Source organism: Megascapheus bottae, chromosome 1 (genome assembly GCF_031878675.1).
Source record: "Megascapheus bottae isolate mThoBot1 chromosome 1, mThoBot2.hap1, whole genome shotgun sequence".
NCBI classification, from domain to species: domain Eukaryota; kingdom Metazoa; phylum Chordata; class Mammalia; order Rodentia; family Geomyidae; genus Megascapheus; species Megascapheus bottae.
Window position 1 is genome coordinate 9,762,134 of NC_143509.1, and position 72,089 is coordinate 9,834,222.

Sequence of the window (72,089 nt, forward strand, 5' to 3'; positions counted from 1 at the left end):
TGCCGAGGCCCCTGGGGTCCCAGCCTACCCAGTTCAGTGCCAGAGAAGCTGTGCTTGCCATGGATGTAAGGGTGAATGGCCTTGGCCATGATCCGGGCAATTCTCTTCAAAGCTGCCTTATTGGTGTGGAGCATGGGCGTGTGGAGCCCAAGGGTCCCAGGGGGCCCTCAGTACTGGGGGTTGAAACCTCTCACCGCCTGCAGCACCTGCCCCAGAGCACAAAGAAGCTCCCTGCCCTGGTTCTGTGTGGGCAGAGCTGTCCTTGACTCCTATCAGGACAGCCGGTCCCTGACAGGTAACAATGCGGGACAGGGCCGGCAGCAGCTGGCCTCCCTAGGAGGTGGCTGCCCCTGCGCTGCTGACCCAGGAACTAGGGACCTGACTGGACGCCTTTTCGGTTGGTGGGTGTTGGAGCCCCTGCCCCTGTCCACCTTGGCTTCCGTGGGCCTGGACAGCCGGGGACCTAGGGGTGGTGGCTGGCCGGCGCTGCTCTGAGCATTCGTGGATCCGCAAGAATAGCTCGCGCCAGGACTCACCAGGGCCCAGCTGTGCACCATAGAATAATCGGGCACAGCACATTTGCCACAGTCGCTCCGTGATGTCGTGGCCCAGGGTCTTGGGGCCATTGCTGCCTCCACTGTGCTGCGGGGTATGGGCGCCGGGCTTGGCATAGGGTACTGGCCTGACAACTTGGGGCCACCAACGAGCCACTGGGGCCCTGGGTAGCACGAGAGAGTGGAATCGCCGGGCAGGCACAGGGGACAGGGAGCTGGGCATGGGGTGTGAGCTCGTTGGCATCTTCAGGGCACCCGGGCACCAACTGACCAGCAAGTGCCTGCCACCAGTGGAGTCGGCCACCTTTGGGATTCTGCAGCCTTCCAAGGACCAATGACACCATCCTTTGCTGCCCACAGGGGACTCTGGGGACCTTCGGGGACGCTTTTCATGCACGCTGCCAGGACAAAGGATAGCAGACATCTTGCCAGCCCGCTCGAGCTCATTCGGATCCTGGGACCACAGGTGAGCTGGACCGCACCTGTGGACTCACCTCCAGGCATAGTGGCTTTTGCCCAGGAGACATCACGTGCACTCGTCTCTTGGAATGTCTCCTTCCACTCCAACCCCAAATATTCCCGCCCCATTTCAGACATGCTGGGCTCCTGAGCGCTGGCCAGCTCAGGGACCTGCACCAGCAGCTCTGCCATGAGTGCAGGGTTGTGGACCAGGAGAACCAAGGTCTTCCAGCGCTTGGCCACTACCTTGGCCAAACAGCCCACCTCCAATTGTTTGCGGAAAACCTTGGCTGTCCTGAGCTCCCTGGCTGCCAGCATCTCAGGCAAGATGGGCAGGAGGGACAGTAGACTCAAGGCCTGGCTCAGCACCGCTGCATCGCTGCTGGAGGCCAGGCGCTCCTGGAGCTGCCGCACAGCTCCCCACACCCACTCTAGCTGCGTCCTATGGCCACCAACCAACACATCGACAGAGACTCAGCAGCCCCTCACCTGGCTTCCATGATCCATCAGGCCACCCCCCCTGCTCTGACAAAAAGGAGCCACAGCTGTCTCCTTCCATGTCTCCCCCTCCGTCTCTTCCAGGCCCAGACTCTCCCTTCAGGGATCTGGAGCACCTTGCTTCTCAGGGAGCTTGTGAAGCAGAAGGGCTGACACAAGCACAGGGTGGCAGCTCAGGAGATCCAAGGTCGCCCAATGCATGGCCAGCTCCTGGACCAAAGTGCCCACCTGCAAGTGTTTCCCGAAGCCCCACACTGTGCTTCTCAAACCCGTGATGGGCAGCATGTCAGTCGTGATTGTCAGCACCGAGAGCAGCCTCAAGGATTTGCACAGCTCCTCCGAGTTGGTGCTGGAGCCCAAGCACTCCTGGAGCTGCCTCACTGCCGTGCACACCTACTCCTGCACCTCCATCCCGATGCCCACCCAGCTGAGTCGTCCCACAGAGGCCCAGGTCACTCACCCCCGTGGCTGCATCCCGTGGATCACTCACTTACCGTGCTCTGGCACTGCTCTTTCTGGTTGGTTGCTGCGAGGCACCACTCTCCCTCCTGATCCTCCAGGCGCCGTCATCCAGAAAGAGACAGCTGGCCAATTCCACTCCTTATATCTGCTCTGACTATACTGCCACATCCAACAGCTCCCATCGTAAGGTCCTCCCTGGCTTGCACCAACCAATCCCTGGCTTCCCAGCCCGGGGTCTGCCAACATGTACCTTGCCTTGCCTTACAGCCAGGCCCTCCTCATAACTCCCCAGGCACCACTTGCTAGTCCTCTTGGGGCTGCTAGTCAAGGCCATCTGCCTAGATTTCCATGCCTTGGGGCCTGGCCCTGGGGCAACTCAGGTGTGTGGCCTCTTGTCTTCTCCACCAACAGTGCTTGGTAACCAATCCTGGTAACCAGCACCTGTGCATCTGGCCCTTCATTTCCTCCTTGAATGCTATCAGTAGGTCCACTTTAATATCCACTCCCCACACTCCTGGGCTTTGTCCATCCATGGTACCCCAGGGCCATTCTTCCCCATCTAATTCTTCTTGGCACTTCCCAGGTTGGACCCCTGCTGAGTGAGCAACCATGCGACAATCAACCTGAGGACAGCGCTCATTCCTTTTGTCTGAAATTGTAGGACATCTTTGAATCCTGAAAGAGAATAAAGACTTGAAGTCAGTATGGCCTTCCTTCTGGTTATCTGGATTGCAAGTTCACTCTACACTCGAAATTTGATAAGAACATTTGGTAATGATAAGCAAACCAGAATTGTCTGTTCATTTTGAAAACCTCAGTGCCCCCTGTGGGCAGCAACGGATGGAGTCAGTGGTCCTCCAAATTCCCGAAGGTGGCCGACTCCACAGGTGGTGGGTGCTTGCCAGGCAGTTGGTGCCCAGGTGCCCTGAAGATGCCAGCGTGCTCCTGCCCCAAGCCCGGCTTGATTTCCCCCGTGCCGGCCCAGCTAGTCCACTCGCTCGTGCCCCCCAGGACTCCAGTGGCTCCCAGGCGGCCTCAAGTTGTCATGCCAGCACCCTATGCCAAGCCTGTGCTGCTACCCTGCAGCCCTGGGGAGGTAGAAATGGCCCGAAGATCCTGGGGCCTGGTAGCTGTGGCAAATGCGCTGTGCCCGACAATTCAAGTGGGCACAGGCGGGCCCTGGCATTTCCTGGCACCATGGATCCTCAGAGCAGAGCCAGTCAGCCACCATCCCTATGTCCCTGGCTGTCCAATCGCCCGTAAGTCAAGGTGGACAGGCACATGGGCTACATCACCCACCCACCGAAAAGAAGTCGAGCCAGTGCCCAAGCTGCTGGGTAAGGAGCACAGGGGCAGCCACCTCCCATGGAGGCAAGCCGCTGCCGGCCCTGACCCACCCCGGTACCTGGCAGGGACCCTCTGGCCAAATAAAAGCAGGAGGACAGGAGGAGGGCAGGGAGGTTCTTGGGGTCACAGGGGCAGGTGCTGCTGCCAGTGAGACATTTCATCCCCCAGGCCTGAGGGCAGCCTGAGCCCTCACGGGATCCATCATCGCTACTCCCCCACCCCTGCTCCGCAGCAACAAAGCAGCTGTCAAGAGAATTGCCCGGTTCATGGCCAAGGCCATTCACCCTTACATCCATGGCAAGCACAACTTGCCTGGCTGTTGAACTTGGGAGGCTGGAACCCCGGGGGCCTTGGCAAAGGACCCTGCCTGCCGGCTCTCCTGGGCTTCTGCTGGCGCCACCGCCTCACAATGGGACAGCACTTCACTTACCACCACACCCTAACATCTCCTAGCTCCTTCTCCCTCCCTAATGTCCATCTAGCACACTTGCAAGCAACGTGTCCTCAGACATACATATCCCACTGCCATTGGCTTTCTGGTGCTACCTACATCCATAAGGAGAATCCTAAGGGAAGGAGGAGAATGTCTGTTCAAATCACAGAGCACAGGTGTGTGGGGATTCTCCATCAATCCAACACATTCCCCAAGAGTGCACACATTGAGTAGATGGGCTGTGATTAGGTCAAAAGGTGATCAAGGCAGTAGAAACCTTACACATAATTTTCTATACTAACACATATCTGATCAAGGACAGAATCACAGGGAATTTCAAATGACAGAGCATGCCTGTATGGACCAGAAAACTTATACAATCAACACACACACACACACACACACACACACACACACACAGATTGTTTTTGTTCTCTTTCGCACACTATTTGTGCGGGTCTCTCAGATTAAGTAAAGTACTGTCTATTCTGAGGGACTCTGGAAAGGCCAAGGAAATCAAGAGGGTTCAAAACATTTGGAAAGACTTTTGGCGCTAGTTTACAATCCTTCTCAGGAAATTTTAACTTAAATCCGTGACTCCCCAAAATGGGAGAAAAGGAACAGGGGATAGATATCTCTACACAACTAAGTTCCTCTCAAGAACTCTACTTGTAAGATTGCTTACCTAGGATGCACAGACACTTGAGTTCCATTCCTTGCAACATAGAAAAGCTAGAATTAGTCCTGTGGCACAAGTGGTATAGCTTTGGAAGAGAAACTCAGTGGGAGTTCTCACGCCCTTAGTTCTAGTCTCAGGACTGGGGAATGAGAAATTAAAGAACTAGCATCCCTAAAAAAACTCGTTTCTCTTGCTGTAGACTGGCCCCACAGGTGTGGCAAACAGACACCTACAACCTTTGCTTCTCTCTCATCACCTGGAGTAAGGGTGTATTTTGTCTTGGGTTTGTACCTTCTGTTAGGTTGAAAGTAAGTGTGGGTTGATGGAGCAGAATTCTTCACTGTCCTTCATCCCGTGAAATGTGTTGGTGTTTCCTAAGTTGGTAATTCTTTATGGAATCTCTAATCAATTAGGATGCCACACCCTTTATGATGTTCCTTGGATATTTTTCTCTGTTTTTTTTTTTGTTTTGTTTTGTTGTGTTTTTATTTACCAAGCCTGCAGGTTAAACTTAATGCCTGGCCACTTTCCTTGAGATTCTTCTTCAGGCTAGGACTACTACTTGAGTCCCTTTACCGGCTTTTTCTTAGCATGTGGAACCAAAGAATGTTACCCTGATCTTCATGTATGCTAGTCAAGCACACTTCCACCTGGCCAAAATTTGGCCCTAGCGTGCGCCTTTAGAGAGTCTCTTTCTGAGAGAAAGTATGGTGTGTGGGGGGGACGTAAGGAAATAATGAAAGAAGAAGAAAGGACGGAAGACAAAAGGCCTTTACCTCCAGTTGCATTGGTGCACTACTAATCATTTGATTCTAACCACTTTTACATCCATCACAGGGCAATAGAACTGTAAATTCGCTTCACCTAATTAGAAAACAAGAGACCAGGTACAAGAGACCTGCTTCTAGGGACTGGCAAAAGAATTAAGCTCCAGGTTCTTCTAATCTCATGTCTTCTATCCATAAGCAATAAGTTCAGTGCTAACATAACTGAAATAGTTTGTGTTTAAAAACTGAAAAGGTACATTACTATAGCTCTTTTGGAGATGCTATTCGCTGCTGATTTACACTGTTGCACCATCTATGCTTATTTAGGTACAGCATACAGTACTGTTTTGGATCCTCTGAGGCTGAGTTGACAAGATTCAGCTTAGACATTTGCTCACTCTGTGCTTTCAGGTCAGAATTACATCAGAGATATTATTCTATCATTGCAAATTAGGGAAATCATGCACCCTACATTCACCTGGGCCTGGACTACTCTGCTTATCATAATTTTCCTTGGTCTTCAATTCCTTAGAATATTTTTTCGAGTTATAATTAGATGCTCATAGTTTTATATGTGTGTATTTATGTTTATATGGAATACACTAACATATATTTATAGGTATATATATACACACACACACCTATATATGTATGTATGTATATATACTCAGAAAAACACATACTCATATACATACACAGAGACACACACACCCATATACCATATCTACTTTTTTTTTCTTTTTTTTTTCTTTTTTTCTTTCTTTTTTTTTGGCCAGTCCTGGGCTTGAGCTCAGGGTCTGAGCACTGTCCTTGGACTTTCTCAAGTCTAGAGCTCTACCACTTGAGTCTCAGCACCACTTCCGGTTTTTATCTATATATGTGGTACCGAGGAATCTAACCCGGGTCTTCATGCATGCTAAGCAAGCACTTTAACCACTAGGCCAAACTCCCCGCCATACCATATTTTCTTGACCCATTCTTCTACTGAGGGGCATCTGGGTTGGCTCCACATATTAGCTATGGCAAGAAATGCTGCAATGAATATGGTGTTGCTGGATGATTTCTTATGTTTTGGCTTTTAGTAATTTGGGTAAATGCCCAGTATTGAGATTGCTAGACTGTATGGGAGCTTCGACTGTATGGGAGCCTCTTAATTAGTCTTTGAGGAACCTCCATATTGCTTCTGATATTGTTTGAAACATACTGACATATTTGTGGCTTCTCATTTTTCCCACACAGCGGCCCCAATAGTGAGTCATTGCTATTGTACGGTTTGGATCTTATATAGTCTTATTGAGGCTACTAAGCATCGCTTGTTCCTTTGGTCTTGAATTATCTCACTCAATCAGATTCCCTCTAATTTATCCACTACCCAGTGAATGCCACTTTTTTATCTTGTCTGTGGCTGTGTAGAACTCCTTCGTGTGTGTATAGACGTGGATATAGATAGGTAGATAGATAGAGAGATAGATAGATAGATAGATAGATAGATATAATCACATACACACATTCATACACACAGAATGTTTTTTCTCTTTCTATCTTCGACTATGTGTGTAACTGTCGCAGACTCAATAAACTACTGACTGATCTGTGGGGCTCTGGGAAGGGTCAAGAAATCAAATGGGTTCAAAACATTGGGAAAGGCAGCAGACTTTTGGCTCTAGTTTGCAATCCTACTCAGGAAATTTTGATTTGAAATCCATGATTCCCCAAGGTGGGATAAAAGTTACAGGGCCTGTTATCTCTACAGAACTAAGCTCCTGTCAAGTAATCTACTAGTAGGTAGATTGCCTAGGATGCAGAAACACTTGAATTCCATTCCTTGCAACCACATACTTAGAAAAGCTAAAACTGGCACCTAAACAGCATACCATCTAAGGACAACAAGAACTGTCAAGACACAGGCCCTAATAAAAACTTTTAAAAATGGTAGGAACCAATAAATATCTCTCAATCCTAACTCTCAATATCAATGGACTTAACTCTCCAATTAAACGGTATAGACTGTCTAGTTGGATCAAAAAGCAAGAGCCATCGTTCTGCTGTCTTCAAGAGACACATCTTACCCAACAAAACAATCATCTTTTGAAAGTGAGAGGTTGGATTAAACTCTATCAAGCTAACGGGCCCCATAAACAGGCTGGAGTTGCCATCCTCATATCAGATAAAATAGAATTCAAACTAAAATTAGTAAGAAAAGACAAAGAAGGTTACTTCCTCCAGGATCTTTCCTCCAGGAAGACATAACGATCCTAAATATTTACACACCCAATCCCGGAGCTACGAAATTCATCAAGCAAACTTTACTTACACTGAAACCATACATAGATAGAAATACAGTGAGTGTCGGTGACTTTAACACACCACTCTCAACTATGGACAGATCAACAAGGCAAAAACTCAACAGAGAAACCATACAACTGAACAACTATATAGACCAACTAGATCTAACAGACATCTGCAGAATATTCTACCCAGCAACAACACAATATACGTTTTTCTCAGCAGCACATGGAATATTTTCCAAAATAGACCACATCTTAGGCCATAAAACAAACCGGGAGAGATTCAGAAACACTGAGATTATTCCATGCACACTCTCAGACCACAAAGGCATCAAATTGGAACTGAACACACATCTCCACCAACGAAAACCCTGTAACTCATGGAGACTGAACAACACATTATTGAATCACCAATGGGTCATAGAACAGATCAGAACAGAAATCCAACAGTTTATGAAATTTAACAATAAGGAGAACACAAAATACCAACTCCTTTGGGACACAGTAAAGGCAGTACTCAGGAAAATTTATAGCGCTGAGTGCCTACGACAACAAGTTGGAAAATTCACAAACCAACAAGTTAATGTCTAACGTTAAGCTCCTGGAAAAAGAGCAACAAACCAACCCTAATCCTAGTAGAAGAAAGCAAATTATTAAAATCAAAGCAGAATAACATGATTTGGAATCCAAAAAAACTATAGAAAGAATCAAGAAAACAAGCAGTTGGTTCTTTGAAAGAATTAACAAAATTGACAAATCCTTAGCAAATCTTACCAAAAAGCAAGAGAGCATATCGAAATTAACAAAATTGCAGACAAAAATGGTAATATCATGACAGAAATTACAAGATCCAGAATATCATGAGGGAATACTTCTCAAACCTTTATGCCAACAAATTTGAGAATCTAGATGAAATGGATGAATTCCTAGCCCATATTAACATACCCACCCTGAACCAAGAAGCATTAACCCAACTCAACAGGCCTATTTCAAGCTCTGAAACAGAAATGGCAATTTGAGAACTTCCACCTAAGAAAAGCCCAGGGCCAGATGGATTCACAGCTGAATTCTATAAGGTCTTCAAAGCAGAGCTCACACCAATACTCCTCAAGCTCTTCAACAAAATTGAAAATGAGGTTCTTTATCAATCTTATTCTATGAAGCCAGTATAACCCTCATTCTCAAACCAGACAGAGATTCATCAAAGAAAGAGAACTATAGACCTATTTCTTTGATGAACATCGATGCAAAACTTCTCAACAAAATACTGGCCAACCGTCTACAACAACTCATCAAAAAAATTATACACTATGATCAAATTGGATTCATCACAGGGAGGCAAAGCTGGTTCAACATAAGCAAATCAATTAATATAATTCAGCATATCAACAGGAACAAGGACAAAAATCACATGATTGTCTCAATATATGCGGAAAAGCCATATGATAAGATCTAACACTCATTCATGTTAAAAGCTCTGGAGAAACTAGGAATCCATGGAACATTCCTCAATATAATAAAGGCTGTGTATGAGAGACCCATTGCTAGTATTAAACGTAATGGTGAAAATCTAAAACCATTCCCTCTAAAATCAGGAACGAGACAAGGACACCCACTCTCTCCACTCCTCTTTAACATAGTATTAGAATTCCTATCCAGTGCAATAGGCAAGAAGCAAGCATAAAGGGGATCCAAGTAGGGAAAGAGGAAATAAAACTATCCCTCTTTGCATATGACATGATTCTTTATTTAAAGAATCCTATAGGGGCCGGGAGTTTGGCCTAGTTGTTAAAGTGCTTGCCTAGCATGCATGAAGACCCGGGTTCGATTCCTCGGTACCACATACATAGAAAAAAGCCAGAAGTGGTGCTGAGGCTCAAGTGGTAGAGCTCTAGCCTTGAGAAAGTCCAAGGACAGTGCTCAGGCCCTGAGTTCAAGCCCAGGACTGGCAAAAAAAATAAAGAATCCTATAGACTCTACTCCCAACCTCCTTGAGCTGGTAAAAACTTTAAAAGGGTAGCAGGCTATAAAATTAACCCTCAAAAATCAACTGCTTTCCTTTAAACCAACAGTGAGAGGAACGAGGCAATAATCAGGAAAGAAACTCCTTTCACAATAGCCTCAAAGAAAATGAAGTACCTTGGAATTAGCTTAACTAAGAATGTAAAGGACCTTTTTGATAAAACTTTTAAACCCTGAAAAAGGAAATTAAAGCAGAACTAAGGAAATGGAAAAACCTCCCATGCTCCTGGATTGGAAGAATCAACATTGTGAAATGACAATCTTGCCAAGGGCTATCTACAAATTGAACGCAATGCCCATCAAAATCCCAATGGCATTCTTTAAAGAAATAGAAGAGGCAATCCAAAATTTCATATGGAATAATAAAAGACCCCGTATAGCAAGAACACTTCTTAGCAGAAAGAACTGCACTGGAGGAATTTCAATTCCAAACTTTAGACTGTATTACAGGGCTATAATTCTCAAAACAGCTTGGTACTGGCACAAGAACAGACCTGAAGACCAAATGGAATAGAACTGAGGACCCAGATATTAAACCACAGACCTATTGCCACCTAATCTTTGACAAGAGAACCAAAAAATAGAATGGAAGAAAGACAGCCTCTTCAACAAGTTGTGCTGGCAGAACTGGTTAAGCACCTGCAGAAAACTAAAGTTGGATCCTTCTTCGTCACCCTGCAGTAGACTTAACTCCAAATGGATCAAAGACCTGAAGGGAAAATCTGACACACTGAAAACTTTACAAGAAGGAATAGGAGATACACTAGGCCTCCTTGGCACAGGTAGAAACTTTCTTAATAAGGACCAAGAATCACAACAAATCCGAGAAAGGCTGGATAAGTGGGACTCCATTAAACTGCAGAGCTTTTGTATGGCAAAGGACACAGCTAGTAAACTAATCAGGAAGCCTACAGAGTGGGAGATGATCTTCACCAACCAAACAACGGACAAAGGCCTCATATCTAAAATTTATCAACAACTCAGAAAATTGAATCACCCCAAAACTCATCTCCAAAGTAACAACCATCCCATTAAAAAATGGGCCAAAGACTTAAAGAGAGTCTTCTCTGAAGAAGAAACAAAAATGGCCTATAGACACATGAAGAAATGCTCAACATCTCTGGTCATAGAAGAAATGCAAATCAAAACAACTCTAAGATTCCACCTCACTCCAGTTAGAATGGCCAGGATCAGGACAACGAATAGTAACAGATGCTGGAGGGGATGTGGTCAGGAGGGATCACTACTACACTGTTGGTGGGAGTACAAACTCGTTCAATCACTATGGAAACCAGTATGGCCGTGCCTCAAAAGGCTAAACATAGAACTCCCCTATGACCCAGCAATTCCACTACTTGGCATTTACCCAACCATCCAGAATCTAGGGCATACTAAATCCACTAGCACAACAATGTTCATTGCAGCATTATTCGCCATAGCAAAGATAGGGAACCAACCTAGATGTCCCTCAGTTGATGAGTGGATCAACAAGTTGTGGTATTTGTACACAATGGAATTCTATGCTGCTGTCAGAAAAAATGACATCGCCCCATTTGTTAGGAAATGGAAAGACTTAGAAAAAAATCATATTAAGTGAAGTAAGCCAGACTCAAAGGAACTTAGGCTCAATGGTTTTCCTCATTTGTCATAATCAGTAGAAACCTTGGGCTCTACTAGCAGAGATCTGCAATAGAGGAAAACCTTGATACATAATGCCATATAGTATGAAGCTAATTGTTATTGAAACAAAAGCCATATAACGAATGATTGTTGTCCTTAATGTAGTACGTTATCCCTCATCTCCTTTGCTGTCCCTTCTGTATCTCATATTGTTACAGTATCTCACTTTGTTATCTGATATATTGAATTTATTTGTAATTGGTTATTTGAAATTGGATAGGGAAGGGAGGAAAACCAAGACGGGTGGTGGGTGGTGGGTGGAGGGGAGGGTAATGGGTACCAATACATGTGAAAGGGTATCAATGTATGTGAATTAATGCACCTTCTATCTGGCAAATATCATGTAACCCTTTTATTAATTACAATAAAAATGTATAAAAAAAAGAAAAGCTAAAATTGGTCCTGTGCCTCAATGGTATAGCAATAGCTTCTTAAAAACAACACAAGGGGAGTTCTCAGGCACTGCATTAAGATCATAGAACTGCCAAAAAATAACAGAAAAAAGAACTAACCATCCTTAAATGCATTCCTAGTTTCAATTGCTGTAGGCTGGCCCCACAGGTGTGGCCAACAAACACCTACCTCCTAGCCCTCCCTCCTCTCCCCAGGGGGTATGGCTGTGTTTTCTCTGGGTTTTGTCCCTTTTCTTAGGTCGAAAGGAGCATTATCCTTCACTCTCCTTCATCACCTGATTTGTGGTGGCACTTTATGATTTGGTAATTGTTTAGGTAATCTCTGATACATCATGTCTTCCCAAAGTTTAGGTTGGTCTGTGGTATTTTTTTGGTTGTTGTTTTTTGGTTTTTGTGGGGTTTTTTTCACCACACTGGAAGCTGAAACTCAGCACCTACCACTTTCCTTGAGCTTCTTCTCCAGGCTAGCACTATCACTGAGTCCATGCCACACTTCCTGCTTTTTCTTAGTCTGTGAAACCAAAGAATATACCTGTGTCTTCATGTATGCTAGTCAAGCACACTTCTATCCTACCAAACTCTCATGACTAGCCTGTGCTTTTTAAAGAGTCACTCTCTGAGAGAAACAATGGGTGTGGAAGGAGGAAGACAAAATTGCTCTGCTAGTTTGTTAATGCATAATATTCTAATGATTATTTCACCTTCTTCCATCACACTGCAATAGAACGGGAAAGAAGCATGACCTAATTTCTATCTTTTTGTACTTAATTTAAGTTTTCATTAACATTGATTTTTACATCATATTTCATATGTCATTTTTAATGAACAAACATTCCAAAAGGAATTCTCTATGTACAAACACTCGCACATAGATTTTGAGACCATAATTTAAATTAAGCTGAGGGTTTATATGTCATAGATATATATCAATCTAGCTAATACAACATTATTTCTAAAGTATCTATCCCATCATGTATTTTACATCTATGTAGTTATGTTTATATCATGTATACCATGTCCAAAATATTCAGTACCCAAATATTGAGTTATCCCTCCTGTACTGCATGGATTTAAAATCCATTTATTAAGGATACCATGAGCCTTTTGTTCCTTTGGTCTTCACTTATCTTGTTGAACCTGATTAGCTATAATTTCATCCACTACCCAGTGAAAATAATTGATTTATCTTATCTATTGGCTATGTAGAATTAAATTGAATGTATCTACCACATTTTGGTATCCATTCATCTGGGTTGTTTCCATCACTTGGCTATTGTGAACAGTGCAGAGATGAACATGGCTGAGCAGGTGTCCTTATCATATCTTGGGATATTCAACTGTGAGTCCATCTGGCCCTATAATTTTCGTTTATGGGAGGTCTCTTATCACCATTTCTATGGCAGGAGTTGAAATAGGTTTGTTTAGCTGGATTAGGTCTTCTTGGTTCAGTGTGGGTATGTTAATACTGGCTAGAAATTCATCCATCTCTTCTAGATTCTCAAATTTCTGGCAGAAAGGTTTAAAAAGTATTCCCATAGGATGCTCTGGATACTGGTAATTTGTGTTTTATTTCCATTCTCATCTGTGATTTTGTTCATTTGCCTGTGTTCCCTCATTGTTTTGGTAGATTTGCTAAGGGTCTGTCAATTTTGTTAATATTTTCTAAGAACCAATTCCTTGTTTTGTTGATATTTTCTATAGTGTGTCTGGACTCCAATTTATTTAATTCTGCTTTGATTTTAATAATTTGCTTCCTTCTACTGGGATTGGAGTTGGTTTGTGGCTCTTTTTCCAAGAGTTTAAGGTGGGCCCTTAGATGGTTGGTTTGTGATTTTTCCAGTTTGTTAACATAAGTACTCAGAGCTATACATTTTCCTCTGAGAACAGCCTTTGCTGTGGCCAAAAGTAGCTGGTATTTTGTGTGCTTTTTTGTTAAATTTCATAAACTGTTGAATTTCTGTTCTGATCTCCTCAAGGACCCAATGGTGATTCAACACTGTGTTGTTCAATCTCCATCTTTTTCAGGGTTTTCATTGGTGGAGATTGCTGTTCATTTCCAATTTGTGGTCTGAGAGGATGCAGGGAATAATGTCAGTGTGTCTGAATCTACAGAGGTTTGTTTTATTCCCCCAAATGTGGTCTATTTTGGATAAAATTCCACGCGCTGCTGAAAACAATGTATATTCTGATGTTGTGGTGTGGAATAATCTGCAGATGTGAGTTAGATCTACATGGTCTATATAATTGTTCAATTCTCAGGATTCTCTGTTGAGTTTTTACCTGGTTTATCTATCCATAGGTGAGAGTGGTATGTTCAAGTCACCAACAATCACTGTATTAGTATATATGTGTGGTTTTCACACACACACACACACACACACACACACACACATATACACATTTGCACACACATATATGGTAGATGTTGGGCTTAAGGGATGGAAGAATTAGAGCAGGGATGGGTGGGCAAATGCAGTCCTGATCCTCCAGGTGCCGGGTTCCAGAATGAGCCAGCTGTCCAGTTCCCCTCCTTATATCGTACTCTGGCTGCCCTGCCCTTTCAGACAGCTCCACCTGAAGGCTCTTTCCTGGCTCACAGGGAGGAGTTGGGGAGGAGACAGGCCCAGACTTAAAGATGCAGAGGCAACAGTTCTCAAGACCATGGCGAATGCACACTTTTTGGAAGATTCTTAGTTCTAACATGGTAACAAACATACACATACAGTTCTTCTAACTTGCTTTGTTTGGTTTCTCTCAGTAATTGAGTGTGCTATAACACTGATATTTTCACACCGAACAGATAATTCTGGTTTTCTTATCATTACCAAATGTTCTTATCAAGCTTCAAGATTGTTGAGTGAACTTGCAATCCAATCAGGAGACTGAGGTAGGGAGACCATACTTACTTAAACCAGTCCATTATATGTTAGGTGTTGAGCTTAAGAAAAGGAAGAATTAGAGCAGGGATAGTCGTCCATAATGAGCCATCTGGCTAGTTTCTCTTCTTATATTTTGCTGTGGCTGCCCTGCCGCCCTCTGACATCTTCCCCTATAAGCTCCTCCCTTGCCTGGCCTTCCAGACACACCCTCCTGACAACTCCCCAGGCACCACTTGCTAGTCCTCTTGTGGCCCCTTGCTCAAGGCCATCCTCCCAGATTCTGTTGACAAGGGGCCTTGGCCTTGGGCAACACAGGTGTGTGGACTCTTGTCTTCTCCACAAACACTGCTTGGTAACCAATCTCGATGACCAACAACTGTCAATCTGGCCCTTCATTTCTCACCTTGAATGTTAACCCTTAGTCCACTTTAAGATCTACTCCCCACACTCCAGGATCATTCCCAAGGGGTGCAAGTTCAATGCATTCCCCATACTTGTGCTATAGTGAATCCACGGACTCTGCTACATCACATGGGACGATCTTAATCCATCGAAGAAACAGCGCACGGGGACCCAGCTGGGCTGGGGCTATTGCACTGCAGGGATGAAGGGCTTGAACTTTGAATGTTAGGTAGAATTGGAGACACAAGCTCAGAGCTGGTGGTTAGATTTTTTGGTGTGTTTGGTCCAAGTCTCTGAGTACGTCCTGTTGTTAACAAATGAAGAGGAGAAACGGGAGCACAAATCTGCTTCTTAGTGAAGGAAGAATATTTACAGAAGGGAATTGTCCTCCTCCTTTAGGAAGAATGAGCTTGAATCATTTGTGAAGAAATAAATTTCTAGGAAAAAATTCACATGAAGTCGTCAAACCCAGAGACACTAAGGATGCATATTTTCTCTCATAGGTGGAAGCTAGATTTAATTTACAAATGTACACTTATGTTCATGTGGGGTAATATGAAAAGGTACCCAGTTTACTCTGGAAATGAGGTTATGTGCAGGGAGGAATTAAAATGACGTCATTCTTTAGAAAATTCACTGAGTCCACAAGAATGAATGCAAGAAAGCTGGTACATGTTAGGTGGTGTGAGAGGGACAAGAGGAGAGACCTAGTTTAAAGAAGAGAGTAAGGGGAGGAAGGGAATGAGGGAGGGAGGGAGGGAGGGAGTGAGAGAGACAGAGACAGAGACACACACACAGAGAGAGAGGGAGACAGACAGACACACAGAGAGAGACAGAGACAGAGACAGAGAGGGAGACAGACAGAGACAGAGAGAGAGAGAGAGAGAGAGAGAGAGAGAGAGAGAGAGAGAGAGAGAGAGAGAGAGAGAGAGAGAGAGAGAGGAGAAATCAATAAAAATATTCAAAGCACATCCTGTGTAACTCTGAATACTGAGGGGAGAGAGTGAAAGGGCTGACATTGCCTGACATGTACTGCTCTTACAAGTTGACATGGTTAGTGATCAACCCTTTGTACAACTCCTTATTGATAATCAAATTTCAACCTAAAAACTCCAATGTGCATTAGATCCTTTCCCAGATAAATCTCATCTGAATCACTTGCTTCTTTCTCTGCTCCTAACTTTTTAAAGACCCATCCATTTCACTGGGACAAATGACACAACATAAAGCTCAGACTTCTACCCATATTAAGATCAAACTTGAGAACACGTATTCCGATTATGGTAAAAAGTAACTGAAATATGTCTTAATAAAACTCCTCCATTTCAACAAACCTCGACTTTGTCGTTATATTTTAAATTCCCTGTAAACTATTTCCACAACCCTGGAAAACACAGTTGCACTTTGGAAAGTCTTGAAGGTTTACAGCCATGAAATTAGAAAACTAATGTGGCAAGATAGAGAAATTGAAGTCTAGAAATGAAGATGTTAAACATGCTACATAGCTATGTGCTCAAGACAAGGGAACACCAATTCATCAACTGAAATATAATAGATTTAGCATAGAGTTTAAATGCTGTACATCTTTGGAAAGTCCAAAATGCCATCCAACAAAATGAGTATCAGAAAATGGAGTACTGGAAATGTAGAAGGTAGGACAGATGATGGTAGAAGAATGAAGACAAAAGGTGGGATATGTTATTAAAGATTCTATACAAACCCTACAAAATTAAGACAAGTGAAGAAAGGGAAGTTTGGGCTGAATGAAGGAGAATGAAAGTGGTGATATGGATCAAGATGCATTGTGTTCATCAACTGCTCTATTGAGTGGCAACTCCTTTGGACAACTACATTAATGTAATTCAAATATTTATTTTAAAAAAATAGAATATTGAGGATATCATTGAAGTTGGGAGAGTTGTGGAGACAGAACGGATGTCAACAACCAAAATGCATGTACTCACAAACTGCTATGTTGAACTGTAACATCTAGGTACAACAAATTAATATTAATCATCATAATAAAGAAACCAGTGCACAACTACTTAAAATCCTATTCTTTTTTTGCCAGTCCAGGGCCTTGAACTCAGGGCCTGGGCATTGTCCTTGAACATATTTTTCTCAGTGATACTATTCTGCCACTTGAGTCATAGCACAACTTCTGGATTTTTCTGTATATGTGATTCCAGGGAATCGAATCTAGCGCTCTGTGCATACTAGGCAGGCACGCTACTCTAGGCCACACTTCTGGCCACATGACATGGATTTTTTTTCATGATCCTGTCAGACCTATGTTGGAGATGTCCAGAGAATTGGCCTGTTAATGCGCACAGTTTGGTTAATTGTGAGCTGTGGGTATTAATTCTCCAAGGCCCTATAGAAGTCAAGGATGATCCTTCCCTCTCCTGTCTCCAGGACACTGGTCCTATATCTGTCTCCTCATCACCACCATCTCTGCTCCTTCTGTGTCTTCATCTCTTTCCTGAGGACAGAGTCTGGACTTGTGCTGGGTACCAGATCTGGGGTCCTCCGATCTGTCACTTTGGTCTTCGCTGAAGAGAGAAGCAGCTTAAACAACTGAGTGGGGCAGGATGGGTGGTGAAGGACTTTCAGGAATGTCTTCTCTGCAGCATGAGGACAGGTAGGATGGTTTGGGCATCACAGGGGGTGAGGATGCCTTTGTAAAACCCTAACCATATGGATACTGGAAAGTTTAGACCTCAGTGAACTTGCAGGTAGGGGTTGAAGTTTAGGTGTACCAGTATACGTGATGGAGAATTCATTACCTATTGTGCTTTCCATTCTCATTTGTGGGCCACCAAATGTAGCAGCATATAAATGGTTCAAAATACTTTCCTAAGTTCCTGGAGGTCCTTTCATTTCGCCTCCTCCTAACTTCCTGCTCTTTGCTAGTTAATTGAAAACAAGAGTTTCTCAGAATCCCTGCCACCGACTGACTTCCACCTTTGAATCTCAGACCTCAGCCTCTGGAATAGTTAGAAGTGTGAGCCACCTGCCCCTGGAACACTGTATATTTTTACGGAGCAGGCTGTTTCAGCTTCCTCCTATTCATGTGGTTGAACTACAGCTTACTTGATGGGAGGAGTTGTTCCATCAGAATCCTTTCCTTTACTCAATTTGTATGTGCATTGATACACATGATCGAAAGTGTATTCAAATATTGAGATACTTGAGATCTAATATCCGTGTTTTAGAAAAGAATAAATGTCCTTTATTTCACGGAGCCTAACTTATTTCATTCAATACCACATTTCCAGGCCTATCCATTTCCCTACCATGCCATAATACCAGAAGAGTCAAGTGCAGAGGAACCAGAAGTAGATTCCTGCCTTCCTGCTGTCACAGTCAAGATGAATAAGGAGTGACTGTTCATGGGATTGGATTTTCCTTTCAGTGGGATACAAATATTCACTGCACTAATGGATGGAAACCTGCACTGACTGCTCTAGTGGCTTGGCCTATTACTGGCCCTACCTCCGGGGAATCTTCCAGAAATCCTCCAGCCCAGTTTTCAACCCAGAATCTCAATCTACACATGAAAGTCCACATTCCCACCTCTCTGTGGATGAAATTCCTAGACCCTAGGACAGGGAACTGGATCCAAAAATAGGCTCCTAGGCAGAGATGTGCATCATAAATGTGTAAAACTCTTGGATCCATTCTCCTGTCCTGGATTCTGCTCCCCTGACATGACACAAGGGTGTGTTGTACTGTCAGGGGTTCTTGCTCTAGCCAGCCTTTTTGTTCTTGGCTTTCTAACACAGCTGTGTGTCACTGGGGCATGCATGTAGACCAAAGCCTGAGGAAAAGGCATCACAGAGAGGGAACTATAGAAGTAAAGGAGTGCCATAATTCACAAACACTCACTAGTATACTGTATTGCATAGGTGGTGCAAAATTCAAACTTGTAAATTCTTGAATTACAAATATTTAGAGCTGTTAATTCCGTGATAAGGTTTTGTTTTCTATCAAGATGTATTTGTTTCTGAGCAGTTGTGCAGGTGATAAAAAAGCACAAAATCTAACCTATGTTACTCATTTTCTTCTCCTGAGAATCTCAGAGGATCCAAAAGTACAACCCATGCTCTTTGTGCTTTTCCTGTCCATGTACCTGATCACAGTGCTCGGAAATCTGCTCATCATCCTGGCTGTCAGCTCTGACCCCCACCTCCACACCCCAATGTACTTCTTCCTCTCCATCCTGTCCTTAGATGACATCTGCTTCATCTCTACCACCATCCCCAAGATGCTGGTGAATCTGCAGAGTCGCAGCAGATCCATCTCCTGTGCAGGCTGCCTCACACAGATGTGTCTCTTCACTGTTTTTGGCTGTATGGATTTTATGCTTCTTACTGCCATGGCCTTTGACCGCTTTGTGGCCATCTGTCACCCCCTGAATTACCCTCTCATCATGAATCCTTGTCTCTGTGTCTCCTTGATTCTGCTGTCATTTGTCACCAGCTTCTTGGATGGACAGCTGCACGTGTGGATGGCATTACAGATGACCAATTTCAAAAAACTGGAAATCCCAGATTTCTTTTGTGACCCTTCTCAATTCCTGGATCTTTCCTATAAAGGCACACTCACAAATGCTATCTTCAAATATGTTGTTGCTATCATATATGGATTTCCTACAATCTTTGGAATTCTTTTCTCTTATTATAAAATTATTTCTTCAGTGCTGAGAATTCCATCATCAGGAGGGAAGTACAAAGCCTTCTCCACCTGTGTATCTCACCTGTCAGTGGTGTGTTTATTCTTTGGGACAGGATTGGCAGCTTATATTGGATCAGCTGTGTCACATTCTACCAGGGTCAGTGCTGTGTCTTCAGTGATGTATACAGTGGTCACTCCTTTCCTGAACCCCTTCATCTACAGCCTGAGGAATAGGGAACTCAAAAATGTCCTGATCAAGATGTTCAAACCAGAACTTGAGACCAGGAGGTAGGAAATCCATATGGTTTTGCGGAAGGAAGAAAATTTAACACTCATTCATGTAAATCATACCTGTCTGTACTCATTCTTTTTATTTGTCTCCTGTCATTAGTATAATTGATGACCCTGGAGCACTAGAGAAAATTACTGGCTAAGTCATAGATAATCATGAGGAAAGGATTCATTTAGTTTTCAATTCATAAAATTTTACCTTGTAAAGATGACACATGTCTGGATAAGATAACCCAACTGAATTTTACAGTGGTTGAAGTGTGAAGTTTCTATCATGGATATTTTACCCCAATAAAAGTGGAGATAAACAGATGTATGACCAGCTCTTTTGTTTTTAAGTATTTTATACATAGGCTCCAGGTATTTTTCTTTGTGGGTCAAAATGTTTAACTCAGCCTGAGCGTTGTTCCTGACCTCTTCAGATTAAGGCCACTGCCCACCATTGACCAAAGCCCCACTTGCAATTTTCAAGAGGTAAATCGGAGATAAGAGTCTCAAGTCCCTTTGTGCCCAGGCTGGGTTTGGACCTTGATCCACAGAACTATGCTGTCCTTGAGTAGCTGGCTTGAGCCACCCCATCAGCTAGAATCTAGTGCTTGTTAAAGAACAGGTCTGGCCAGATGCCCAGATCTCAGGGCTGACCCTCTAGTTGCTGACTAATAAAAGTAAGGTGGGTGTTATTTTTTTGGTTTCCTTGTTTCTTTGTTTGTTTATTTGAAGTAGTGCTGGTGCTTGAACTCAGGGTCTGGACACTGTCCCTGAGATATTTTGCTCAAGGCTATTGTTCTACTGGCTCTGTGTCCGTGTGTGTGTGTGTGTGTGTGTGTGTGTGTAATTGGAGATAAAATTCTGATGTACTTCCCAGTCCTGGATGGCTTTGAAACTGAAAGACTAGGATTCTGGGTTTGAAGCACAGGCACACTGCTATAAGTGTTTTTTATCAGAGAAACCAATAAATGAATAGTACTTGTGATTTTGTAAGAAAATGAATACATAAGCTATTTTACATTTACATTGCAGAAAGTTTATTGATTTAGAGAATATTGTTGATACAAATCAAATGATGTAAGATTAATAATGTAAATATTTATGGCTCATCATGTATTTTTTTAATTATGGGGATATGAATATGTGCTGATATCACTTGTGTGCTTGGCTGTCCGCATATACTTAATTGAAACAGTTTTAGAAAAGTTTTTATTTTACAGAAGTCACTGATGATAGTTAAAGAGTCTGTAATTTAATGACCTGACTAAGCTACTTTCTCTCTTTATCACTTTTTTATCTTAAGTTCCTTGTAGAAACACATTTTATATTAACATGTCCCCGTACTTGTACAATGTATGTTCATCTGAGTTATCTCTTCCATCATTTGCCTCCTCAACCTGCCTTTTCACCAATAGGCACATTATCATCCATATTAAATTTTACACACATGAACAGTGAGTATTTCATCTGCATTCTCATATGCCTCCTTGTTTCCATTTATTCCAGTATCTCCTAATGGAACCCCACTCAAGATCCTGATATTCAGGATATTTCTGTTGTTAAATTGTCTGGGCTTAAAACTTGGAATTGCATTCCTGCAAATGCTGTAATAAGCCATATTGTTTTCCAGTCCTTGGGATTGAACACAGAGTCTGGACACTGTCCTTGGGTTTTCTCAAGGCTAGAGTTCAAGGCCACTCTGGCCACAGCACAACTTCCAGACTTTTCTATGTATGTAGTACCCAGGAATCCAACCCAGATCTTTGTGAAGACTAGGCAAAGAGTCCACCACCAGGCCAAACTTTTGGCCCCAATTAGCCATATTTTAGATGTCATCAAGGCATAGAACTTTGAAGATTTGTTTTCCAGAGGACAAGGCTAAAATCTATTGTTTGGGACATTCTTTTTTTCCCTCTCATCGATGTTAGTGAGTTCACTGGGATTTTTAAGTGTTTCTTACTATAAGTTCTTCAAATCAGGGTCCATGATTTTAGGAGAGCCTGTCATCAGCCTGCCTTCTGGCATCACATCAAAATCTCTAACCAGATATGACACTACAGCTGGAAATCCTCCATGTCCACCTACAGAATTCATTCTGTGAGATTATTTTTTCTTTTCTTTATTTTTTTGTATCAGCCCTGGTTCTTGCCCTAAAGGCAGGGGAACTGTCCTTGGGTTTTTCCTCAAAGCTAGTGCTCTACCACTTGAGACACAGCCACTTCCTCCTTTTGCCCTCAATGTGCTATCAAAGAATCAAACCCAGACCTTTGTGCATGCTAGGCAAGTACTCTACCACTAGGCAAGCTCTCTGCCCTACATAATCCATTTTGAAGAGAGAAAGCTGAGTTTTTTTTATCAGCTGTGGAGATTAAACTTGGGGCCTGTGCACTGTCCCTAAGCCTCTTGTGCTCAAGAATAGTGCTCTAACACTTGAGCCATTTAGGTTGAGGAATCTTGGAAAAAAGTTTTGTTTTCTTAAAGTATAGTTTGTTCTGGGTGCCTATGGCTCACACCTGTGGTCCTACCTACACATGGCACTAGATCTGAGGATCACAGTTCAAAGCCAATGGAGGCAACAAAGCCCATGAGAATCTTATCTCCAATTAACCATTAAAGAGCCAAAAGTAGAGGTGTGACTCAAGTGGGAGAAAGAGAAGTAAAAATCTCAGTGAAGTTCCCAGATGTTGAATATAAGTCCTTGAGCTATCAAACGTACTGGAAGAAAAAAAGAAAGAAAGAAAGAAAGAAAGAAAGAAAGAAAGAAAGAAAGAAAGAAAGAAAGAAAGAAAGAAAGAAAGGGACAGAGGGAGGGAGGGAAGGAACCAGGATGGGAGTTACAACACTATGGAATGATGAAGACATCTCCTGGGAGATAGAAGGCTCAGCATAATATTTTCAAGTGCTAAAATATCTGTATGAAATTAAGGGTGAGAAACCAATTGTCTATGTTACCCAGAATGTTTTCAAGGATCATATCTTCAGAAATGTCATTATTTCTTTATAATAAAAGAAAGTATGCATAGATTAGATGAGATTGAATTTCAGCAACAAGGATGACTGCTGCGAATTATTCTCCAGTGGTCTTTGAAGAGGAGCCTCTATTGTTCTGTGATCAGAAAATACTGCATATAATTTTCTTTTTCTTTCCTTCTTTCTCTCTCTTTTTCTTTCTTTATTCGTTGTTGGGTTTTTTGGATAGTCCTGGGGTTTGAACTCAGGGCCTTGGCTCTCCTGAGCCTCTCTGTTCTCAAGGCTAGCAATCTACCTCTTGGAGCCATAGTGCCAATTGCAGATTCTTTTGTGTATGTGGTACAGAGGCATTCAATCTAGGGCTTCCTACTTTCTAGGCAAGCGCTCTACCACTAAGCCATATTCCCAGCCCCTTCTATTCTAATGTAGGTGAGAGTCTAACATGAGTACTTAGAATTTGATTGAAATGAGGAATGTGGAAGAGAGTACCATGTTCCCTATATACATATATATGGATAGTAGGTGACTGTGCACATATATATTGCCAAACAATGGACTATACAGGGGAGCATATCAATGATGTGATTCTTTTGTGCCATGAACTTATTGACTAACCTAAAATAATATGGAGCAGCTTGTACTTGAAGTGTTGGGGGGGGATTAAACCAAGAGCAAGTGTGTAAATGAATGAAGATGCACGGGTGAGGGAGAAAACATTCATGATATTCAGTAAGTAGATTCAATATTATCCAACATGTGTGAAAATGAAAGTAGGACAATCTAGAGATGAGTAGGGTTGAGAGAGATATGGGGGGAATGATGAAAGGGGTGACACAGACCAAAATACATAAAGTGACATACTAAGTCGTGAAAACTTTTACATCAACTTGAAGACAATACAACTATTTCTTGAAAGGAGTGGGGGTATTTCAGTGCTCACTTGTATGCTGAATTACTTAATCAAAAAAACTTAAAAACCTCTATCTAAGATCTGTCCATATGCTCAGAAGTTACCATTACAGGTATGAGCCTCTGTCTCCAGGTTAATAAAAGTTGGGCCATATGTTGGGGTGGAGAGATATTTATTTGTTCGTGCCAGGCCTCAGAACTTGCTGCTATCCACGAATTTGTTGCCTCAACATTAGTGACCTATCATTAGATACACCCCACTTCTGACTCTGTGTGTGTGTATATGTGCGTTCACATGTGTGTGTGTAGGTGTGTGCACGCGTGTGTGTGTTTAGTTGGAAATAAGAGTGTTATGGGATTCCCAGCTGGGGCTGGCCACAAAACACAAATCGTGAGTTTTCTTCCTTGTGAGCAGCTAGGATAGCACCCATGTTCCAACAATGCCTGGCTCTAAGTGTTTTGGGTCATGAAAAAAATAATAAATGACTTTCCTTGCTATTTTACCCAGGAAAATGTTAAATAAACTCTCTCACATAACAGAAGGTTCACTGCATGTACAAATATGGTTGAAACAAATGAAATGGCGTAAAATAAATCATATGAAAAGTGTGTCTCATGGTTTATTGTTTTTTAATTATGGGGAGGCTCTGTGTGTCCTGATGTCAATTATGGAATCTGCTATAGCATACAACCACTTGCATTTAACTGATATTTCTAAATAAAATTTTGCATTTCACATGAGTCATTGATGAGAGTTAAATATAAGTTACATTCTGTTTTTAACATTTGTTGTGCCGGTCTTTGTGGTTGTACTCAGATATTAGACACTGCCCATGAGCTTTGTGGCTCAAGTCCAGTGCTCCAGTCCTTGAGCCACAGTTCCACTTCCAGCCATTGCTGAGTAGTCTATTGGAGATCAGAATCTCACAGTCTTTTCTGCCCAGGCTGGCTTAAAAACCTGATCTTCCACTCACAGCATCCTGAGTAGCTAGGATCACAGATGTGAGCCACAGTGCAGCCTCGTTTTGGGAATTACTTCACTTGTTTGTAGACAGAATTTTCCATTTAAGACATTCAGGTACATGTACAATGAATCATATAAACAGTCTCCCCTTCCATCATTCTTCCTCTCCCCTCCCCCAACTGCCACATTAATATCCATATTTCCTCTTATACTTACACATTGAGTATGGTGACAAAATTCTCCCACTGGCTGTTCACTGATTCCATGTCATCCATTTCTTCCTGCTAGTCTCCCATTCAAGACATTGATATTCTAGGTATTTCCTTTATGAATTGTCTGGGTACTGTCTAAATGGTTTGCAACACGGAATTGCCTTTGTGTATGGCCTATAATTAGTCATATTTTTCATCTTGTCATCTATGCATAAACTAGAACAGCTTTGTTTACCAAAGAACATGCATCAAAGCTATTCTTTTAGGCAGTTTTTTCTCTACCCCCTCATCCATGTTAGTGGGTCCCTAGAGATGATTTCTTTGGCACCACTTTGGGAAATTATGAGCTCTATGAATTGTGCATTCACAATCATGGAACAGCCTATTACAAGCCAGTCCCCTGACATCTCCCTAAATATCTCCAATGCAATATTAGTCCCAGTTGGAAATTCTCCGTGTTGCCCTATTTGTTGTCAACTGTGAGGATTGAGCCTGAGGTTCTAAACAACTTCAGGCATAGGACAATCTTTTCATCTGTACTTCATGGACATGACCCAACAGAGAAACAACGCAACCAAGTGTGTAATGAGTGCACCACACTATTCATACAAGCGGGTTTCTCTTAGCTCTTAGAGTTTTCCTTCTTGTCTCAAAATACAGTCAAATGTTTTGTGTCTTAAATGAAGAGCAAAACAACTGAAAAGACTGCTTCTATATAATGAAGACAAACCAGTACTTCGGCATCCTATTAGAGGAGTCCAAGGAATTGCAGTAGTGAAGAAAGTAAAAGTTATTACTTTGTTCTGCCGAAGGTTACATTAGTCTTACCTAAGATCTCTTACAGTTTTCCTGTAGTCTACCTTGTTATCTAATAGAATATGACTGGACACACGATTCTTATGGAAGTGGTGATGGATGGTTAGATTAAAAACAGTGTGAATTTGACTTTCTATTTGTCTATTGTCACAGAATATTAAATACTGGAATGTGGTTTGTGAAAGGCCTTGTTAGGCCCCCAGTGAGAATCTGGGCATCTGTCTCACTTCTCTTTGTCTTCCAGGAAGAGAATAACAGTTTCTTGTTTAGGGGATGATTGACTGATTACAAAACAGTGCTGAAGGGATCACAGCTAGTAACCAGTATAGGAAGTGCAATAGGTCAGACAGATGATCAACCAACTTTGTCTGCAGCTCAGGAATCCCTTGCTACTTTCAGAAAATTCCTGAATTCCTAAAATTAGTTTAGAAATAATCAGATATCATATCAGGTCTTGATTAATTTATATGTAGGAGACAGGAGAATTTGTTTTGTTAAATACAATTCAGTCCCAGTCCTGGTGTCTCATACCTGGAATCCTTGCTACTTAAGAGGCTGAGTTCTGTGGATAGAGATTCAAATCCAGCATGGTCAGCAAAACCTGCAAGCTCACATCTCCAGTTATCTACCAAGAAGCCAAAAGTGGAGTTTATTACTCAAGTGGTTGAACTCTCCTTTATGCAGGAAAGCCTCAAGGCCAGTTCGCAGGCCCAGAGTCAAAATCTTAGGACACACACACACACACACACACACACACACACACACACACACAGGAACGCACACACATACAAAGAGTGAGAGGGGGAGACACAAAGAGAGAGACAGAGACAGGCACAGAGAGAGACACCCAGAGAGACAGAGAGAGACAGAGAGAAATGAGGGAGAGAGGGAGGGAGGAAAGGAGGGAAAGAAAGATGGAAATAAGAAAAAAAAGCAAGGATAAAGAAATGTCCTGGGGGACTGCAGGCACTGTAGAGGTTTTCTTAGTCCTGGGCTTTCTATATGAAATTGATTTAGATCGTGAAGTTCTGTATATTTTACAAAGTGTATGAAAGTCAGATATCCTGAATTTTTTTTACCATGGCAGTATTCAGTATTTTAGTATCATAAAGTGAAGCATGTAGGAATGCTTCTTTACAGATTGGATGAAAATGAATTTCACAGATTTAAAAAATCACTGCTTGAACTAGCCTGTCATAAAGAATAAACTGTATTTCCTGTGATCAGAAAACATTGCTTATAATGTCCTAACAGAGTTGAGTATTTAAAATGAATACATGAAAGGGATGATTGGGTTTGCGAGAACTGAAAAGTGTGGGACAGTATGTCAGTATCAACTAGGCATATTTGAGTTCAAAATGATTGTGGAATTCTGACCTCTTCATTTTGTATTGCTCTCTCTTTATATCGAAGGTCTCCAATTGATGCAGAGGTGTGTAATCTAAGACACATCTCAGACTTTTATCTCCTGGGACTCTCAGATGACCATGAGTTACAACCCATGTTCTTTTTTTTATTGTAATTAGTAAAAGGGTTACATGATATTTGCCAGATAGAAGGTGCATTAATTCACATACATTGATACCCTTTCACATGTCTTGGTACCCGTTTCCCTCCCCCCCCCCAACACCCCCCATCCGTCTTGGTTTTCCCCCATTCCCTATCAAATTTCAAATATCCAAATACAAATAAATTCAATATATCAGATAACAAAGTGAGATACTATACCAATATGAGATAACCAAGGGACAGCAAAGGAGATGAGAGACAACATACTACATTAAGGACAACAATCATTCATTAGATGGCTTTTGTTTCACTTACTGGAGGTCCTTTCAATTAGCTTCACATTATATGTCCTTATGTATCAAGATTTTGCTCTATTGCAAATATCTGCTAGTACAGCCCAAGGTTTCTACTGATTATGACGAATGAGGGAACCATTGAGCCTAAGTTCCTTTGAGTCTGGCTTACTTCACTTAACATGATTTTTTCTAAGTCTTTCCATTTCCTAACAAATGGGGCAATGTCATTCTTTCTGACAGCAGCATAGAATTCCATTGTGTACAAATACCACAACTTGTTGATCCACTCATCAACTGAGGGACATCTAGGTTGGTTCCATATCTTTGCTATGGTGAATAGTGCTGCAAGGAACATTGTTGTGCTAGTGGGTTTAGTATGTCCTTGTTTCTGGGTGATTGGGTAAATGCCGAGTAGTGGAATTGCTGGGTCATAGGGGAGTTCTATGTTTAGCCTTTTCAGGCACTGCCACACTGCTTTCCATAGTGGTTGAATGAGTTTGCATTCACACCAACAGTGTAGTAGTGATCCCTCCTGGCCACATCCCCTCCAGCATCTGTTGTCATTCGTTTTCCTGATCCTGGCCATTCTAGCTGGAGTGAGGTGGAATCTTAGAGTTGTTTTGATTTGCATTTCTTTTATGACCAGAGATGTGGAGCATTACTTCATGTGTCTATAGGCCATTTTTGTTTCTTCTTCAGAGAAGACTCTCTTTAAGTCTTTGGCCCATTTTTTAATGGGATGGTTGTTACTTTGGAGGTTAGTTTTGGAGTGATTCAATTTTTTGAGTTGTTGATATATTTTAGATATGAGGCCTTTGTCTGGTGTTTGGTTGGTGAAGATCTTCTCCCACTCTGTAGGCTTCCTGATTAGTTTACTAGCTATGTCCTTTGCCATACAAAAGCTCTGCCGTTTAATGCAGTCCCACTTATCCAGCCTTTCTCGGATTTGTTGTGATTCTTGGTCTTTATTAAGAAAGTTTCGACCTGTGCCAAGGAGGCCTATTGTATCTCCTCTTCCTTCCTGTAGAGTTTTCAGTGTGTCAGCTTTTACCTCCAGGTCTTTGATCCATTTGGAGTTAATTCTAGTGCAAGGTGACAAACAAGGATCCAGCTTTAGTTTTCTGCAGGTGCTTAACCAGTTCTGCCAGCACAACTTTTTGAAGAGGCTGTCTTTCTTCCGTTCTATTTTTTTGGCTCCCTTGTCAAAGATTAGGTGGCCATAGGTCTGTGGTTCAATATCTGGGTCCTCAGTTCTATTCCATTGGTCTTCAGGCCTGTTCCTGTGCCAGTACCAAGCTGTTCTGAGAATTATAGCTCTGTAATAGAGTCTAAAGTTTGGAATTGAAATTCCTCCAGCGCTGTTCTTTCTGCTAAGAAGTGTTTTTGCTATACGGGGTCTTTTATTATTCCATATGAAATTTCGGATTGCCTCTTCTATTTCTTTAAAGAATGCCATTGGGATGTTGATGGGTATTTCATTGAATTTGTAGATAGCTCTTGGCAAGATTGTCATTTTCACAATGTTGATTCTTCCAATCCAGGAGCATGGGAGGTTTTTCCATTTCCTTAGTTCTGCTTTAATTTCCTTTTTTAGGGTTTTAAAGTTTTCATCAAAAAGGTCCTTTACATTCTTAGTTAAGCTAATTCCTAGGTATTTTATTTTCTTTGAGGCTATTGTGAAAGGAGTTGCTTTCCTGATTATTGCCTCGTTCCGCTCACTGTTGGCGTAAAGGAAGGCAGTTGATTTTTGAGGGTTGATTTTATAGCCTGCTACTCTTCCAAAGTTTTGAATCAGCTCAAGGAGCTTGGGAGTAGAGTCTATAGGATTCTTTAAATACAGAATCATGTCATCTGCAAAGAGGGATAGTTTTATTTCCTCTTTCCCTACTTGGATCCCCTTTATGCTTGCTTCTTGCCTTATTGCACTGGCTAGGAATTCTAGTACTATGTTAAAGAGGAGTGGAGAGAGTGGGCATCCTTGTCTCGTTCCTGATTTTAGAGGGAATGGCTTTAGTTTTTCACCATTAAGTGTAATGCTAGCAGTAGGTTTCTCATACACAGCCTTTATTACATTGAGGAATTTTCCATGGATTCCTAGTTTCTCCAGAGCTTTTAACATAAAGGGGTGTTGGATCTTGTCAAATGCCTTTTCCGCGTCTATTGAGACAATCATGTGATTTTTGTCCTTGCTCCTGTTGATGTGTTGAATTATATTGATTGATTTGCGTATGTTGAACCAGCTTTGCCTTCCTGTGATGAATCCAATTTGATCATAGTGTATAATTTTTTTGATGAGTTTTTGTAGACGATTGGCCAGTATTTTGTTGAGAAGTTTTGCATCGATGTTCATCAAAGATATAGGTCTATAGTTCTCTTTCTTTGATGAATCTCTGTCTGGTTTGGGGATGAGGCTTATACTGGCTTCATAGAATGAGTTTGGTAAGGAACCTTCATTTTCAATTTCGTTGAAGAGCTTGAAGAGTATTGGTGTGAGCTCTGCTTTGAAGACCTTATAGAATTCAGCTGTGAATCCATCTGGCCCTGGGCTTTTCTTAGGTTGAAGTTATCTAATTGCCATTTCCATTTCAGAGCTTGAAATAGGCCTGTTGAGTTGGCTTAGTTCTTCTTGGTTCAGTGCGCGTATGGTAATATTGGCTAGGAATTCATTCATTACATCTAGATTCTCAAATTTGTTGGCATAAAGGTTTGAGAAGTATTCCCTCATGATATTCTGGATCTTGGTAATTTCTGTCGTGATATTACCATTTTCATCTGCGATTTTGTTTATTTCGATATGCTCTCTTCTTTTTTTGGTAAGATTTGCTAAGGGCTTGTCAATTTTGTTAATTCTTTCAAAGAACCAACTCCTTGTTTTGTTGATTCTTTCTATAGTTTTTTTGGATTCGAAATCATTTAATTCTGCTGTGATTTCAATAATTTGCTTTCTTCTACTGGGATTAGGGTTGGTTTGTTGCACTTTTTCCAGGAGCTTAAGGTGAGACATTAACTTCTTGGTTTGCAATTTTTCCAACTTGTTGTTGTAGGCACTCAGCGCTATAAATTTTCCTCTGAGTACTGCCTTTGCTGTGTCCTCAAGGAGTTGGTATTTTGTGTGCTCCTTACTTTTAAATTTCATAAACTGTTGGATTTCTGTTCTGATCTCTTCGATGACCCATGGGTGATTCAACAATGTGTTGTTCAGTCTCCAAGAGTTACAGGGTTTTCGTTGGTGGAGATGTGTGTTCAGTTTCAGTTTGATGCCTTTGTGGTCTGAGAGTGTGCATGGAATAATTTCAGTGTTTCTGAATCTCTCCAGGTTTGTTTTATGGCCTATGATGTGATCTATTTTGGAAAATGTTCCATGTGCTGCTGAGAAAAACGTATATTGTGTTGTTGCTGGGTGGAATATTCTGCAGATGTCTGTTAGATCTAGTTGATCTATGTAGTTGTTCAGTTCTAAGATTTCTCTGTTGAGTTTTTGCCTTGTTGATCTGTCCATAGGTGAAAGTGGTGTGTTAAAGTCACCGACAATCACTGTATTTCGATCTATGTACGGTTTCAGTGTAAGTAAAGTTTGCTTGATGAAGTTTGGAGCTCCGGGATTGGGTGTGTACATATTTAGGATCGTCATGTCTTCCTTTAGGAAAGATCCCTTTAGTAGTATGTAGTAACCTTCTTTGTCTTTTCTTACTAATTTTGGTTTGATGTCTATTTTATCTGATATGAGGATGGCAACTCCAGCCTTTTTATGGGGGCCGTTAGCTTGATAGAGTTTATTCCAACCTCTCACTTTCAAAAGATGTTTGTTTTTTGGGGTAAGATGTGACTCTTGAAGACAGCAGAACGATGGCTCTTGCTTTTTGATCCAACTAGATAGCCTATGCCGTTTAATTGGATAGTTGAGTCCATTGATATTGAGAGTTAGGATTGAGAGATATTTATTAGGTCCTACCATTTTTAAAAGCTTTTATTTGGGCCTGTGTCTTGACAGTTGTTGTGGTCCTTAGGTGGTATGCTGTTTAGGTGCCATTTCTTTCCCTATATTGCATTTATTTTGGTTTTCTATGTATAGAACTTCTTTCAGAATTCCCTGTAGTGTTGGTTTTGTTGCGACATATTGTTGCAGCTTTTCCCTCGAATGGAATGTTTTTATTGTTCCCTCAGTTATGAACGAGAGCTTAGCTGGGTACAGTATTCTTGGTTGGTAGTTATTTGACTTAAGGGCATGACATATATGCTTCTAGTCACTTCTTGCTTTCATGGTCTCTGCTGAGTAATCTGGGGTTATTCTGATTGGTTTTCCTTTATAGGTTACTGAACCCTTTTCCCTGGCTGCCTTTAGGATCCTTTTTTTGGTTTCTACTGATCCAGTTCGGATTACGATGTGGCGGTGAGATGTTCTTTTCTGGTCAGGTCTGTTTGGGGTTCTAAAAGCTTCTTGTATCTGGATGGATCTGCCCTTCTGGATATTTGGGAAATTCTCTGAGATGATTCCTTGAAGTATATTTCCAATACCATTGACCTCTTTCTCCAGACCCTCCTCAATACCAATTAGCCTTAAATTAGGCTTCCTAATTGTATCTTGGAACTCCTGAAGCGCTCTCTCATTTTTCCTAGATTTGGATTGACTCATTTTCTGTTCTTTCTGTATAATAAGTAAATTATCTTCAGCCCCGGAAATTCTCTCCTCTGCATTGTCTAACCTGCTATCAAAGCTATCTACTTTATTTTTCATCTCCCTTGCTACTAATTGCTCATTTTTGATGCCTTGCATCTCTTCTTTTAGATCATGTATGGATTTCTTTAGCTCCTTGATTTCCATTAGCTCAGTAGCTTTATTCTCTTTGAACATTTGCTCGAGTTCGGTCACCTTTTTATTTGTGGATTCTATGAATTCATCCATCTTTCTTTGAACAGCCTTTATTATGGCCTCCTTTATGGCTTCTTCTTTTTTACTTATCACCTTGTTTATGGTTTCCTCTTGTTCAGCTATGGCTTCCTCCCTTTCCTCTTTCTTTATATTTTCACCTTTATCATTAATGATTTTATCAATTGCATTTGTACAGCACTTGGAAGACTCTCCTCTAGGTTTGCCAGTGACTGTTCCATTAGCTGTTTACATTGGGTGGGGGAGGTGGGAGATGTTGTTTCTTGATTTGACATTTTTCTTGAGTTTCTTGTTCTGCCCATTTGAAAATGGGAGCAAGATTAATACTAAGCACGATTATAGTTTTTCAGATATAACCAACCTAGACCTCTGTAGCTGGCAGACTCTAGATGTTCAGAAGTTTTGATTGGTGTTATCACTCTTTCCTTTCGTGCAGTTACCGACTAGTCTAATTATTCACTGATAAGCAATTTATATCCAAAACAATAAGCCTCTCAATCCAATCTCTATTGTCTTTAAGTCCCTCTGAGCCTAGAGAATAATTAAACACCTAGATATACAATGTTGCTCAACAGCCATCAAGTGTAGATCCATGCAGTATAAGGGTTGAAAGAGGAGCAGAGGTCCAGAGATAGAAAAATAGAATGAGAGAGGTCAGGGGGTAAGTAGGTAGAGTATTTGAGTACAAAGTTTGGAAAGTATTAGAATAAAACTTATGAGTTGCTGCGTGACTAGCTCTTAGCCCAACCAGTGGCCTCACAGTGGACCATGGGATGGATCTGTGAGCTTCAGTCTGAGCGCGGTTGGCGGACGTTTTCCTTTGCTGCTTCCAGGGGCGGCCCCATGCCAAGGGTCTGGCGATTGAGAGTTTCAGGAGCTCTCAGCAGGACCAGCAGGAGGCCCCTCTGTTCCCAGGGGCGGGGCTCAGCTGGGGACCTGGGCTCCAAGGGGGGAGCCGTGCCTTTTTGGTTCTCAGAAGGGGAGCTTGGCTGCTGGTCGGCCCTTCAGATCCCTGCTGTGTTTCCACTGCTTTGTCAGAGTCTGTGACTATGGGGGGGGCCCTCGGTGGTGTCTTGCTCAGGATTCCCAGCTGGAGGATGCCCCGCTCGAGAATTGAGGGGGGGCAGATGCAGGCTCCTATTTACCCGCACCCCCTACCCACTGTTGTAAGGCAGGGTGCCACAGCCCTCCACTCTCCAGATCCAGTGGCCTGGGTGAGGAGCCTGGTGGGCGGGTGGGAGCTGGGACAGCTCCGCCTCACCTGGTGGGGTGCTGAGTCTTAGGGTCCACCTGCTTGTCAGTCTCCAGTCACAGGGCTGGGGGTTGAGCCCGTTGGGCGGGTGGGAGTTAGGACAGCTCCGCCTCCCTTGGTGGGGTGCTGGGTCTTATGGGTAGCCCGCCTGTCAATCTCCAGTCAATGGCCTGAGGGAGGGGGCTGTTGAGGGGAAGGACAGGAATCTAAATTCCTTGCCCCCCTGCTCCCGCCAGTCTTTCTTGGGCGGGGTGTTGGGGTCTAAGTTAAATTCTATTGCTTGGCACCCGCTCCGCCTTCCCGATGTGTTTGGGGACGTGCTGTATTACTCACGCCTCTGCGTCCATCTGCGGGTGTTCCACGGTTTTGGGGAGTCTTTCACTCCCCTTGGGTCCCCGCCACCGCCTGTGTTCTGCGTCTGGGTTCTGCTGCTTGCTGTTCTGGTTCTGTGTCTGGGTTCAATGGCCCGGTTCTGTGCTGGTTTCTGCAGCCGTTGGGCTCCCAGCCTGGTGCCCTCCACTGCCGCCGCTTTTCGTGGATTAGAGCCGGTGCCTGCCCCCACTTTCCCCGCGTGGAACCGGCGCCAGCTCAAGCTGCTTTTCGTGGCTTGGTCTGGCTTGGCTTTCCGCGGCTTTGGGCGAGAGGTGGGGGAGGGGTCCTCACGTTCCGAATTCTTTGAGAAAGTTGGATGTGAGCTTTATCTGGATTTCTTTTCCGGTTTGAGTCCTTCTCTGTTGCTTTTTGAGTTTGTTGTTGTGGATTTCTTTAGATAGTTGGCTCGTAGAACTCCCTGGTTCTCTCTTTTTGTCAGAGAAAGCTAGGCAGCGTCCCTATTGTCTCGGCGCCATCTTCCTTCCCCACAACCCATGTTCTTTGGACTCTTTCTATCCATGTACCTGATCACTGTGCTCGGAGATCTGCTCATCACCCTGGCTGCCACTACTGACCCCCACCTCCACACCCCCATGTACTTCTTCCTCTCCAACCTTTAGTTAGCTGACATTGGCTTCACATCCACCACAGTCCCCAAGATGCTGGTGAACATCCAGACTCACAGCAGAGCCATCTCCTATGAGGGCTGCCTCAACCAGATGTCTATTTTTCTCATTTTTACATGTATGGATGTTTTGCTTCTTAATATGATGGCCTATGACCGCTTTCTGGCCATCTGTCACCCCCTGAATTACCCACTCATTATGAACCCTCGTCTCTGCGTCTCCTTGGTTTTGTTGTCATTTGTCGCTAGCTTCTTGGATGGACAGCTGCACGTGTGGATGGCTTTACAGTCGACGAATTTCAAGGAAGTGGAAATTCCAAGTTTCTTCTCTCACCCTTCTCAAGTCCTGGATCTTTCCTGTAAACATTCATTCATAAAAATGTTATTTAAATACATTATTGGTACCATATTCGGTTTCCTTCCTATCTTAGGCATCCTTTTCTCTCTTACTACAAGAGTATTTCTTCCGTGGTGAGAATGTCATCTTCAAGCGGGAAGTACAAATCTTTTTCCACATGTGCTTCTCACCTCTCATTGGTCTGCTTATTCTTTGGGACAGCATTTGGTGTTTACTTTGAGTCAGTTGTGTCACATTCTTCCAAGGGCATCGCCGTGTCCTCAGCAATGTACACAGTGGTCACTCCTCTCCTGAACCCCTTCATCCACAGTCTCAGGAACAGGGACCTCAAAAGTGCCCTGAGCAGTTTGTTCAATCCAGGAACTGAAGCCAGGATGTAGGAAGTTCATTTGTTATGTGGTTTTCACAGAAGCAAGAAACTTCAGCATAGAATCCTATAAATTCTACCTGTCTGAATACCTTATGAGTCTAATTTCATTAGTACAATGCATTAGCATTGGAAAAGATTCTGGCTATGTTAGGATGGATTCCTAAAAGCAGAATATGTCTTTTTGATGTTTAAATTGTTAGTTGGTAAAGAATGATGAATGTCTACAGATGGCAGGCTCAACAAAGAATGATGCAAGGACTGAATCACAAGGTTTGTAATAAGTACATTTTTACCTCAATAACTATTAAACAGACTTTGAATACAGAACGTTGTAAGTGGCAGCCAGTTATCCCATCCTGCCCTTTTAGTCTGAGTTAATTTTAAAATTATAACCTAGTACCTCAAATTTTTCCTCTGATGTCTTTTGTTATTTTAAAGGTGTTATGTAAATGGGCTACCATTACATAAGTCTGGGGAAGAGTCCATTTCAGGATGGACAATGTAATTCCTTCCTTTCCTTTCTCACAGTTTTTCCTTCCCATCATCACCCATGAATTTTTAAATTCAAGTTCAATGTAATATCTAATGAGTTTCACTGCTGCATTTGTTCACCCTCTTCTCTTCTGTGTCCTCTTACATTCCTAAATACAGATAAACAAACAAACAAGGCAAAAGGAAAAGAAAGTAAAAAGAACAATAAAGAAAATGAATCTCTTGTTTCCACTTCCTTCAGTTCATTTTGATAAATATTGTTTTATGTGATCAGGTGCTCACAGGTATTGAGCATTTTTGATTCTCTCTTGAGTGTATCTCACTTTGCTTGAACTCCCTTTGCATGCCTAGTGTTTTGTATAATTTACCAACAATACTTCAGACAAATGCTTAATATCCAGTATCTACAGAGAACTCAAGTAACTAATCCCCTGCAAAACCCAAAAAACCTATCACTAAATGGCCAAGTAATCTGAAGAGAGACTTATACAAATGTAACTATATAGCCAAAAATCTATGATGGGCTATAGACTCTATGGACATAGTATTTTATTACATATATTAATAGGTATCTATGACATACAAAGATGCAGCTTAATATTAATTGTGTTCTAAAATGTATAGGCCAGTGATTGTATATTGAGATTTCCTTCTTGTATACTTTGTGTTAAACATGACATTTGAAATATGATGCAAAAATCCATGTCAATATAATCTTTAAAAAGAATGGATTGTGTATATGTGGACATGGAGGATTTCCAGTTGCAGTGTCATATGGTGTTGGAGATTTTGATGCCAGAAGACAAGCTGATGATGGGCTCTCCTACCATTATGGACCCTGATTTGCACAACTCACAAGTACAAAAATTAATCCCAAGCTTGCAATTTTCAATGAATTTACTAACAGATGGAGGGGTAGAAAATAAAAAAGGATATCCAAAATAATAGATGTTAGCCTTGTCCTCTGGTAAACAAATCTTCCAAATTTTATTCCAAAGAACAGCGTCTAAAATAAGGCTAATTGGGGCCAGGAGTTTTGGTGGTTAGCATGCTTAAAGACCCGGGTTTAATTCCTCGGTACGACATGCATAAAATAAGCTGGAATTGGTGCTGTGCCTCAAGTGGCCTTGAGCTTTATCCTTGAGGAAGTCCAACGACAGTGTCCAGACCCTGTATTCAAGCCCCAGGTCTGGCAAAAATTATGGTAAAATTTATGAAAAGCTGTGGAGATTTCTCAAAACACTGAACAGAGATTCCCTGTGACCCAAGAATCCTACTCTGGGCCATTTGATCAAGTCCACTACAAACATGGCCCCGCTGAAACTGCCAGTACCACCATTTTCATTGAATCATTGTTTACTTATCCAAGATATGCAATCAAACCATTTACCCCGCGGTGAATGAATGGATCAAGAAAATGTGGTTTATATGTACAATGAAATTCTATACTCCCATCAGAAAAATGATATTGTACAGTTTGGTAGGGAATAGGCAGACCTGGAAAATTAATACCCAACTCTTTGCCCGTATTGTATTTGTAATATCAGGGTTTGTACTGCAATGATATCCTTAAATCATGCAATGTTTTCTGTATGTATTTGGGGTTGGGAAGAAGAGGAAATGTTTAAATAAATGTTTATATGAATAATAAAACAAAATAAATTAGAAAAATGTACATTTTGACGATGGAATCATGATGTTACTAAAGATATATGGTATGAACAGAGAACAATGAAAATTTATTAAAAGTCCCCCCTCTGTTTGTAGATCAATTATAAGGATTGTGAAAAGTCCATGCCATCTCTCCATCAGGTACGCTTAGGTGGTAGAAGTGTTAGTGTATTAATCATCTGGATAGACAGAGAGTCTTGAAGCCAGCAAGGATTTCCTTTAGGTTCTCTCAGCTCTCTGTTTGAAATGTCAACAGAGACTTGGTCATTGATGTGCTCAATTTGGCTAATTGGGAGCTGTGGGACTCAATCCTCCAAGGCCAGCTAGAAGTGGAGGGGAAGCCTGTGCTCCCTGTCCTTCACTCTCCTGCCTGCAGGACCCTGCTCCTCCATCTGCCTCCTCCTTGTCAGCATCCCTCAGCTCTGCTTCCATGGTGTCTTCACATCCATCCTGAGGACAGAGGCTGATCTGGTGCTGCACGGCAGGTCTGGGGTCCTCAGATCTGTTCATGTATGTCCTGTCTGAAGAGAGAGGCAGCTTAAGCAACTGAGGGCTGAGGGTGGATGGAGAAGGGCTTTGGAGGTGTGTTTTGTGGATCATGAGGACAGCTTGACTGAGAGGATGTTGATGATGATGATGATGATGAGGAGGAGGAGGAGGAGGAGGAGGAGGAGGAGGAGGAGGAGAAGGGGGTGGTGGAGACTGCTGGTGTCTGTGACAGGAACACCACACAACAATGAGCCATGGCTGACAGAATGCCATGTGGTCATCTCTGAGATCAGTTTGGATTTTTCTTTTTGAATTCAGAGCCTGAGGACTGTTCCTGAGCCTTCCAGTCAAGACTTCTGCTCTACTCCTTGAACCACAGTACCACTTCTGGTTTTCTGATGTTTAATTGGAGATAAGCATCTCACAGACTTCATCCCCAAGCTGGCTTTGAGCCATGATCTTCAGATCTCATCCTCCTCAGTAGCTAGGATTACAGAAGTGATGGCCAGCCCCATGCTTCTGGGCTCAGTTTTATAAGACATTCATTCTCATTTCATATGTGTCACTTTTCTTCCATACTTTTGTGAGTGTGTGTGTGCGTGTGTGTGTGTGTGTGTGTGTGTGTGTGTGTGTGTCTGTGACAGAGAGAGAGAGAGAGAGAGAGAGAGAGAGAGAGAGAGAGAGAGAGAGAGAGAGAGAGAGAGAGAGAGAGAGAGAGAAGCACATACTAGTTTCAGGTCTTGAATTCAGGGCTGTAACCTATCCCTGAGATGTTTAGCTCAAGGTTGGCACTTTACCACTTGAGCCACAGCTCCACATCTCTGATTTCTGGAGTAGAGCCAGTGTTCACGGGACATTTATGAGCTTGAATTACAGGAGTTCAATTGAAACTGACCATCTGAGGGTTCCTTTAATCTACTCCTTTTTAAGGAGTTCGAAGGGTCATCTCCGGAATGCCTGAGAACCCAACCCAGATTCCCTAGTTCTTCAGGAAACTTAAGGATGACTTAGCCCTCCTTTTCCTGAAAACTCCAGGCACTAACTCCTTGATTTTCTTTAGTACTCCTTTACCCAGTTGGAATAATTGATGGCAGCTTTTACAGATCCTCTTTACCTCCAAGGAGTGGGATTGGAACCGTCGGATGGCTTCAAAGCTGTGTGCAAGAATTGCCCTGCAAGAGACTGACCCAGCATGACGTCTACCCTGGGTAAAGCCAGTCAGCTCATCTTTACCTCCGAAAGACCGAAAAGGGGGCTTCTCTGAGAAATTAACCTGGACAAGGTTTTAGCAAGGTTTTAAGAACTCTTCAATTCTCTTTGTTGATGAAAGTCCCAAGGTCAAGACGAGTCAAGACCCAGTAGCCTTTGACACAGAACATCCTGAAGTAGCACTGTTACAATGGTGATGATCTACTGGCAACCTCAAGCAAGGAGATTTGTGAGGAGGTTACCTGAGACTTGCTCAAAAACCTTGAGCTGCAAGGTATCAACTATGAAAGCACAACTTTTGCATATCATGGTACTTATCAGGGCTATGAGTTGAAGCAGGGACAACAAGACCTAACCAAAAGGAGAAGTGAAGCTGTTCTAAAGAGACCACCTCCTTCAACCAGGATTTCCTGAAGAAGTCCAGCCTTTGTGTTGGACGACACTTGGAGGTGACACTCTCCTCAATTGGGGAGGAGAACCAACAGGCCTTTGACTCATGAATGCATGTGCTGATATTGGCACCAGCCTTGGCCCTTCCCAATTTGCAGCCTTTCCAGCTTTCCATCTGTGAGCAAAGGACAATAGCTAAAGAGGTACTGGATTAGGATCTGGGTCCCCACAAACTAATTCCAGACTCTAAGTAGAAGCACCTCTGCCCAGAAAGCAGAACTGATTTTTTTGCCTACCTTTCAGCTTTAGGGAAATGAGTAACTTCACGGATAGCAGATATGCTTTTGCCACAACTTATGTCTATGAGTTATTATACAAAGAAAGAGGCTGATTAACCTCAGCAGGAAATCAATGTCATTCCTCATATTTCCCACACATTGTTTTGCATGTTAAGTAGCTTGAGCTCTTCTATTGTCTTCCTTCCCAAGTCCCCTCTGTTTATTTCGGTCCCATTCTTTCATCTAGCCTGTGTTGACAAGCTTCCAGAATAACAAAAGGGATTCAGCCTTCAGCATCACTTTTGTATTTTCTCATGCTCTGGGATGTTTGTCACTCATTGTAAGGTTATTTCCTTCAATTCTACAAATTATCCTTAGGAGGGAAGGATAATTCTCTTCACCTGGCAGTCACTCTTATCAACCAGTGCTCAAGATTGTGAAGCATGACCAAGAAGACACACTGTGTCAGGAAAAGCATAATGACTTTTGGGTTTTCAACTGTGGTGACTCCCATGCCAAAACCATCCCTTAAGGTAAACACTCAGAAACAGGAGATACTTCAGCCACCTTCAGTGGCTCTAAGTAAGCCTATCTATACTCAGAGCCTGAGATTTATTTAAAATCGATTCCTGTTCTTGCACTGGCATCTCATACCAGGAATCCTACTCAGGAGGCTGAGATATGAAGATTCTAGTTTGTAGCCAGGATAGGCAAGGAAGTCTGTCAAAGTCCAGTTTACGACCAAAAAACTGGAGGTACAACTATGGCTCAAGTCTTAGAAGACCAGCCTGGAGCAAGCTAAGCTCAGGGATAATACCTATGCCCTGAATTGAGTCCCGAGGACAAGCACAAATAAAATGCACTTCTGAATTCAAGAAAACTTATCATCCAAATAAAATCTCAGGGCCTAGTGGTAGAGTGCATGCCTAGCATGGAGGAAGACCCTGGTTTGATTCCCCAGTACCATATACATAGAAAAAAAAGCCACAAGTGGTGCTATGGCTCAAGAGTTCTGGCCTTGAGAAAGCTCAAGCCCAAGGACAGTGCTCAGGCCCTGAGCTCAAGGCCCAGGATTGGCAAAAGAATATATCTTGGGGCCAGGAGTTTGACCTCATAATAGAGTACTTGCCTAGCATGCACTAAGAACTGCGTTCAAGTCCTCAGTACCACATAGTAAAGGCCAGAAGTGGTGCTATGGCTCATCTGGTAGAGCTCTATATTTGAAAAAGCCTGTGGACAGGGCTCAGTCCCTGAGTTCAAGCCCCAAGACTGGACAAAGAGTATTCACATCATTTACATTCATTGGTAATTCCTTTTTTTCTTTTTTGCTTAAATTTTAACCTAGTGGTATAGAGAGGGGGTAAAGTTACATTCATAAGGCAGTGAGTACATTACTTCTTGAATATTGTTACCCCTTCCTATGCTTTCCTCCCACTTTCCCTACCCCCACCCCTCCCAAGTTGTAAAGTTCACTTCCAACATTGTATCTTGTGAATGTTGCTGTTACACAGGTTTACACTGTGTCCTTTGTCTCATCTTATTATTACCCCTTTGTTTTTACTTTTTAGCAATTCTGTCATCTTTAAGAAGTTGTCCAAAGACGTTTCAAGTCCCTGTGTCATTTAATTAACAGAATGCATGCTAGCAGATGTCACCCTTTCCATCCTGCTTCCTCATCTCTCCCAGCCCCACTCATTCCCTCAGTTCACCTGGCTTCATTTCAACATTGGATCATGAGTGGATGTTTCTGTTTAGACATGCATTTCTGAAGATAAACTATATATTTTTGCCCACAATAACGCAAGTGTAATAAATGTTACTTCAGGGGTACAAAATGGTATTGTTTTGGGGTTTTATATTTTGCTTCCTTGTGAGTGAAGTAATTGGACTTTGATTTCTGTTTTTTTTTCTTAAGGGTACATAAAACTCACATCTGTGCCTAATTAGATATAGGCTCTAAAGTCTACTGTGGCTAGTCCTTTTCTTCTTTTTCCATTATTGTTTGAATGTCCTTTGAAACTTGGTGCAATAACTAGCCATGAGTTGGCTAATGATACGCTCTGAGCATTGAGACTCCAAGACCATGTAATACTTAGTAATGAATCTGTCATCTCAGTCCTCCAGTGGAGTGTTTCCAAGTCAGTTACATGTGCTTCTTTGTTGCCAGCATTAGCAGGCTCTGAGGTGTCTGTGTCTTCCTATCAAACAGTGCTGAGGACAAAGGCTGTACCTTCACTGAGCAACAGGTTCATAGTGAGGCGCTTGGTCCTGTACACCTCATTCATGGCTAAAGAGAGAAACAGCTTCACCCTGTAAGTTCAAATCGGTGGATATGTAGAGGACTTGGGAAGGTGGAACATACATGGCAGTATACCACTTAGACACTCATCCTTCAGAGCTCTTGGTGATATATGCTAGTACATTTTCTGAGCAATAAATATTTTGTTGACTGCTACATTTTAGGTACTTTTGGGGGTGAGATTAGAGAGAAAAGCATTTCTGTATACATAAATCAGTACTGACATGTATACATAAAATCTTCCTATGGAAATATTACAATAATTCTCTGCAGAAATACATACAATGAAATACAGAATCATGTGGATTCAACAATCATATCTCATATACAGATTTAAAGGCCTCTGTAAATTATACCTGTTATAAATATGATTAAGCTTTAAAACTATATTGTTAGCATCATCTTTATAAAATACTATGATTCAACCAACTTGCACATTAGATTGTTTACTAATTTTGAGCTATAGAAGCAAACTGTGAGGTAATAATGCTTTAAAGGAAGAAAATAAGAAAGCACAACAATGAGGGAAAACTTCTGAGAATTCACACAAAACAATATTTTTAGATTGCGATTTGTGTTCAGTAATGCTGCACTGACTTATGTGATGTTTACTTAAAAACAAAACCCAATTCCAGAAAAGTTTTATGATTTTTTTTAAGAAAATAAGATAAACTTGGTGGATGCTGAATTTCTTTCCATTGAGATAATACTTTTCTACAAATGGGAGGGAGTGAATTAGTTTCAATAACTTGCAGATACTTGGACATGTATACATGGCTTTTTTTGTCCACTTAATTTTTCTAAAACATTTTCTTGCTTCAATAAATGTATAAGCAATATAGAGACAAATAATTCTACCTGCTTTCAGAGTTCCAGCTCCTGAGTCTCTCCGAGAATCCAGATCTGCAGCCCTTCCTCTTTGGGTTGTTTCTGTCCCTATATCTGATCACTGTCCTCAGAAATCTGCTCATCATCCTGGCTGTCAGCTCTGACCCCAACCTCCACACCCCCATGTACCTCTTCCTCTCCATCCTCTCATTGGCTGACGCTGGATTCACCTCCAGCACTGCCCCCAAAACGCTGGTAGACCTCTAGACTCAGAGCAGCGCCATCTCCTATACAGGCTGCCTCACCCAGATGTCTGTTTAAATTCTGTGTGGAAGTATGGATAATATGCTTTTGACTGTGATGGCCTATGACAGGTTTGTGGCCCTCTGTCAACTCCTACAATACCCTTTCATTATGAACCCTCACCTGTGTGGTTTCTTAGTGTTGGTGTCTTTTCTGGATAGTATTTTGGACTCTCAGATGCACAATTTGTCTTGCACTTTCCCAATTTCAAAGATGTGGAGGTTTCCAATTTCTTCTGCGATCCATCTGATATTCTTTGTCTTCTCAGTTGTGACAAATTCTCCAGCAACACTCTGAAGTATGTTTCTGGTGTGCTATTTGGCTTTATTCCAGTCTCAGGCATCCTTTTTTCTTATTCTAGAATTGTTTCCTCCATTCTGAGAATCTCCTCTTTGTGTGGGATATATAAAGCCTTCTCCAGCTGTGGCCCTCACCTGTTCGTGGTGTGCTTGTTTTATGGAACAAGTATGGGTGTGTACCTTGGATCAGCTGTGTCTGAATCTCCTGGAAATGGGCTGGGGGCCTCGGTAATGTACACAGAGATCAAAACTATGCTGAAGCCCTCATTTACAGCCTGAGAAATAAGGACATTCAAAGCACTCTGAGGTGACTCTACAGCAGAGCTATATAAACTCAGGTCTGTAGGCTTCACCTCTTATCGAATCATGGAAATGAAACACAAAAGCAACCAACTTGGGCTGTGAATCCTGCCATCAGCCAGGTTAGAAACACACAAAGACAAGTACACACTGTGTCTACATACAGTGTAGATCATCCACGCGATGAAGGGTTCTACGGTTAGTTTGTAAAGGAAAGAACTTTTCATCTGGAAAGAGGGAAGGTCTTAGAGATTGATGTGTGCAGCCTGGCGAATGCCGCTGACACTGCAGCTGAAATTCCTGTCAAATGGAAATACTCTTTCATGAAGGATATACCTCCCAGGAATAGAAATTTGAAAATAAGTTATTCTTAAGAAAAAATACAATGAAAGGAATGAATAGGATACATGCCATTCCTTCTCAGTAGAAAATATTGGTCACCTTCCTTTTTACCAAACCTACTTCTTCTCCCATTGGTATTAGGGAGTGCCTCATATTGTGTTTACATGGACCAACATGGATAACTGGGAGATTTGTTGAACTGAGCCTTTGTGATGACAGCAGTTAGTCGCCTGCTTGTCCTTCTCATACTTGAACTTGATAGTATCATGAGATGATTGATCCAATGTGTCCTCCCCTGTCATTCACATTCACCTTGGGTGGCTCTTGTCTAATGCTGTGTCCATTTCCTTCTAAATGATGGGACTGAGTCTGCAGTGATACCGAGGCAGTGAGGGAATTAAGATCTGGTCATGAACTTCCAGTTTGTGATTGAATTTCAGATGAGCACATTCACCTGTGTGGGAGAAGAATGGTCTAGGGAAGGCCATTGAATCCTTGTTTTCTTCTTCAGTCTCTGGCCTTCAATTTCTGAAGTGTGTTGACACTTCCTAGGTATGTAATTGTTTAAGGAGTCTCTGATCATTCAGGTTTATTCCAGAGTTTAGTGTGCTCTGTGGGTTTTATTTCATTTTTGTGAGTCTTGGGGCTTAAAGTCAGAGCTTGAGCACTTTCCCCGAGCTTCTTTTGCACCTGGCTAACACCACAACTTGACCCCAAGAACACTTTCTGCTTTTTCAGAGTATGTGGAATCAATGCATGCTAGTCAAGCACAACTCCACCCGGCCAAACTCGCTGCCTTAGCCTGTACTTTTAAAAGGTTTCTATCTGAATGAAAGTGGGATGGGTTTGGGGTGTGGAAGGAGTTCATAATGAATGAAAGGAAGACAAAAGTCCTCTGCCACCAGTTGAATAGAAAGTATAGTAAATCCAAGATAAAATGTATAATGAAGAAGTCTTAGAGGAAACTTGCTGTGACTAATGAAATGAAGAGTAGTAACTTATTGTTGAAGGAATTCCTGAAATTCTGCTTAGTTATGGCTGTCAAAAGCCATAAGCATTTCAGGCAACACTTAATACTCATCTTAAGGTATCTTGCTTTCAGAATGGGATCTCTCTCTCTCTCTCTCTCTCTCGCTCTCTCTCTCTCTCTCTGTCTCTCTCTGTCTCTCTCTGTGTCTCTCTCTGTGTCTCTCTCTCTCTCTCTCTCTCTCTCTCTCTCTCTCTCTCTCTCTCTCTCCATCTCCCTTTGAAGATCTTCTTGAGAATCTGTATCACTTCTTGCCTATTATGCATGAAGACCCGGGTTCAATTCCTCAGTATCACAGGCATAGAAAAAAAAGCTGGTAGTTGTACTGTGGCTCCAGTGGTAGAGCTCTAGCCTTGAGAAAAAAAACCCAAGGACAGTGTCCTGTTACTCAGTAGAAGGCCAGGAAAGGCAAAAAAGGAAAGAAAAGAAAAAAGAATTTTTCTAAAATAATTAAGCTAGCTCAGCCACTCTGGAAAGCAGTGTGGAGGTTTCATAAAGAACTGAAAATTGACCTTCTATATGATCCTGCCATATCACTCCTCAGCATCTATCCTGAGCATGATAATCCAAGATATGATAAGGACACCTGCTCAGCTATGTACATCTCTGCACCATTCACAATAGCCAGGCAATGGAAACAGAAAATGTGATATATATATATATGTGTGTGTGTGTGTATGTATGTATGTATATATATACACACACACCATGGAATTCTACATAGCCAACAGAAAAGGTAAAATAATGGCATTTGCAGGGAAGTGGATGAATCTAGAGCGAATCATGTTGAGTGAGTCCAGTCAAGACCAAAAGAACAAAAGGAGCATGGTATCCTTAATATGTGGTTATTAAATCCAAACAGTATAAGGGAGAGGATTCAATATTTGTGCATCCAATGCAATGTATAATGTACTGTGAATATAATCCCAACAACATAGAGATAAAAATCTATGAATCTATAGACATAATGTTTTATTACATAGCGTAATATGTACCTATAACATACAAATCCTCAGCCTAATTTTAATTATGTTCTAAAATCTAATGGTCAGTGATTATATATAAAGATTGCCTTCATGAATACTTGTTTGTTAAACATGACATTTGAAATACGATGTAAAAATCAATGTTAATAAATATTTCAATAAAAATGGCAATATCACTTGATGGCAAAGTTGTAGCCAGGATCCCTGCACAGGAGGCCAAGATGGAGAAGAACTCCACAGCCACCATCACTTTCCCCTTGGCACTGTGGTAGACACGCAGGAAAGTGAGCCACACACTGCAGAATACCAGCATGCTGAAGGTCAGGAACTTGGCCTCATGGAAGTTGTTAGGCAGGTTCCTGGCCAGAAAACCCACCACGAAACTTGCTAGGGCCAGGGAGCCCAGGTATCCCAGGACACAGTGGAAGGCAGTGAGGGAGCCCTTGTTGAACTGGAGCCTGAGGTGTTTCCTACAGGCTGGGCCCACTAGTGTAGACCATCAACAGTGACCTCCAACTCCTCCACAATCCCACTACCCATGGTTAAGGTGTGCTCTTCTGTGGGAAGATTGCTTCTGTTCAGGTAGAAAGTGGGCTGAGTAGGGGGGAGCGAGCTAGTTTACACAGCCTGTGTGGATCTTTTAATGGGTCTGTGTTGGATGTTCTGCAGAATGAGGTAAGGTACATGGTAATGGCCCACAAAACCACCCACCAACTGTCTAGCACTGTAGGGGACAGGAAAGAGAATTTGGGCTTAGCGGTGTCTGTGCTGCTGGCTCCAGTGGGCTGCAGGGCTCTGTCTACAAAACACCCCCTTATAGGTTGAAGCCTCTTGGTGAAAATGGCGTAGTGAGGACACAGGTGGTCCCTTTAGATGTATTAGGCCCCCAGAAGTCGTGCCATTGGCAGTGGAAGTACTCCTCTGTGTGTTCCACATCTTCCCTCTGCCCCTCCTCCCAGTGCTTCCACTCACAGGAAGTGCTGGTTTCTTCAGCAGCCTGGTGGTGAACTGCCTGGCTCCAGAATGTCTCTACCACATCACAGGCCAAAGCCCACAGTGAGGGCTGCAGCCTGTGTCCCCTCCCTTTCCACCAATCATCTATCCCATGGATATACTTAAAATGTTTTAAACTCTTTTCTTATTTAACAAACATTATTAGTGTTTTTAAATTGGTGTCACTATTTATTTTGAATATATTTCCTGGGCTCTGGTCCTGGTGCTTAACAAAGTGTATAAGGCTGTCCAAATCTAAGAAATAGCCTTTATCTATTGTAGTTGTGCATATATTTATACTTAGAATAGCTCAGATATTATGATCAAAAACTACTACCTCTCCATATTCATAACTAGAAAACTACACAAATAGTGTCTGTGCATGTGTGTGAATTGTGAGCATGCGACTATTAATAATGCAGGGGTTTCTTTAATCTTCATGTGTGGTACTGCCAATGATTTTATTTCAGTTTTAATTAATGGATTGCCACAAACACTGTGGTATCACAGTAGGTTTATGATGTCACAATAGGACAGTGATGTCTCAAACATTCTAAGGTCAAAATAGGTTTCTGACATCACAATGGCACAATGATGCCATAATACTGATGTGAGGTCGTGGTGAATTTTTGCTGTCACAATGCCTGTCGTGTCTGAAACTTAGGCTAAAATCAAGACATGAGGTCAAGGCTTCTCTGATGTCAAACTTGTCACGTGATTTCACAAAGGTCAGGATGTTATTGTAGGTCAGGGATGTCAATGCATCAATGTGATATCACAAACTATGATTTTGCACTAGTTGTGTGATGTCACAATGAGATAATGATGTCCTGAGAACATATATAGGAATTATTAACAGACAGTAAGAATAAAATAAAGCAATGTAGGCAAAGCATGACAATTGCCACTTGTCTTGAACATCATCACTGGTAATTCTGGTGGTAGACATTGGACCTTCTAATCGCAGTATCCAAGTACATCAGGTTTTTGAAATATGGAAATTCTGGGTATGTTAGGAACTTGCTAATTTACATCTCCTGGTACTCTTGGGACATTAATGCAGTTAAGGGTATATAGATTTTCTTCAAAATGTTCTTAAGTATGTGGACCATAATGTACCATACATATTACAGTGTGTAAAGACTTCATAGAAAACTTCCATCGAAATCCATTGAAAGACTTTGAGGTGAAAATTGTGTACAAAAATGTTTCTTGCAGGAACCTCTTGTGTTGAAAGTAAAGCAAGCAGGTAAAAAGCAGTTGACATGGAATACAGTTGTCTCAGCAAAACCCATCAGATGCTCTGCACTTTGGGTGGCCACTCAGCTTAGCCTGGAATGACACAGAAAGGCCAGCTAGTCCTTTGCATTTGTGCATTAACCAACACTGGATGGTAGGTACATCTATCAGAGAATCTTCCTGTTAAAGATAGGGACTGTAAACTGCATTTCAGTCTTGATGCCCCTGAGTGTCCCTGTCTTGAAAGTGATAAGTGCACCGTGAGGATGCGGCTGACAGATGAAGGATGGGATGAAGAGTGGGCTAGCGATGGCTGGTTGAGTCTTGGAAGGTCACGACAAAGCTGATGTCCCTTAATCTTAGTTTTTCTTTAAGTGAATTTGAGATGAACACTACACTGTCTGTCCAAGGAACCACTCACAATCCTGTAAATTAGGTAAAGGATTGTTCTTTCACTGTTTCCTCCAGCTCACTCAAGCATTAGGAGACCCCCATATCATAGAGTTCATGTACCCAGAAAATCAAGCAGCCTAGAACCAAATGTAGGTGCCAGTGTGTTAGGTTTGTGTATCCTCATGTAATTTCACTAGGAAACAAGATTTTCAATTTTCTTTGAAAGATATTATGGAAGAAAGGGAAGGAAGGAATTACACTGTCCAGAATGAAATGCACGCTTTACTTGAATTATATAATGGTAGCCCATCTACATATCACCTGTAAAATAACAAAATGCAGAGAGATCGGCGGAAGATCATGGCTCTTCAGTGTGAGACATACTGAGCTCCTGCCAAGACTCATGTTCTGGCAGTGCAGGACACAGTTCTTTACCAGAAATGGATCCTAAGTAAGCTTTACCACCACAGAGATCTCAGGCACAGAGGAAAAAATGCATAATACCAGCGTGTGGAGTTAGCGAGGAGCCCCACCAGTCGCAAAGAGGCCGGGGAGTCAAAGGCGCTTCTGAATCAGAGCATAGACAGTGCTTCTCGACAGCATAGACCCGCCAGCTGCAGACAGAGCAACACAGAGCCTGTGCGAGCACAGAACCAACACACAGCTGTGCACGGACCTGCCTGCTTCACATAACCAGACAATGCAGCAATTTGCGATTAATTCCAAGGAGAAGTTTCCACTTCTGCTTGCGATATGGCATTGGGACAGAGCCCCTCCCCATCAAGCTGAGAGCAGCGCCATCTTGAATGCAATTGGAGCCTGAGAGTTGTTGCTGACAGCGCCATATTTCTAACTGGCAAAGATTTCCAAGAGATCCCTTAGCCAGAAATGCAGCCCCAGTGCTGCTGAAGTCTTTTCCCTGTGCTTGCTGCAGACCTGGTAAACAAAGCCACCCGCTAATCTTTCAGCTTTGTTTTACCAAACAAGCAATCTGATCCGAAAAACTGCAAAGCCAAATCACAAGAGAAAAAGACTTTGTGAAGTGTTTGTATCCTGAATTTAGTGGAAACACAAGTTTCTTATCCTACCCACCCAAAAAAAACCCTGAAGAATACCCATTTTTTCTTCTACCCCATTTCATTCGCATTTTTAAATGTTATTTTTCTCTTTGTCATTTAACCTACACCTTTTCTTTCCTAATGTTATGATTTATTCCCTTTTTTTTCTCCTCTCTTTTCCCACAGTTCTGCTGTCACTGGGGTCGTTCCTGGAAACACAGTGAAGCTCTAGGTACAGTCTGAATAAAAATGATATTCATATTGATACAGTCACCTGCTTTTTAAACTCCTAGTTCTCAACACTAGTATCTCTGGGGTAAGAACTCAGAACAGTGAGGAATCTCCCCCCAACTTTTCTTTCTTCTTTTTTGTTTTTGTTTTGTGTGTGTGTGTGTGTGTGTGTGTGTGTGTGTGTGTGTTCTGGTTTCTTTTATGTTGTTGTTGTTTTGTTCCTTTTTTTTCTTTTTAAAATTTGTATCATTGCAATCTCCTATATCTACCCCCTTCTTTTCTCTATTTATTCTTCTTATTGCTCTTCTTATTTTCAAAAGTTTTATCTAAGTTCATCTAAAATTTCTACTCAAATACTCTACCTATCTATCACCATAGGTCAGTTATCCATACATGACACATTTTCTTCATTACTATAATAATCTTACACTCCTGTATGTTTCTTTTCCTACCAACCTTGCAGTCTTTCATATTATTTTTCTATCTCTGGTTCTCTTTTCATCCTTCAACTCTTATAATGCATGGATCTACATTTGATTTTGTTGAGCAATGCTGTGTATCTACGTGTTCAATTATACTCTAGGTCTAGAGGGACTTAAATACAATAGAGATTGGATTGAGGGGCTTATTGTTTTGGTCATAAATTGGTCATCTGTGACTGTATTAGATTTGTATGTAAGTGCACAAAAAGAAAGAGAGAGTGATATTACCAATCTAAGAGAGCGAACATCTACTGTCAGCCAACTAAAAAGGTCTAGGTAGGTTATAACTGAAAAATTATAATCTTGCTCCCATTTTCAAATGTGCAGAACAAGAAACTCAAGAAAAATGTCAAATCAAGGAATAGCAGCTCCCACCCAACATAAACAGGCAATGGAGCCGTCAGTGGCAAATCTAGAGGAGAGCCTTCCAAGTGCTATACAAATGCAATTGATAAACATCATTAATGAAAAGTGTGAAAAGATAAAGAAATAAGGGAGGAAGTCACAGCTAAACAAGAGGAAACCATAAACAAGGTGATATGTGAAAAAGAAGAAGCCATAAAGGAGGCCATAAATTTTTTTTTCAAAGAAAATTGGATGAATTCATAGAATCCACAAACAAAAAGGTGACCGAACTCCAAGAAATGTCCAAAGAGAATAAAGCTGGTGAGCTAACCTCTCAAATGGAAATCAAGGAGCTAAAGAATTCATACATGATCTAAAAAAGAGATGCAAGGCATCAAAAGGCAATTAGAAGCAAGGGAGTTGAAGAATAAAGTAGATAGCTTTGATAGCAGGTTAAACAATGCAGAAGAGAGAATTTTCAGGGTTGAAGATGATTTAGTTGTTATAGAGAAAGAACAGAAAATGAGTCAATTCAAATCTAGGAAATATGAGAACACACTACAGGAGGTCCAAGATACAATTTGGAAGCCTAATTTAAGGCTAATTGGTATTGAGGAGGGTCTGGAGAAAGAGGGCAATGGTATTGGAAATATACTTCAGGGAATCATCTCAGAGAACTTCCCAAATATCCAGAAGGGCAGGCAAATCCAGATACAAGAAGCTTTTAGAACCCCAAACAGACCTGACCAGAAAAGGACATCCCACTGCCACATTATAATCAGAACTGGATCAATAGAGACCAAAGATAGGATCCTAAAAACAGACAGGGGGAAGAGAACAATTACCTATAAAGGAAAACCAATCAGAATAACCCCAGAATTCTCAGCAGAGACCATGCAAGCAAGAAGAGATTGGAAGTATATATGTCATGCCCTGAGGTCAAATAACTATCAACCAAGAATATGGTACTCAGCTAAGCTCTCATTCATAACTGAGGGAATAATAGAAACATTCCATTCCAGGGAAAAGCTGAAACTTTATGTAGCAACCAAACCAAAATTACAAAAAATTCTCAAAGATATTCTTCACATAGAAAACCAACACAAATGTAATACACAGAAAGACGTGGCACCTAAAACTCATAACATCTAAGTACCACAAAAACTATCAACACACAGGCCCTAATGAAAGCTTGTAAAAATGGCAGGAACTAATAAATATTTCTCAGTAAATCCTGACTCTCAATATCAATGAACTTAACTCTCCAATTAATCGACATAGATTATCTAGTTGGATCAAAAACCAAGGTCCATCATTCTGCTGTCTTCAAGTGACAAATCTTACACACAGAAAAAAACATTTTTTGAAAGTGAGAGGTTGGAATAAACTCTATCAAGCTAATGGCCCCCATAAACAGGCTGGAGTTGCCATCCTCATATCAGATAAAATAGACTTCAAGCTAAAATTAGTGAGAAAAGACAAAGAAGATTACTACATACCACTGAAGGGATCTTTCCTCTAGGAGGACATAACCATCCTAAATATCTACACACCTAATCCCGGAGCCCCGAACTTCATCAAGCAAACTCTACTTTCACTGAAACCATACATAGATCAAAACAGAGTGATTGTTAGTGACTTTAACACAACACTCTCACCTATTGACAGATCAACAAGGAAAAAACTCAACCGAGAAACCTTACGATTGAGCAACTATATAGACCAACTAGATCTAACAGACATCTGCAGATTATTCCACCCAGTAACAACACAATATATGTTTTTCTCAGCAGCACATGGAACATTTTCCAAAATAGACCACATTTTAGGCCATAAAACAAATCTGGACAGATTCAGAAACACTGAAATTATTCCCTGCACTCTCTCAGAACACAAGGGCATCAAATTGGAACTGAACACCCATCTCCACCAATGAAAACCCTGCAATTCATGGAGACTGAACAACACATTGTTGAATCACCAATGGGTCATCAAAGAGATCAGAACAGAAATCCAACCGTTTATGAAATTTAACAAAAAGGAGCACACAAGATACCAGCTCCTTTGGGACACAGCAAAGGCAGTACTCAGAGGAAAATTTATAGCTCTGAGTGCCTTCAATAACATATTGGAAAAATCGCAAACCAACAATTTAATGTGTTACCGTAAGCTCCTGGAAAAAGACCAACAAACCAACCCTAATCCCACTAGAAGGAAGCAAATTATTAAAATCAAAGCAGAATTAAATGAATTGGAATCCAAAAAACCTATAGAAAGTATCAACAAAAAAAAGGAGTTGGTTATTTGAAAAAATTACAGACCCTTAGCAAATCTTACCAAAACAAGAACGGAGCATACCGAAATACACAAAATCACAGACGAAAATGATAATATCATGACAGAAATGACCAAGATCCAGAGTATCATAAGGGAATACTTCTCAACCCTTTGTGACAACAAATTTGAGAATGTAGAAGAAGTGGACGAATTCCTAGCCAATATTAACATACCCACACTGAACCAAGAAGAACTAACCCAACCAAATAGGCCTATTTCAAGCACTGAAAGCAGAACAGAAAGACTTACCATCAAGAGGCTATTACCTGGAAGTGGGGACAATGGGCGGCAGTTCTGGGTGAGTCTGAGCTCTCACAAAAATACCAGTTCTAGCATCATAGCAGAAAGTTTGTAACTAAAGATGCATTCTAATTACTCTGTAGCACCACAGAATTCTCAGTTAAAGAGGAAAAATCCAGGCAGCTGACCCAAGAGGAAAACCTACAGCCCATGTAATGGGCTGCGTGGTGGCCACACTGCCAGCCGCTCCCCAAGCATGTGTTGCAGAGACAAAGCCTCCCTCCAGAACCTGGGCAGACAGCGTTTTTTTGGTGACCTGCCGGCTACAGACAGAGTCTGACTGAGCAGCCAGCCCATCACCTACCCGCACCACCGATCTGCCAGCTTCATGGACCCACACAACCAAGGTAGGTAAAGATATGACTGTGCAAGAGGAAGCCATATGTAAACATGTTGAAGCCATAAAGAAGGATATATGTGAACATGAGAAAGCCATATAGAAGGAAATACACAACGAGAGGAAGCCATACATAAAGGTGAGGCAGCCATAAAGAAAGATATACATCAACTTGAGGAAACCATTAAGAAGGATTTCCATGAAGGTGAGGAAGCCAGCCAAAGAAAAATGGATAAATTCCTAGAATCCACAAACAAAAAACTGCCTGAACTCTAACAAATGTCCAATGCTGCTGCTGACCTAAGGACTTGAAACAGACCACTCAAATCGCATTCAAGGAGGTAAAGAAGTCCATACATTATCTAAAAGAAGAGATGCAAGGCATAAACAATGACCTGTAGGAAGGATGGGGGAGAGGAAGAACAAAGTAGAAAGTATAGAGAGCAGGTGAGACAATGCAGAAGAGAGAATCTCCAGGGAGAATGACAATCCAGATATTATAGAGAAAGACCAGAAAAGGAGTCAAAACAAATTTAGGAAATATGCGAGATCTCTTTCAGAGCTGCAAGATACAATTAGGAAGCCTAAAATAAGGCTAATCGGCATTGAGGAGGGTCTGGGGCAGAGATCAATGGAACTGGAAATATACTTCAAGGAATCATCTCTGAGAACTTCCCAAATATCCAGAAATTCATGCCCATCCTGATCCAAGAAGCTTTTTGAATCCCGAACAGATCTGAGCAGAAAAGGACATCCCATTGCCACACATTATAATCTGTACAGGATCAATGGAAACCAAAGAAAGGATGCCAAAAACAGCCAAGGAGAAGATAACAATCACCCACAAAGAAAACAAATTGGAATAACCATCTGCACATGAATCCACATCACAACATCAGAATATACTTTGTTTTCAGCAGCACATGTAACAATATCCAAAATAGATCACATTTTAGGGAATAAAACAAACCTCTGTAGATTCAGAAACACTGACATTATTCCCTGCATCCATTCAGACCACAAAGGTGTCAAATTGGAACTGAACAGAAATCTCAACTAATGAAAACCCTGAAACAGATGGAGATTGAACAAGACAGTGTTGAATCATCAATGGGTCATCGAGGAGATCAGAAAAGAAATTCAACAGTTTATGAAATTTAACAAAAGAAGAACACAAAATACCACTTATTTGGGATAAAGCAAAGGCCGTTCTCAGAGGAAATGTATATCTCTGAGTACCTATGTTAACAAATTGGAAAAATCGCAAACGAACAATTTAAGCTCTTGGAAAAGAGCAACAAACCGACCCCAATCCCAGTAGAAGGAAGCAAATGGTTAAAATCAAAGCAGAATTAAATGAATTGGAGCCCAGAAAAAACTATACAAAGTATCAACAAAGCAAGGAATTGATTCTTAGAAAATATTAACAAAATTGAAAGACCCTTAGCAAATCTAACCAAAACGTTAAGGGTACACAGGCAAATAAACAAAATCACAGATGAGAATGGAAATACAACACAAATTACCAATATCCAGAGCATCCTAAGGGAATACTGTTTAAACATTTCTGCCAAGAAATTTGAGAATCTAGAAGAGGTGGATGAATTTCAGGCTAGTATTAAAATATCCACGCTGAACCAAGAGTAACTAATCCAAATACACAAACCTATTTCAGATACTGGAAAGAAATGGCAATCAGACCTCCCATCCAAGAAAAGTCCAGGGCCAGAGGGATTCACAGCTGAATATCCCAGGATATGATAAGGACACCTACTCAGCCATGCTCAACTCTGCACTGTTCACAATTGCCAAGAAATGGAAACAACCAGATGCTCTACCACAGAGGAATGGATACAAAAATGTGGTGGATAGATACAATTTATTTCTACATAGCCAACAGATAATATAAATCAATAATATTCACTGGGTAGTGGATGAAATTAGAGCTAATCAGGTTGAGCGAGATAAGTGAAGACCAAAGAAACAAAAGGCTCAAGGTATCCTAAATATGCAGATATTAAACCCAAACAGTACAAAAGGGATAACTCAATATTTGGGTACCCAATATTTTGGACATTGTATACTTTATATAAATGTAAGTCCATAGATATAAAATATATGATGGGATATATATCCTAAAAATAAATTTGTATTATATAGATTGATATGGACCTTTAACTTACAAACGCTCTGCTTAATTGTAATCATTTTTTTTAAATCTATGTGCCAGTGACTGTATATAGAGAATTCCTTTTTGAATATTTGTTCATTAAAATGACATTTGAAATATGATGTAAAATATTAATAGAAACTTTAATTAAAGAACAAAAAGTAAGAAATTATGTCATGCTTCTTTCCTGTTCAATTGCAGTGTGATGGTGAAATAACCATTAGAATACTATGCATCAAAAAATAGCAGCAGAGGAATTTTTGCTTCCCTCCTTCCACACCCGTTGTTTCTCCCAGAGAGAGACTCTTTAAAAAACACAGGGTAGTCATGAGAGTTTGGCAGGGTGGAAGTGTGCATGACTAGCATACATGAAGATACAGGTACTATTCTTTGATTTCACATACTAAGAAAAAGCAGGAAGTGGTGCAGGGACTCAAGGTATATTGCTAGCCTGCAGAAGAACCACAAGGAAAGTGGTAGGTGCTGAGTTTCAGCCTCCAGTGTCGCCAAAAAAAAACAACAACAACCATCCACAGACCACCCTAAATTCTGGACAGAAATGATGGATCAGAGATTAGCTAAATACTTAACAAATCAGAAAGTGCCAACACACATCAGGTGATGAAGGACAGTGAGAATTATGTTCCATAAGCCCATACTTCATTTCAACTGAACAGAAGGTACAAAATGAAGACAAAACACACCCATAATCCCTGGAGATAGGAGGGAGGACTAGGAGGTAGGTATTTGTTACCCACACCTGTGGGCCAGCCTACAGCAAGCAAATTGTGAATTCATTTAAGGATGATTAGTTCTTTTTTTTTGGCAGTCCTGCAACCTACACTCAGGGCCTGAGAATTCCCCTTGGGTTGTTTTTCCAAAGGTATTGCTACACTATAGAGCCCAAGAACCAATTTTAGCTTTTTTACGTATGTGGATGCAAGGAATGGAATTCAAGTGTTTGTGCATCCTAGGCAATCTACTTACCAGTAGATTACATGACAGGAGCTTAGTTCTGTAGAGATAACAGGCCCAAGACTATACTTTCAGGGATTATTTCTATAGTATGAGATAACAGGCCCCTAAAACTTTTGCCTCACCTTGGGGAACCATGGATTTCAAATCAAAATTTCCTGTGTAGGATAGCGACCTAGAGCCAAACGTCTGCTGTCTTTCCCAATGTGTTGAACCCATTTGATTTCTTAGCCTGTCCCAGAGTCCCACAGTTTAGTCAGTAGTTTATTGGGTCTGGGACAGGTACACACATAGTTCAGGATAGAAATAGAACAAAACATTCTGGATGTATGTATGCATGTATGTATGTATGTATGTATGTATGTATGTATGTATGTATGTGTGTGTGTGGGGGGGTGGGTGTGACTATATCTATGTATCTCCCTATCCATATATATATATATATGGATATATATGGATGAAATAAGAGGGAATCAGGTTGAGTGAGGCAAGGCAAGACCAAAGGAACAACAGGTGCTTAGTAGCCTTAATAGGATGATATAAGATCCAAACATTACAACAGCAATGACTCACTATTGCGGTCTCTGTGTGGAAATACTGAGAAGCCACACAAATTTGTGTATATTTCAAAGAGTGTCAGAAGCAATATGGAGGTTCCTCAAAGACTAATTAAGAAGCTCCCATACAGTCTAGCAATCTCAATCTTGGGCATTTACCCAAATTACTAAAGCAAGAACATAAGAAATCTTCCAGCAACACCATATTCATTGCAAAATTACTTACCATAGCTAAGACATGGAGCCAACTGAGATGCCCCCTCAGTAGATGAATGGGTCAATAATATATGGTATTTGGGTGTGTGTGTCACTCTGTGTGTATATCAGAGGGTGATGCTCAGTGTGAATATATTTACAAATAAATACATACCTATATATATGTTTGTGTATTCCATATACACATATATAACACATATAAAGACTGAGCATCTAATTATAACCAGAAAAAATATTCTAAGAAATGAAGACTGAGGAAAGTTATGATAAGCAGAATAGTTCAGGCCCAGGGGAATGTAGGTTGCATAATTTCCCTCATTTGCAATGATTGAATTATATCTCTGATAGATTTCTGACCTGAAGTCACAGAGTGCACAAATGTCTAAGCTGAATCTTGTCAACTCAGTCCTGGAGGATCCTAGGACAGTTGTGTATGCTGTACCTAAATTATCATTGATGGTGCCACAGGGTAAATCAGCAGTGAATAGCATCCCCAAATGAGACATATTAATGTAAATTTTCAATGTTTAAACCAAACTATTTCAGCTATGTTTGCATTGGAATCATTGTTTATAGATTGAAGGCATGATATTAGAAGACTCTGGAGCTTAACTGTTTTAACTTGTTAAAAATTCATTTTCCTTTAGCTCAGTTCCTAGGAGCAGGTCTCTTGTTGCTGGTCTCTTATTTTGTAATTAGGTGAAGCTAATTTCCTGTTCTATTGCAGTGTTATGGATGTAAAAGTGGAAGTAATCTTTATTAGAATAGAATGATTAATACTGCACCAATGCAACTGAAGGTATTGGTCTTTGGTCTTCCTTCCTTTCTTACTTCTTTCCTTCATTCCTTCCTTATATCCCCCCCACTGCACTTTCTCTCCGAAAGAGAGTCTCTAAAAAGCACAGGTTATGGCCAAATTTGGGCGTGGTGGAAGTGTGCTTATTTAGAATACATTAAGATCCATGGAATGTTCTTTGGTTCCACGTACGAAGGACATGCAGGAAGTGGAACAGGGACTCAAGTAGTAGTGATAGTCTGGAGAAGAAGAATCTCAAAGAAAGTGATCAGGAACTGAGTTTAAGCCTCAGGCTTGGGAAATAAAAACACAACAAAAAAACAAAGAAAAAAGCCAAGGAGCAAAATAAGGTGTGTGGCATCCTGATATATTTGAGATTCCCTAAAGAATTACCAACTCAGGAAATGCCAACACTTATCAGGGGATGAAGGACAGTGAAGAATTCTGCTACATCCACCCACACTTCCTTTCCACTTAACAGAAGGTACAAACCCAAGACAAAACACACTATTACATCCAGGTGATAGGACAGAAGCAGAGGCTGTAGATGTCTGTTTCCCACACCTGTGGAGCCAAGTCAACAGCAAGCGAAATGAGTATTTTATTTAGGAATGCTAGTCCTTTATTTTTTATCATTTCACAGTCTTGAGACTAGAATTACGGGCTTGAGAACTCCCCTTGGATTGCTATTTCAAAGCTATTGCTATACTACTTGAGCCACAGGACCAGTTTTAGCTTTTCTATGTATGTGGTTCCAAGGAATGGAATTAAAGTATTTGTGCATCCTAGGTAAGCAATCTTACCAATAGAGTGCTTGAGAGGAGCTTAGTTGTGTAGAGATATCAGGCCCTGTTCCTTTTGTCCTGTATTGGGTAGGCACAGATATCAAGTTAAAATTTCCTGAGTAGGAGTGCAAACTAACATGGAAAGTCTACTGTCATCCTAAACGATGTGAACCCATTTGATTTCTTTGCCTTTCCCAGAGTCCCTCAGAGTAGTCAGTACTTCATTCAGTCTGGGAAAGCTGCACACATAGCAAGTGAGAGAAAGGAAGCCAAAATATTCTCTCTCTCTCTCTCTCTCTCTCTCTCTCTCTCTCTCTCTCTCTCTCTCTCTCTCTCTCTCTCTCTCTCTTCTCTCTCTCTGTGTGTGTGTGTGTGTCTGTGTGTGTGAGAGAGAGAGAGAGATTGTGTAAGTTTTCTGGGCCATACAGGCATTTTCTCTCATTTGAAATTCCCTATGATTCTGTCCTTGATCAGTTATGTGTTGGTATGGAAAAGTTTTGTGTCAGGTTTCTACTGTCTTGATCACTTTTGCCCTAAACACAGCCCATCTGCTCAGTGTGTGCACTCTTAGGGAATGTGTTTACATTGGTGAAGAAGCCCCACACACCTGTGCTCTGTGATTTGAACAGACATTCTCCTCCTTCCCTGAGTGTTCTCCTTATGGATGTAGGTAGGACAAGAAAGCCAATGACAGTGGGATATGTATGTCTGGGGAAACGTTGCTTGCAAGTGTGCTAGGAGGACATTAGGGAGGGAGGAGGAGCTAGGAGGTGTTAGGATGTGGTGGTAAGTGAAGTGCTGGCCCATTGTGAGGCGGTGGCCCCAGCAGAAGGCCAGGAGACCCGGCAGGCAGCGTCCTTTGCTCAGGCCCCCGGGATCCCAGCGTCCCCAGGTCAGAGGCCGGGCAAGCTGTGATTGCCATGGATGTAAGGGCAAATAACCTTTTTCATGAGCCGGGCAGTTCTCTTGACAGATGCTTTGTTGGTGTGGAGCACGGGCATGGGAGCAGTGGTGATGGAGCCTTAGGGGACCCAGGCTGCCCTCAGGGCTGTGGGATGAAACCACTCGCTGCCCGCAGCACCTGCCCCGGTGCCCCCAGAATCTCCGCGTCTTCCTCCGGCTCCTCCTGCTTCTGTGTGGGCAGAGGTTGCCTTGGCGCTCATCAGGCCAGCGGGTCCCTGCCATGTCCTGGTGTGGGACAGGGCTGGCAGCGGGTCGCCTTCCTGGGACATTGCTGCTCCTGTGCTCCTGACCTTGGAGCTGGGGCCCTGGCTTGGGGCCATTTCAGTGGGTGGGTGATGGAGCACCTGCACCTGTCCACCTTGGTTTCCGTGTGCCTGGACAGTTGGGGACCTAGGGATGGCGGCTTGCCGGTGCTGCTCTGAGCACCCGTGGAGCCGCAAGAAGAGCTGGTGCCAGGACTCTCCAGGGCCGGGATTTGTGCCCTTGAATTGTCTTGCACAGCGCAGTTGCCACAGTGGCTCCGTACCGCCGGGCCCCAGGGTCCTAGGACCATTCTGGCCTCCATTGGAGTGCGAGGTAGGGGGGCCGGGCTTGGCATAGGGCGCTGGCCTGAGAACTTGGGGCCATCTGCGAATAATTGGGGCCCTGAGTGGCACGAGTGAGTGGACTTGCCGGGCAGGCACAGGGGACAGGGAGCCAGGCTTGGGGCGTGAGGACGCTGGCATCTTCAAGTCACCCGGGCACGGAGTACTCAGCAAGTGCCCGCCACCCGTGGAGTTGGTCACCTGTGGGACTTTGTAGCCGTTCAAGGACGAAGGACGCCATCTGCTCCTGCCCCCAGGGAACGCTGGGGACCTTCGGGGAGGCTTCTCTTGCCCACTGCCAGGACAAAGCCTGGCAGACCGCTTGTCAGCCCATGGGAAATCATGCCGCTCCTGGGGCCGCGGAAGAGCTGGCACGCAGTTGGGGACTCCCCTCCCGGGCCCCCCCTCCACCTGTCCTCGAGTCTGAGAATGTCTTCTTCCGCGCCAACTCCAATTTCACCCACCCCACAGCAGCCTTGCTTGACTCCTGAGTTCCGGCCAGGTCAGGGACCTGGACCAGCAGCTCTGCCATGGGCGCTGGGTTGCCGCCCAAGAGATCCAAATTCTTCCAGTGCTTGGCCACTTCCTTAGCCAAACAGCCCACCTCCGGATGTTCGAGGAAAGCTGCTGGAGGCCAGGCGCTCCTGGAGCTCCCGCACAGTTCCCCACACCCACTCCAGCTGTGTCCTATGGCCACCAACCACCGCATTCACAGAGACACACCGACCACTCACCTGGCTTCCAGGATCCATCGGGACACCTTCCTTGCTCGGACAAGAAGGAGCCACATGTCTTCTCCTCGCTTTCTCCCAGGCCCAGACCCTCCCTTCCGAGCTCTGGAGCCCCTTGATGCTCAGGTAGCTTGTGCAGCATAAGCGCTGACACAAGCTCCGTGTTGTGGCTCAGGAGAGCCAAGGTCTCCCAGCACATGGCAAGCTCCTGGGCCAAAGTGCCCCCCTGTGAGTGTTTCCGGAAGCCCTGCACTGTGCTTTTCACACCCGTGATGGCGAGCATGTCGGCTGTGATAGGCAGCACTGAGAGCAGCCTCAATGTTTGGCGCACCCCATTCCTGTGGGTGCTGGACACCAAGCTTTCCTGGACCTGCTTCAAGGCTCCCCACATCCACTTGGTCTGAACACCCAAGGCCACCTTGTCAGGGATCCTTGCACTACTCACCTGAGTTTGGGTATCCAGTGGGTCCTGCTCCGTGCTCAGACAGAACACCTCCTCAGTGGATGTCTCCACTACCTCTTCCTGCTTTTGCTTCCCTTCCTGATCCAACTCTTTCTCCTGCTTTCTTGGCTCCTGTTCCTGCATCTCCTCTGTCCCCTGGACCAGAGGATTCCCCGTGGGCTCTTGAGCCATGTCTGGCTCAGGCACCTAGCCCAAAAGCACGGGAAGAAGTGCTGGGTTGTGGTCCAGCACAGCCAAGGTCTTCCAGCGTTTGGCCAGTTGCTTGGCCAGACAGCCAGTCTGAGGGTGTTTCCGGATCCCCTCCACCTTTCTTCTGATTCCCGAGGCAGTCAGCATCTCAGGGGTGATAGGCAAGATGGACAGCATTCGAAAGACCTTGCATATCAAGTCTGCATTGGGGAAGGAGGCTGGGCGCCTCTAGAGCTGCCCCTGAGCTCCACACATGGACAAGGTTCGCATCTCCTGTCCACCCCCGACAACAGCTGCAGAGACACATGGGCCCCTCACCTCATTTCCTGGATCTGCCAGGTCACTTGCCCAGCTCCACCCGAAGGGGGCTGTAACCCTCTCCTTGCATTGCTCCCCCTCCTGCTCCTCTTCCTCCTCCCCTCTGGTTTCTGGAGCCCCTGGATGCCCAGGGAACTGGCCCAGCAGAACCTCTGTCGTTTTGCTTCGAGTTGCGGACCAGGAGAACCAACATCTCCCAGCGCATGGCCAGCTCCTGGGCCAAAGTGCCCACCAGCGGGTGTTTGCGGAAGCCCTCCACTGTGCTTCTCACACCAGTGGCTGCCAGGATTTCTGGGGTGATGGGCAGCACTGAGAGCAGCCTCAAGGACTGTCGCACCCCCTCCCCGTCTTTTCTAGAGCTCAGGTGCTTCTGGAGCTGCCTCAAGGCTCCCGACACCCGCTCCGTCTGCGTCCCACTCACCACCTCCTCAGGGTCTCTTGTGTCACTCACCTCAGCTCCAGGATCCAACGGGTTACCCCCGGTGCTCTGACACATCACGTCCTCACTGGATGACTCTTCCTTCTGGTCTTTGTCCTCCTGCCACTCTTCCCCCTGGACAATCTCCCCCTGCCCATCTCTCTGCCCTAGACCCTCCCCCGTGGGCTCCTGAGCGCCGTCCTTCTCAGGGATCTGGCTCAGAAACTCTGATTTGAGGCTCAACGCAGCCAAGGTCTCCCAGCGCTAAACTAGTGCCTGAGCCTCCAGGCCGACCCAAGACTGTGTCTGCAAACCCTCCACCATCCTGCTGACACCCGTGGCCGCCAGGATTTTAGGTGTGATCGGCAGCACCGAGAGCAGCCTCAAGGATTTGGGCAGCTCCTCCGTGTCAGTGCTGGATCCCAGGTGCTCCTGGAGCTGCCTCACTGCCCTGATCGCCCACTTGCGGGCCTCCATCCCGATGCCCACCCGGCTGAGTCGTCCAACAGAGGCCCAGGTCACTCACCCGCGTGGCTGGAACCCGTGGATCACTCACTCACCTTGCTCTGGCACTGCTCTTTCTGGTCGGTCGCTGCAAGGCACTCCTCTCCCTCCTGGTCCTCCAGGCGCCGTTGTCCAGAAAGAGCCAGCTGGCCAGTGCCACTCCTTATATCTACTCTGGCTGCATCCAAGAGCTCCCCCCTGTAAGCTCCTCCCTGGTTCACACCAGCCAGTCCCTGGCTTCCCAGACCGGGGTCTGCCAACCTGCACTTCACCTGGCCTTTTAGCCACGACCTCCTCACAACCCCCAGGCACCACTTCCTAGTTCTCTTTGGGTCCCCCGTCAAGGCATTCCGCTTAGATTCCCTTGCACTGTGGCCTTGCCCCGGGGTAACACATTTGTGTGGCCTCTTGTCTTCTCCACCAACAATCTCGGTGACCAGCATCTGTGAATCTGGCCTTTCATTTCCTCCTTGAATGCTATCACTAAGTCCACTTTAATATCCACTCCCCATATTCCAGGGCTTTGTCCACCCATGGCATCCCACTTGATGCTTGTTGGCACTTCCCAGGCTGGACCCCTGCTGAGGGAGCAACAATGCAACAATCAACAGGAGGACAGTGGTCATTCCTTTTGTGTGAAATTCTAGGAAATCTTTAAATCCTGGAAGAGAGTAAAGACATGAAGTAATATGGACTCCTTCCTGATTGTCTGGATTGCAAGTTCACTCAACACTCTTGAAGGGTGATAAGAACACTTGGTAACGATAAGAAACCAGAATTGTCTACTCAGTGTGAAAATATCAGCCTAACAGCACACTCAATTACTGAGAGAAACCAAAAAAGCAAGTTAGAAGAATTGTATAATACTTTTACTACCATGTTCAAACTAAGAATCTTCCAAAAGAGTGCATTCTCCTTTGTCTTGAGAACTGGTGTCTCTGCCTCTTGGAGCCTGGGCTGCTCTCCTTCCCAACTCCTCCCTACATGGCTAGAGTGTGTTGTGATTTTGCCTTGTTCCTTCTGGTATTGTAGAAAACAGGCTGGGTTGGTGACAGACAGTTCTTCAAAGTCTTTTTTATCCAGATGTTTGTTGGCATTTGCTGGATTAAGAAAATATTTATGGAATTCCTGATTAGGCATGCATCAATAGGAATGGAGTCATTGCCTTTTGACTTGCTTTCTTCCCTGAATGCCTCCTTTCCATTAAGTTTTGCTTTCTCTCTTTAAAGATATATTCTAAAGAGTACAGGCTAAGTCCTTGTCCTCGGCCTACAGGTAGGGTGCTTGGTGAGCAGGCACAAAGCCCAGGGTCCTATTCTTGGTTCCCCATACTCTTAGAAACTCAGAAGGGGTGCTCTAGTTCAAGTGATGGAGTGCTGGCCTTGAACAAATGAAGCTTAGGGAAAGTGCTCAGGTCCTGAGTACAAGCAAAAGATTGGGGGGAGGAGAACCCACAGGCCAGCCTCAAACTCTGCAGCATACCTGATTGATCAGAGGCTCCCTAAAAAAAGACCAACCGTGTAAGTGCCAACACACAGCAAGGGAGGAAGGACAGTGGAGAATCCTCTTCATTCAACCCACACTTCTTTTCCACCCAACAGTAGGTACCAACACAAGAGAAAACTCATCTTTACCACAAGGGATTGGAGGGAGGGTTTGGAGGTCAGTGTGGATTGCCCACACCTGTAGGCACCACCTACAGCAAGCAGAGACACCAGGTTCCCAAGCTCAATAAAACCTGTTCTTCCCTGTGACACTGTCTCTGAAACCAAACAAGCCAAGGAACTCACAGGCCAGCCAGCAGGCTCAAATCACCACAAAGATCCAAAAATAAGGAAGAAAGTCCGGAAGAAAACACTCACCTCTACAAATATGCATACACAACATTTGTACATATATTTTCATATATCTGAATACTTACATTATTTCTGTGAATAGATATATACACATATACATTAGGAGGCATGCATACACATATTTACATATCCACATATGTAATTAATATTTCTATGTGTTCATGTATTTATTTCTCTGGACAATAGGAATGACCGCTTTCTTCTGGTTGATTGGTGCATGGTTGCTCTCATAGCAAGTGTTCAGCCTGGGAAATGCCAACAAGCATCAGGTGGTGGTGAAGGCCCCTTAGGTGGTATGGATGGCCACAACCCTGGATTAGGGGGTGTGAATATTAAAGTAGACTGAGGGTTAGCATCCGGGGGGGGGAATTGAAGGGACAGATAGAGTGGTGCTGGTAACCATGTATGGCAAAAAGCAATGTTGGTTGAGAGTTCTAGAGGACACATCTTCTGTTCCTTTTGGGTGAGGCCCCAGGCAAGGTAAGCTTGGATGTCTTTGACTCAGGGGCCCCAAGAGAACTATCGAGTAGTGCCTGGGGAGATATGAGGAGGTCATGGGTGGAAGACCTGTCCAAATGCATCCTATGAGACCAGTCTTACCCGGGGAAACTTGATCATTCCCAATAGAAATTTTGTAGATGGAAAACGTTGAATAGCATGGGTAGTAGGTTGGTTTAAGTTTATTGTCAATTTTTACTATTATTTTTAAGTAGATGCACTAAGGATTTGAGAGTTAACAAAGCAGTTTTTGAATCAATGTCACCCATTTCAATATTCATACCTTCCGCTACTCACCCCTTTACTGTCTCTTCATAATTTTGTTGTGTATACATTGGATGATTGTCTGCATTTTCCCCATCTTCTCCTCTTCATCTACCCCTAGACGCCACTCAAACCCTGTCACTACCCACTTACTGGTGTTTATTTCTCTGAACTTTGATTTTGCCTTTCTATGGAATTACACCATTTGAGAACTTCCTGAAACTACTATATATAAGTGAATTCATTCTTAGGGCTAAAAGAGGCTTCAATCTATAAGGAAAAACATGGATCCCGTATCTCTCTGAGTATAGTTTCCTTCCTTGTACTTAATTTTTCCACGTCTGTCCATTTCTTTATAAATGATACATACATACACACACACACACACACACACACACACACACACACACACACACACAGAATGTTTTTGCTCTTATTCTCTCACACACTATGTTTGCCACTCTCCCATAATGAATGGCATACTGACTACTCTGTGGGACTCTGGAAGGAGCAAAGAAAACAAATGGGTTCACAACATTTGGAAGGACAGTAGACTTTTGGCTCTAGTTTATAATCCTACTCAGGAAATTTTAACTTGAATTTCATGGTTCCCCAAAATGGGCCCAAAGGAACAAGTTCCTGATACCTGTACAGACTTAAGCACCTCTCAAGGACGCTACTGGTAAGATTGCTTATTTAGGATGCACAAACATTTTAATTCCATTCCTTGCATCCACATACATAGAAAAGCTAGAATTTGTCCTATGGCTCAGCTGGTATAGCAACAGCAAAACAAGGGGATTTCTCAGGCCCTTAGTTCTAGTCTCACTATTTGGAAAAGCAAAAAAATAGAACTAGCATCCCTAACTGCAACCCTCATTTTGCTTGCTGTAGACTGGCCCCACAGGTGTGGGAAACAAAGACCTACCGCCTCTGCTTCTCTCCCATCACCTGAAGGTAAGGGTGTGTTTTGTCTTGGGTTTGTACCTTCTGTTAGGTTGAAAGAAAGTGTGGATTGATGGAGCAGAATTCTTCACTGTCCTTCATCCCCTGATCCGCTTTGGCATTTCCTGAGTTGGTATTTCTTATGGAATCTCAAATCCAACAGGATGCCACACACTTTTTGTGCTCCTTGGATTTTTTGTTTGTTTCTTTTGTTTTTGTTGTGTTTTTATTTACCAAGCCTGAGGCTTAAACTCAGTGCCTGACAACTTTCCTAGAGATTACTCTTCTTCAGTCTAACACTACCACTTTAGTCCCTGAACCACTTCATGCTAGTTCTTACTATGTGGAACCAAAAATATTACCTGGATTTTCATGCATGCTAGTCAAACACACTTCCACCCAGCCAAACTCTCAGACATAGCCTGTGCTTTATAGACGGACTCTTTCTGAGAGAAAGTGCAGAGGTGAGGGGAAGAATGGAAGGAATGAAGGAAAGAAGTAAGAAAGGAAGGAAGACTAACTCCAGTTGCATTGGTGCAGTCCTAATCATTTGAGTGTAATAATGATTACTTCCACTTTTACATTCATCACACTGCAATAGAACAGGAAATTAGCTTCACCTAATTATAAGAAAAGAGACCAGGTACAAGAGACCTGCTCCTAGGGACTTAGCAAAAGAAAATGAATTTCTTACCAAGTCAAAACAGTTTAAATCCAGTCTTCTAATCTCATGCCTTCTATCCATAAGCAATGACACCAATTCAAGCATAGCTGAAATAGTTTGGTTTAAATACTGAAAAGTTACATTACTATAGCTCATTTGGGGATGCTATTCGGTGCTGATTTACCCTATTTCACCATCTATGATAATTTAGGCACAGCATACACATCTGTCCTAGGATACTCCAGAGCTAGGTTGACAAGATACAACTTAGACTGTGGGGCATGTATCATCAAGGGTAAAAGGCCTACCTCGTGGTCCAGTGCTTACTTCCTGGTTTTGGAAATCCAACCTGCCTGTCTCCTCCTTGGGAGGTTTGGTTGTGGTTTGTGATGTAAAATAAGGCTACCTTGAACCCATGGATTGGCCCCGCCGCACTCTCTGACTGCCCCTACCTACCCCTGTCCTGCCCACCTTTATGCTGATAGCTTACTTTAGCCCCTTGTTCTTTGTCTCTCTACTTTGGCGACTATATTTTTATCTGTACAGAAACTTTTTATTTTTAGGTAGTCCCATTTATCGAGTCTCTCTCCAGTTTGTTGTGACCCTGGGATTCTGTTCAGGAATCTTCTGCCTGTGCCTATGACTTCCAGTGTCTCTCCCACTTTATCATGTAGCAGTTTCAGGGTTTCTGGTCTGACATTGAGGTCTTTGATTCACTTTGAGTTAATGCTTGTGCATGGCGAAAGGCTAGGTTCAATTTTTATTTTTTTGCATGTGGCTTCCCTGTTTTGCCAGCACCAATAATTGAATAGGCTGTGTTTGTTCCACTGTATATTTTTGGCTCCTTTTCAAATACAAGTTGCCTGTAGGTATGTGGTTCTATTTCTTGGTCTTCTTTTCTGTTGCACTGATCTTCTGGTCTGTTTTTGTGCCAATACCAAGCAGTTTTTGTTATTATGGCTCTATAGTTGAGTTTGAAGTCTGGTATTGTAATACCACCAGCATTGTTCTTTTTGTCTAGAATTGTTTTGGCTATTCTATGTCTTTTCTTGTTCCAAATGAATCTTTGGATTATATCTTCTGTTTCCGTAAAGAATGTCTTTGGGATTTTGATGTTTATTGCATTGAATTTGTATATCAATTTTGGCAGTATAGCCATTTTCACTATGTTGTTTCTCCCTAGCCATGAGCATGGGATGTCTTTCCATTTCCTAGTGTCCTCTTTAATTTCTTTCGTTAGGTTTTTATAGTTTTCATTGAGTAATTCCTTTACATCTTTGGTTAAGTATATTCCTAAGTATTTTATTCTATTGGGGGCTATTGTAAATGGGATCATTTTCTTGATTTGGCCTTCTGTTTGTGTATTGGTGTACAAGAAGGCTACTGACTTCTGAAGGTTAATTTTGTATCCTGCCACTTTGCTAAAGTAGTTTATTAATTTTAGAAGTTTGGGAGAGGAGTTTTTGGGTCACTCAAGTAGAGGATCATGTCCTTTGTGAATAGGGATAGTTTAATTTGTGAATAGGGATAGTTTAATTATAGGGTAGCCTATATTTATTTAAGAAATCATCCATTTCTACTAGATTTTCTTGTTTCTTTGAATATAGGCCCGGTATTACCTATACATTATGGACTGAATTTCTTGGAAAGCAGTTGTAATTTTTCCCTTGGGGTCTCTAATCTTGTTTATTTGAGTCTCCCCTTTCCTTTTTTTGAATAATTTTTCCAGGGGTCTGTCTATTTTGTTGACTCTTTCAAAGAACGAACTTTTGATTTATCAATTTTTTGTATAATAGATCTTATTTAAATCTCTGATATTTCTGATTTTATTTTTGTTATTTCTGTCCTTCTAGTTGTTTTAGAATTAACATTTTCTTACTCCTCTAAGTGTTTCAGTTTTTTTATCTTGTTTACATGCTCTTCTTCTGTCTTTTTAATATGGGCTCCTAGTGCGATAAATTTGCCTCTTAGAACTGCTTTTGCTGTGTCCCATAAGTTCCTTTGTGATGTTTCTTGATTGTCATTACATTCAAGGAAGTTTTTAATTTCATTTCTGATCTGATCTGTTACCCAGGAATTATTCAGAAGTGTGTTGTTCAGTTTCTAAGTGATTGAATGTTTTTTTTTTACTTTGACTACGTTGTTTAGAATTAGTCTGACTCCACTGTGGTCTGATAGAATGCATGGGATTATATCAGTCCTCTTGTATCTGCTTAAGTTTTCTGTATGAACTATTATATGATCTATTTTGGAGTGTGTTCCATGTGCTGCTGAGAAAAATGTAAAAAGTTTTACCGTTGGTTGGAAGACTTTGTGTATATCTGTTAAGCCCAGCTGGGCTATGGAGTCGTTTAAGTCGATGGTATCTTTGCTTAACTTTTGTTGAGTTGACCTGTCATTTGTTGAGAGTGGTGTATTGAGGTCTCCCACTATGATTGTGTTTGAGTCTATCTTGTTCTGTAATTCTAAGAGAGTTTGTTTGACGAATTTGGGTGCTCCGTGTTGGGGGAGTATATGTTTATAACTGTAATATTATGGGCATGGATTGTACCATTTACTAATATGTAATGGTCATCTCTATCTTCATGTACTGATTTTACTGAGAAGTTAATTTTGTTGGAGATTATGATTGCTACTCCTACTTTTTTGCATGGTGCATTGGAGTGGAAAATTTGTTTCCATCCTTTCACTTGGAATTTGTTTCTGTCTTTGGCAGTGAGGTGGGTCTCTTGGAGGCAACATATGGATGGGTGGTGTTTCTTAATCCAGTCTGCTGCTCAGTGTCTTTTGATTGGATTGTTCAGCCCGTTCACATTTAGGGAGATTATGGTCAGTGTCCATTGTCGTTATTTATTTTTACTTCTAAGTTTCTTTCTCTCTCTTTTTTCCCCTTTTGTGTTTAGTGAATTATAGATGTTTGCTTCTTGATGGGGGTTCTTGATGTTCTACAATTTGTTGTCGGTTAATTAGTAGTTTTTGTAACGCTGGTTTAGTGTGCACGTATTCATAAACTTCTCTTTGGAGTGAAATATTCTTGTTTCTCCCTCAAGTGTAAATGCTAGTTTTGCTGGATATATCAGTCTGGATTGGAAGTTGTTGGTCTTCAGGACATCAATGATGTTTTTACAAGCTTTTCTTGCATTTAGAGTTTGCATGGAAAGATCTGCTGTGATTCAAATTTTTTCCCATTTTAGTATATCTCTTTCTTTGGTTTTACAGCATTTAAGAAAAATTCCTTGGTATTTGGGTCTAGTGTCTTTACTATGGTATGTCTAGATGAGTTCCTTCTAGGATCTTGCCTGTTTGGAGTCCTGAAACATTCAATAATGTGAGTATTTTCCCTTTTGAGGTTGGGAAGTTCTCTGCTATAATTTTGGTAAATAGGGGTTGCACTCCTTTGTCCTGAAATTCTGCGCCCTCTTCAATCCCTATTATACAAAGATTAGACTTCTTTGCTGCATCTGCCAGTTCCTGGAGTTCTCTCTGTTGGATTCTGTCTGATATTTCCAAGGTGGAGATTCTCTGTTCCAGCTCTTGTGTTTTATCTTCCGTTCCTGATGTTCTGTTCTCCATCTCAGTCAATCTGCTGTTTACTGCCTTAAAGGTTTTTCAACTGCAAACAAAGACTAAAGTGTTAAGTGTTTAAGAAAATATCTGTAAAAGTTTTAAAGAACATTAGAAATGGTTTTCTGAACAAAATTTGAAAGTGATGTTCTAAATGTTTGTTTCAAGAAAGGGAAAAAAGGAAAATTAGGCCTACCAAAATGATTGCTTAATTGCTATTATCTTGCTCTTATAAGTCTCCTTATAGCAATTTCTAGCTGGCCTATGAAGAATGACAGCAATCCTTATTCAGATTTAACTTTGGATCTTACCAAAATCCAGGTAAGATCATGCTTAGAGACTACCACTTGTTGCTTTAATTGGAGTATCATGGGCTTTTGTAGGACTCATTGATCTGAAAGCTACAGTTTTGTGCCTGCCCGGGCAAAGCAATGTCCCTGTGAGACTGTGGTGTCTAATCTGTCAGCAAAAGAATGCTGGGGCAGAGCTGCGTTGGAGCTCAAAGTGGCAAAGTGCTAGCCTTGAGCTGGAGAGCTGTTGGCACACAGGCACAACGGTCACAGACACTGGTTGCGGCCCTACAAGCTCAAAAGTCGTAGGTGCTTTCTATGCCCTTACCTC

At 42.4% G+C, this 72,089-nt stretch overlaps 1 pseudogene; it reads left to right on the plus strand.

Moving 5' to 3' along the window:
• Nucleotides 1-16,096: 16,096 nt before the first annotated feature.
• On the plus strand, nucleotides 16,097-35,390 carry LOC150068334 (putative gustatory receptor PTE01; annotated as a pseudogene).
• Nucleotides 35,391-72,089: the final 36,699 nt, after the last annotated feature.